This window comes from Oryx dammah, unplaced genomic scaffold, assembly GCF_014754425.2.
Source record: "Oryx dammah isolate SB20612 unplaced genomic scaffold, SCBI_Odam_1.1 HiC_scaffold_18, whole genome shotgun sequence".
NCBI classification, from domain to species: domain Eukaryota; kingdom Metazoa; phylum Chordata; class Mammalia; order Artiodactyla; family Bovidae; genus Oryx; species Oryx dammah.
In genome coordinates, this window is record NW_024070202.1 from 70,022,286 (window position 1) to 70,093,086 (window position 70,801).

Sequence of the window (70,801 nt, forward strand, 5' to 3'; positions counted from 1 at the left end):
CTCAAAGGTACAAATTCATTTATTTAACAGAAGAAAAGGGTTGATGTATCATATACGGTTGGGCTTTCCTGGTAGCTGAGCCAGTAAAGAATCCGCCTGCAATGCAGAAGACCCTGGTTTGTTCTGGTTTGGGAAGATCCCCTGGAGGGCAGGGCAACCTACTCTGGTATTCTTGCCTGGAGAATCCCCACGGACAGAGGAACCTGGCAGGCTTACACGGAGTCCATGGAGTTGCAAATTTGTTGGACACAACTGAGCAGCTAAGCACATCATACAGTGTACATACAAACACACACACTATTCACATTCAACTTATAGAGATTTTTATCCTTTACTTGATGCCAGTCTGTCCAGGTATTTGAACACATTTCAGGGCTTTTATGAAAAACTTCAGTTTTATATATGGGGCAAGTTTCTTTTTTTGTAGTGGCAATTTTTTTTTGATCCATGAGATCAGGAAAACTGCTATCTACACATCTGACTTCTTTAGAGGAACTGATGTCCATCTTGGAAAACAAAAATCAGAAATGTTCACAATATGGAACAAAATCTTTGACTAAACACCTGACTATAAAAATGCAAGGAAGAAAATGAAAACAGATGAAACTTTAAGACTATCCATGTAACTTCAACTTCAGAATGGGAGAGGTATTTTCAAATATGACATGAAATCCAGAAGACAAAGACTGACAAGTTTCCCTGGTGGTCCAGTGGATAAGATCCAGTGCTCCTAATGCAGGGAGCCCAGAGTTTGAACCCTGACCAGGGAACTATATCCTGCATGCCACAACTAAAGAACCCATGTCACAAAAAAGATGGAAGATCTTCGTGCTGTGACTAAGACCTGGTGCAGTCAAACACACTTTTTTTAAAAACCTGACTATATAACATGTTACCACAAAAGGATCTCATAAATCATGTCAAAAAAATTGGCAGGAAAATTATTTGCAACACAAAAATATTACATAAGTAACTCCTACCAATTAAAAAAAATTTGTAAAACTACCAATTTATTGGTAAGGAAATGCAAATGGTATGAAAAGGATGCTCAACAAAAATATCAGACATGCAAATTAAAACAAGATGCCACTGGACTGGCAACAAAATCAGACTATTAATTTGCAGTACAAATGAAGATGTGGGATAATGACTATTGATAGAGTACACCAGTACAAGCTTGACTTCAAAAATTTATGGGAATCCATCTGTATCTACTCAAGTCTTACTATACATTATGTAAAAGAATGTTCACAATCATCTAAAAGCAGAAAACTACAACCAACCAAAGTGTTCATACTCAGTGGGAATCTCCATACAACAGCTTACAGTGTCCCTATTAAAATCAGGTAAGACACTAAGTGTCTCACACAATTATTATTTCATCATGATTTATGTTTCACAGATGAGGAAACTGAAGTACATAGAGGTCAAATAATTTGAGACACTACACTACACTGCTGGTTTTGAAGAAGGGGCCAGGAACCAAGGAAGAGATGGCCTCTAGGAACAGAGATAAGCAGATTTTGCCATCAGAGCCTCCAGAAGGAACCAGCCCTCACACTGTATTTCGGAATTCTGGCCTCCAGAACTAAAACGAATGTGTTGTTTTAGGCCATTCAAGTTTGTGACTTTTTAAAGCACCCACAAGAAAGATACAACATAAGGAATATTAAAATACACGGACAACACAGTTTGCAGAAATGCTCTAACGCTTAATGCAGGGTCATCAATTTCTGATCAAAACAAAAGGTTATCACAAACCCACTGTTCAGAGCAAACAGTAGGTCTACAAAAAGGTTCATAAAGTTTAGTGTTAATTTTTCCTTTTCTCCGTATAAACTTTCAAAATTAGCAGAAATGTGTCTGTCATAATAGTCCTCAGAATACCTATGATTTAAGATGGCAGTTTCAACAGCCTTGAATATAAGTATCAAAATTTCACTTTGATGAAAGAAGTTCCTCTTAAGCATCACTGGAAACTATATTTTAGTAAGAAAATCTTTGTGTTAATACATATTCCAGTTAAAACTACTAAACTCAAAGGGTCTAAAACAGGTACTTTAATGCCTTAGTGGTGAGTCAATTCCTAGGTAGGTTGATAAGAAGTCCAGGGTTCCCGAGGACAAACAGGTCTGGAGCCCTAGAAAAGGAGAAAAGGGGTCTGGGGCTCTCAAGGAGAAAAGGACAAATTCTTTTCTACGCTGCTTTGTCTTAGTTATCTTCCTAGAGGACATGTTTCTCCTTAACAAAAACCCTTCTGACTAATCCTGTCGTCTTAAAATGTATATTATGGAGTGGGTCTAGTAAAATCTATTGTTCATTCTGATCTTAATTTAAGATGTTGTGGGAGTGGGTCTGAAAGCATATAAGGCCTTGATAAGACTAGCTAGGGGGGCATTCCCCATCCCCCTTCTGATGTGTCAGAAGCTTCCTTTGTCCCTTTTCTTACTTTAATAAAACTCTGCTACTCAAAAGCTCTTGAGTGATCAAGCCTGGTCCCTGGTCCCAAAGCTAAATCTTCGGCGATCACAAATCCAACATCGTTCATGGTAAGCTATCAGTGATACCACTGATCATATTTATAAACATGATGTTATTAATTCAATGAATATGTCTCTACTCCCATCATAAAGGTCACCAGATAAAGAAAAAAGAAAGTCTAATCACATAAAGGAATATAAAACTATTTATTGACCACTGTTCACCAGTATTTACAATAAAGTAAACAATATACAGTTGAATAACATTCTGATTACTACAAAGTTATTGTTTTTATTGGCTTCTGCTGAACTAGTAACCCAAAATACTGAGAAAATTGAGCCTTTGTGTAAGGAATGGATCGGAGTCAAGTCTGAAAAAACATGTAGGTCAAGCATAATTAGAAAAGTTTGTTCACTCATTTATTCCTGTAGATCATAAACTGCCAATATTTTTAAACTATCTGATTAGGTTTCCATGAACAAATCTGAGACATCCCATGTATCACAACATTTCCTAAATATAGCACAGAGACTTCAATTTCTTGTAAAACAATGGTTCACCAAAAGGAACCATCAAGTGTCCATTTAACTAAGTTTTGCTTTGCTATATTAAAACATACTAGAATTTTTCTACTTTTTTCATTTGGTTGGGAAGGTTGTTGATAGTGATAAAAATTTTCCTTCCAGGGTTTCTGCATATAAAACTGCATTTATATGCAGATTCTGATAGGGATGCTTTAAAAAATTACCCAATTTAAACTCCTTAATTTATCTAATTAATTGCAAAATTATTTAATTTGAAAGGTTAAGACTTAAATTTTTATCTAAGTTGAAGTCATTTCTTATATTGCTCAAAATGATGTAATTCCAGAACATGGGCTTATCCATGGTTATCAAAGGCTGTTGTTTAAATATATTTACCAAAACAAAAACCACAACAAAAAATTAACTCCCAAACAATTTACATATGTCTTTTATGTATACACATATAAAAAACTTAGAATGGTCCTCAGGCATATATGAGTTAAATGCAAATTCTAAATTCTGATTGAGTAATGACTATGAAGATTTCCTCCAACATTTAGAAGAACTGTTCTCTAATGCTGAGGAAATAATATACCATGGTATCAAATTCTTTCCTACTGAAGGAGGCAACTACAGAAAGCTTTTATTTGTTCAAAGTAACCAGTGCTACAGATGGAAAAAAACAAAAAACCCAATGTAACTTCCCCAATATTACTTCAAAACAAACGTATCAAACCTGATTTTCATTAGAATGTAGTTATTTCTTCACACTAATAAATCAAAAAACCAAGACCCACGTTTTATATATATATATAAATATATATAAAAGGCAATGCAAACAATTATTGAGCCTCATCTTCCGGACAAGAATGCCAAGTTAGCCTTTCTTCATAAAAAGCAATTACAATTTGAGGACACTTCATATTTGCCTCTTTTGCCAGTACCAAGTCCGCCTCATCAGAATCTTTCCTGTCATGAGAAAAAAAAGTATTCAGTTAAAAAGCCTAAACATTTTTTTGTCAAGTGACAACCATGCATTTAAAAAATCGTAATTCAATCAAAACATGTTTAAGTGCTTCAAGAGGGTTATGTGGTTACTCGTAGCTGTGTTCCAATAAAATTGCATTTTCCAAGACAGGTCAGTTTGCTAATCTCTGCTTTAGCTAAGTAAAAGCGAATCATTCTTTCAACAGATAACTACTTTCTACCTAGAGCTTCCCTGGTGGCTCAGTGCCAAGAATCTGCCTGCCAGTGTAGGAGACAAAGGTCTAATCCCTGGCAACCCACTCTAGTATTCTTGCTTGGAAAATCCATGGATAGAGCAGCCTGGTGGGCAATAGTCCTTGGAGTTGCAAAGAGTCAGCCATGACTTAGTGACTAAAACCAACTTGCTACCTAATGATTGTGAACTATTTATAAAGCCTAGATAGACAGGTTTTTAAAAAATTCACAAGTTTTTTTTTTTTTAAATAAAAAACATATCTATTCTTACTTTAAAATATAACAGCAATTCACACTCACCATTTCATGAGGAACATTAATTCTCCACTGCTGTCTGTGGCACCAATTATTCGTTCTGGATCAAGACCTCTGGCAAAACCTCTTGGTTTATCAGCCTGTTAAGAAAAAGTTAAATGATTATATAAATGTTTCCACACATTTCATCATAGAGCAAACTAATATTAACTTCCAATTTGTCTTCATGACATATAGCCTTCTGATAGTGAAACAATGATTAGAGCAAGAGTACTAAACACCTTTTAATTTCCATTAAACTTATAAGCAGAAAAAATAAATCTGGATGTCTATAAAAATATTCTGAATCATAAATCAAGAAAACAATTTTTTTCAAAGACACAAAGCAGGAAAAAAACCAAATCTCTTATTTTTAATTAATGATTACAAAATTCTTGAAAGTAGTATTTCAAATTACTTCTAGGAATCAGTCTAAATTACATATTTTTAAAAGCATAAATAGCAAACCTGTAAAAAGTTTAAAAAAACCAACAGTAATCAGTGCTGTAATCAATCTGAATGATAACAAACCTTATAAAAATAAACCTGTGGCTCTCAAAAGTATGGTCTGAGGGACCCCCAGGGATGCCGAAAACCTTCTGGACTATTTATCTTCATGATCTCCTCTTTTCATGTATCTGTGACTTCACATAATATTCACATACTTCTACCAAGCAACATATCACAGCAAACTGAATACTGAACTAAAGTCTTATTAAGACAAACACTGACAAAATTTGCAAAAATGTAAAATGCCAGGCCTTGTTATTCTTAACTGAAAACATGGTATTTTATAAATTTCTACTTTAATTTCAAATGCAGTTAGTACTGACAGTTACAATCCATATAAACAAGTTTTTTGGGATCCTTGAGAATTTTCTGCTGCTGCCAAGTCACTTCAGTCATGTCCGACTCTGTGTGACCCCATAGCAGCCCACGAGGCTCCCCAGGCCCTGGGTTTCTCCAGGCAAGAACACTGGAGTGGGTTGCCATTTCCTTCTCCAATGCAGGAAAGTGAAAAGTCGCTCAGTCATGTCCAACTCTTAGCGACCCCATGCACTGCAGCCTACCAGGCTCGTCCATCCATGGGATTTTCCAGGCAAGAGTACTGGAGTGGGTTGCCATTTTCTAGAGTGTAACAAATCCTTTTTCTCCCCATGAGACTTTTACATCATTACCTCAAGCTCTGGAGTCCGACTGCCTAGGTTATAATGATGCCCCTAACCTTTGTGGCTTTGGGCAAGTTAACTTGTGATTCAGGTTCATTTTCCATAAAATACATACTATTAATACTATGTTTCACAGACATTTCAAAGTATCTGAAACGCAAATTCAGTTATTCAGAACACTGCCTGGCACATTACATGGGCACAAAACAGGATAACCATTGTTCCCTGATGGCTCAGTGGTAAAAGAATTCACTGGCGAATGCAGGAGATGGGGGTCCGATTCCTGGGTCAGGAAGATCCCCTGGAGAAGTAAATGGCAACCCACTTCAGTATTCTTCCGTGGGAAATCCCATGGACAGAAAAGCCTGGCAGGCTACACAGTCCATGGGGTTCCAAGAGAGTACCACAGGACTTAGCAACTAAACAACACTGTTATTAAATGGTGCTTCTGTGGAGCATGTGGTAGACTTTCAATTTACTTATAAATGATTCTTAACATTGCCACCTTTTTGCTTTGGTTGCTAAAGCATTCAGAACCAAATCTGTAGCCCCCATCTGTTTTCCTTCTATAAAAACAAAGATAATACACCTACGATCTTGACAGAGTTGACATTAAGTTATTGGACTATCTGTAAAGTACTTATAGTTCAAATTACCTATTTTTAAATCCAAAGTCCTGATCAATAAATCTGTATTGTATATTAGGTCCCCAAGCCTAGATATAATTCAGACCCAACATTTTCCCCTAAATTACCATGTTAGGCCAAAAGGTAGGGCAAGTATAATCAGTTTTAAAGTTGAGGGTAGAGGCAAGGATGTAATTTGCCCAAAGCCACAGAAAAACCAATAAAGCAAAGGTTGATTCAAAATACACACGCAGTGAATGAACCAGTTTTCTCAATTCATGCCAATAAAAAAACTATTATGCAAGATTATATACTTCAAAATCAAAGTATTTTTGGGGAATACCAAGGATCATACACCAAAGTTTTGGTCACTACCACTCACTAATGACTGATAATCAGAACGTGTGATGTAGATTGTTTTCACTGTATTATAAGTGATTTTCGATGATCTAACTTTGTATTGTTTTTATTTAATACAGCTGGTTTAGATCAGAGGAAATTGTCTCATCTGGCGCCAAATCCTTCAATGTACCCAAAATAACAGTAGCACAATGATTTAAAGAAATGTAAGTGCTTACTGGACATTTACACAATGTAGGGTTAAATCATGCCTCTCCTTTCATCCTAAGTATTTAAAGAGCCTTTTTAATGATATTTTTGAAGTACTCGTGTCTTAAAAAGTATTTTAAAAAATCAAGCCATCCTTTTACAAAGAAGCCAGTCTGCTGGCCAATGTTTTATACTTACAGCATCTCTTTTCTTCTTTGATTTGCTATCATCAGATTCACTGTCAGACAAAGATTTTCTTTTTGTTCCATCTTTTTCTTTACCAGCTTTTTGAGAATTAAGAAATGCTTCAATTAACTCTGGACAATCTAAATTTTCTTCAGGTTCCCAAGTATTGTCTGCGCTGTGTTGTTTAAAAAAAAAAAAAAAAAAGTTCTTGGTTAATAACCACTGTCCAGATCAATTTAATAATACCCGACAAAAAGCCCTCTGTACTGCAGATACTTCCCTCTACCTCCTACCCCCTACATGAAGAATCTGTACTTCATTTTGTGTCTACTCCCACAGTTTGTGCTAAGCGGGTAATGTGCTGTATTACCTCCCAAGTAACTGAACCTGATTAGCGGAATAAATGCAGCTAATATTTTTCCAAGTTACATGGACAATTCACTTTGGAATTTCTTACTTTCTTTCAGAAGAGTGAATTCTGGATCCCACCCCAAATTACTTTATCAGTTAGTGCCTAGGGTTAAGGCCTCCAATACTGTGTTTTAAAAAACATAATTCAGAAGCATTCTCAAACATGAGACAGTATTTTCAATTTCTGCTGCAGTATTTCAATTCTACTCAAAGTGGGAAATGAAGAAAGAATGTTTTTTCACATTTTTAATTGGTTGGGAAAAGATTTCAAAATAAAAATCATGTTTTGGGGATCCATAAGCAAAAGCATTATTATGAACACTGTTTACTATATTGCCTATTGTTGCTTTTGTACTATAGTCACAAAGTAGCTGGGACAGAAAGCCAAAGCCCCCAAAGCTCAGACTGTCTTCTAATATGGGCTCTTTAGGGAAAAAGCTTGCCAATCTCTGATATAAGGCCAATATGACCATTTTCATGTTTTTCAGAAGGGCTGGAAAGAAAATGAATGTCAATTACCAAATGTGAAAGTGAGATCAGCCTACAACATTTGTGACAAGATTGCCAACTTTGTGTGCTTTGATCCAAAAAACTTTTACAGAACTACACACAATGAAATGAATCATTTTAGAGATGCTAGGAAAGATGCTTTAAACCTCTGGTTACAACAAGGTCTGTTGATGTCCCGAGACTCTAAAATTGGCAGACTTAAGAGTGGAGGAGGACAAAAGAGCTAAAGTGGAGCCTCCATTCTGTAATGTTATTTCAATAAAATATTACCTAATACATTATACAGAAGATAGCAGGTCCTTAGTCACACTAGTGGCCTCAACCATGGAGAGAAAGAGGGAGGAGTTAATCTTCCAGTGTTTTAATGGGTAAGATACAGAGACAAACAGCTTTTAATGCCTCAAAGGATAAAACAAACAAAACCCCACAAAACTGTCTGCCATATGAGGGTAATCACTTCTTTAGCAAATTGGTTAAGTCTTACTTAAAATACTGCAGACTTGGTTCTAATTGTAAGAAATTTTTTTCTAGTGCCTAAATCACAAACTTACATATATATATTTAAGCTCAACTAAGGGTACTGCAAAAATAGAACAGAGAAACATAAATCTTCCACTCAAATCATAATTCCCAAATTGCTGTGGAGGTGATTTTAAATGTGAATGGTAAAAGCAGCAGTAGGTAAGAGAACCATCATACTCCCCATCTCAACCAAGCTCAGAAAACTGTTGTCCACCTCCACCTATCCATTTTCAATAGTCACTGCTCAGAGTCTTGCTGTTTTTGTGGTGTAAGATTAAAATTCAAGTAAACTGTACATGATAAAGTTTGAGTATAATTTCTGCGTGTAAGTTATTCACAAAACAGTAACATTATAAAGACTGTTTTGTTAGCAATTAGTAAGAGGGAACATGAAGAACCAGGTCGCTTAAAAAATACCTAGGCTCTACTTAGAGATTAGAATAGTAAGCCTAGGGTAGGATCTGAATTTTGATGAGCACTTCTGTTTAAGACCCACTAGTATACCTTATATAGCTTCAATATTTTTTAATGTCCACTGTAGGGAAACAATTAGCACAGTATCCAATTACATTAAAAAAAGCAACCTGTACTCTATATAATTATATAAATTTGACTCTCCAAGGTAATCAACTAGTCTCAAATCTACTTGTTTACAATTGCAGGCTAAAGCCTTGACTCTTTAAACAAGATACCCTGAATTATAGGTGCCTTTAAATTCAGAGAAACCTATGAAAAAATGGGTAAAAAGATTTTTAAGCTAAAAACAAATTTTAAACACTACTTAAGTACAGTTAAACATATAATAAAAGCACTGAGATTTCTTACTCTGTAAATCCCTTCCACTTCAGGAAATACTCCACCTTCCCGTTCACTACACGGCGGTCCAGCACCTTTTCTACTACAAATTCTTCAGGTTCTGCCTCTTCGACTTTTTTACTCTTTCCGTTTTGCTTCTTTCCCATTTTTTGCTAAAACAAAAGAGAGAGATTTAAGAAATGTCTTTTTCTTGTTTGATTTTTGAGTACATTTTAAAGGCTAAAACTGCTGATATTATCATTGCATTTAACACCTAAATTTTCACTTTTATATCCCAAAGCAAACACTTTCTGAAAAAGTTAACAGATAATCAGCAAAATAAAGGAATGGTTGATTCTGTGGGTTTAGCTCAAACCTATATCCCCCACTACCCTTCACTGAAATAATTCAATCAAAGACATTTCTCTTGAAAATTGTTTTCTTTTCCTAGTTTTATTTCTACATAGTCTACAAGACCAAGTATAGTCAAGTTTTCACTCATTGTTAACTACAAGACAGCAAAAAACGACTATTAGAAACTACTAGAGACTAATACAAAGGAGAGTAACAGCGACAGGTCTTATTAGGTGAACCATAGACTCATTAAAAATATAGCTCCCAAACGCTAAGACCCCCTTTTTCAATTCAAACACCAACGTTAAAATCTGAACAATAAAGAGAAAAGATAGCTGCAGAACGAAAACGTGGTTCAGAACCCTGATATCAATTGCAGGGTCAACCAAGGAGACCATAAGTAGGTTAAGGACAAAATCGTTTCCCCATAATTTCAGTAGATATTACTGACCACTTGGAACAAATCTATAACACTGTTAACTTCAAGAGGCCAAAATGCTGGATCATTTTAATTCTCTAATGAGAAAAAAAATCCTTTTTTTCCTGGTTTCTCAAGAGAAAGACTCTAAACTGGTCAACGAAATTCACTTAAAACAAGGTTTTAAGTGTGTGTGTCTGTGTGTGTTTAACACTATTTGAGAGAAGCAGGACACCAAGATCCCTCTACTTTCCAATAACTCAAAATGGAGACTAACGGGGGAAACCCCACATTATGCTCATCTTGGAATCATTTCACCTTAAAACAGGTGCTATTTAAAAAAAAATCTTAATTGTCCAATTACTAAAGTCATCCGCACATTGCATGAAAGCAGGGAAAATTAACACCAATGCCTCAAGATTACAAAGGACATCAAAAAATATATAATCATTTAGAAGTGTATACACACACTTCTAAATAAATATCCTATGAAAGAAATAAAAACCCTGTGAAATTTAAATAATGCAGCCAGCATCTGATTTTGTTGAATATCATTCTCCATGTTAGGCCGTATAACTTTCATTAGTCAAGATACTCAGTCCAATAACTTTCTGCCTCTGTATAGTACAACAAAGGTAGTGGCAGTGGGAAGAAAGAAGAAAACTTAACAAAAGCTTACTAGATACTGATCCTAAATGAAAAACAAACTACATCCAAGAAAGTTAAGAGGCTAACGGAGTAAAGAAGAGACAAAATAAACACAGAAAATTAAAAGATAAAAAAAATTTAGCAGAGGAAACAAAATATTTACTATAGCACTCGTAAGCTAGTTTCAAATGCTCATCTTTTTCAAGAGAAAATCCACTCACTTTCCCACTTAAAGCACACATTACCTCACAACACTTAACAAAATTATTTTAAAATGAAAGGTAGATACTTAAGACTATCAAACTGTAAGCAGGAGCAATTTAACAGAAGAATCTATTTGCTTTCTGTATCTATCTATCTACCCCCACAGTCTCAGGGACAGGTAGCTCCTTTCCCATCCAATACTTTAAAGATACTGGTGATTGTAAAGCCAATTTAAGTATCTACATTTTGGTTTACTGATTATGAAATTTGAAAGACAATTCATTCCTGAGAAGTGTTCGAAGATGCTCTGGCCTTTCCCCATCGATGACTGGGAATAAAGAATGCCACCAGACAGGCTTTATACTTCATATTTAAACATTTCTCAGGATGTTTGACTTAAAAGTGCAATCTAATGATGAAACAAACAAAAAACCCCACCAACTTATCCTTTTGTTGTGAAACCCAAGGGGAGAATTCACAAACCAAAACAAAATGTTTTGTTCATTTAGATGTTAAAACACTAACCTTCATATACTTGCAATTATTAACACAATGTATTAGAATTACATACTGTGGGAACCATAACTGAATTTCGTGATTTTTATGTGAATATTTCAGTGCTTAAGTTAAAATCTGTAACTTAACAAGGCTGAATACACATATGTCAACAATCTGTAGAACTTTTAATGAAACCTAAGAATGCAAACTGTGGGTTTAAGAACTGCTGGAGAGAAAAAAAATTGCTCAGAAGATCTAGTCTTCTCTCTTTTCCAGACATGTGTGATGTTTTTCATGGTAAGTATTTAAAAAAACTGCACTGCAATGATTTAAAGTCCTTCTGTATTTTAGAATAAGCACGTTTGAAACATGACAGTGACCAAAACAATTTGAAAGACACAACGACTTTCATCTCAATCTAAGTGTACAAGATATCCGTTTTTTAAACAGGGCAATACTGAAAATACCTGCTTTCTCTAGAATTCAATATAGAGTAACTTAGAGATCAGTAATCAACAAGGCTTTACTGCTTTGTCTGTCTATACCTGTAACCTTCTTCCATGTCACATAAATTTGCGTATCTTTCTTCCAACATAAAAATGCTTGGTAAAACTCACATTGTGCTACCCTCCCAAAATTAGGTTTCTTTAAATGAAACACTATGAAGTCAAGTGAATGTAATAATTTCCTTTTTCCTCCTAACTTCTCCCCATTAACAGTTGTGGGGGAGAGGGGACTTGCAACTATATATGGGTGTAATTTCCCAACCACAGAGATGCAGTTATAATTTTGGGAGGAAAAAAGTTTGAGTTAGATCCTTAAATATTTTAGGTTTTCATTAACTTACCAATGTAGTTTTATTGGAGGCCATTTTTTATTGCAGACTTGAAGAGCTATTACTAGAAAAATGCATGACAGTTAAGAAGTTTGTAAGACATAAAAAGATAGCTACACATAAGTTTTTGTTTGGATTCCAACCCCCACCTAGTTAGCTCATGTCATCAAACGTATATACAAATCCATAGAGAAGCAGTTTTAAGATTCTGCGTAAACTAGTGATACGTGCCTGAGAGTATATCAGTGCTGTAACTTATCTATACAACCTTACTGAGAACCTAGTATCCGCGAAAGCTTTACAGGGTAAAAATTTGACAAAAATTTTTTTTTTCCAATCCGAATCCCATTTAAACCATAGTCAGCATTTTAAAAAACTAGCAAAATAACCTGGTTCAAAATCAGACAAGTGCCCAATCGATTACAATAATTAGTGTGAATTTTCCCTCTAGAGATTAACAATCCGAACAGTCGTCTATGTAATTTAATTCTAACTTGGTTTCTTCTTAAGAGACCTTCCCAATCACTAGTTGAAAAACTAAAACATACCGAGATGCTCCAGTTACATTTTGTGCCACTTTTGAAAACAAACCAGTTATTTCTGCACTTTCATCCGCTCCCCTTAAACCCCACCCGGCTTAACGAGGCCTTAGCGCCCGGCCCCTAACCCCGCCACACGAGAGCGCGGGCCTCGTGGTCAGCGCATCCGCGGGGAGAAACAAAGGCCGCGGCGCGGGGGCTCAAGGGCACTGCGCCACGGGGCCCGTGCCTCTCCCCACCCGGCGGCGGCCACGTAACGGAGCGCCCGCCGCAGTCTGCGGACACTCGGCTCCGCGGATGCGGGAGAATGCACCGCCCTCCCTGGAGGCCCAAGTCGCCGACCAAGCACGGGACGGGAAGGAAGGCCCCCTCATCCTCGTCCGGGATGGGGGAGGGGAGGAAAAAATGCGCTTTGTCTAGAAATAAGGCGGCTGGCGCCACAGCTTTCAACCTTGTCAAAAGTCTCATCCCCTAAACCAACTACAGACGTCGGCCCGGAGCCAGGCCCGCCATGGGGTCTCTATTCGCTTCTCCTTTCCTTCCCGCCAGGTCCTGCCTCGGGGTCCGGCGAGGAAGGATAGGAAGCGGGGAAATGGGGGTCTCTGGGGCTTATGTGGTATCTTAAGCAACACCACCGAGTGAAAGCTAGAGGAAAAAAAAAAGACACCGACTTCACCGCCTCTGAGCTCCTCCGGGTCCCGGGTCTGCGACGTCTCCGGCCCTGCGCGCCTCAAGCTCCAGTCACATCCGAGGGGGAGGGGGGCTGGGGAGCAGCGCTGCGCGCGGGGCCGCCGCTGGGGGGAGGGGAAGGTGGCACCGCCCACGCCAGGCAGCCGCGAGGGGCGGAGTGGGCGCGCGCCCCGGGGGGTGGGGCCGCGCGCCGCGCAATGCCCGCCGGGAGCCTGAGCCCGGGCCGGAGGGAGGAGGAAAAAAGGGGGTGGTGACAGCGGCTCTTAAGAGTTCGCGGCGTGGCGTCTGGTGGTCGCCCGAGGGGAGAGCTGAGTGCCGCGACCTAAGTCTACTCGGCGGAGGTGTTTCCTGCTTTTCTGCCGCCTTAGCGACTGGCGCCAAAACAGGACTCCGCCCACTTCCTCGCCCCTGGGATTGGGTGCCTCCAAACATTGCGGGTGGGTGGGAGGAATCGGAAACTAAGAACGAGCACCACTTTCGACTACCTGAAATGTGGACCCCAAAAACATTGGCCAGGATTAGGGTGGTGGATCGTTAAGTGTAATTTGTTGACTAGAAGTCGCTTTGGGTGTTTCCGGAAGGGGCCAGTCGGTTCTCCGCGCAGAGAGGGGAGGATAGGAGAAGGTGGGGGAGGGAAAACACAGTGGAAGAGACTACAAAGATTTTTTTTTTAAACTGGGGACCGGGGAAAAGCCGTAGAAGCGTAGCTGTAAGGACCACCTCCCGGGATGAGGGGGCTGGACCTTTGGGTTGAGGATTAAGCTCCTCCCAACAGCGTTAATTTCAAACTGCGCGACCGTTTCTCACCTGCCCTGCGGGGGCAGTCCGCAATTCCGAGAGACAGAAATACGCAGGACTCGAGCCTTCCGCAATTTACAGAGCCCTTTTACGCAACTGACGTCCAGCACCAGTGCTGGGCCTAAGGGGGGAGGGGCACGTACTTGGCGCTAGAAGGTCGTAGAGCGTTCCCGCCATTGGCGGCGGTTAGGACGTTTACGCAACGGCCTGACGTAGGGAAGACGCGTTAGTCGGGGGGAAGGTTCTAGAAAAGCGGCGGCAGCGGCTCTAGCGGCAGTAGCAGCAGCGCCGGGTCTGGAGTGGAGGTGCTCCAGCGGTGTTGTTTCTCGAGCAGCGGCAGTTCTCACTACAGCGCCAGGACGAGTCCGGTTCGTGTTCGTCCGCGGAGATCTCTCTCATCTCGCTCGGCTGCGGGAAATCGGGCTGAAGCGACTGAGTCCGCGATGGAGGTAACGGGTTTGAAATCAATGAGTTGTTGGAAAGGGCATGGCGAGGCCGTTGGCGCCTTATTGGAAGTCGGCCATCCGCCTCCGTGGGAGAGCGGCAGCGAAATTGGGCCACTTCATAAGCGGTTGGTCTCAGGATATTTTTGGAGAGGGGTCGTTAGCAGAGGCCTAATTGTACAGCACCTTCCCCACCCTCAGCCTCACGGCGCCATTTCCCTTTGCTGGAAGTGGGGGATGGGGAGCTTCCACATGGCGGACACAGCCCCACTTTACTGAAAGTGGGGCACGGAGGCAGGAATTCCTACTCCATTTTTAAAGAAGGGTGGTTTGGGGGTCCTGGCGTCCCCGCGTTGGGGCGTTTCGGCGGGTTTTGGGTCCTAGCGAACCGGGCTGCGGAGCTTCCCCTCCCCCCTCCCGGGAACCGGATTTGGCGGCCGCCATTTTCATTTCTCTCCTTCCTCGCAGCGATTTGTTTTTAACTCTCTAGATTTGACTAGCTTGACTTTTTCAGTGAGGACTAGAAGTGGGTAGCTATTTATTTCTCTTTTCGGACTGTTTTCATGCTGTTTCGAGGTGGATTCCGAGTGTTTAGGGAGCCTGGAGCTTTAAAGTCCTGCGCACCTCATTAGAGGCTCGCTCCCTTCCCCTCGATGAAATGGCGCCATTGCGTTCAGGAGCCGCACCGAAGGGCGGGGGGAGGGGCGGCGTTCTCCTGGGCGGTTTCGCTCGGCTTAGGAGGTAAAACCCTCTAGGGTGTTGGGCCCGGTTTCACGCGTGCCGTGGTATAAAGACCTCACATTTTGTTTTTCAGTCCTTGTTTGAGTAACAGTTTTACCTGCGTTTCCGGTGATTGAAAGGCAGTTGAATCGTAGAAAACATAAAATGAAAATTTTAGAGAAGATTATCGATTTTGCGGGAGGTCGTGGGGAAGGTGGTCTTCGGGGGGGGCGGTGTTCGGTTCAGAATCCTTCATTTTCCTGACGGATTCTTTTTTAATCGTATAATTTATTTGTATTTTAAGTAGTATTTTTACCGGGGAATTTAGTCTTTACTGTTACGGGTTTTTTTTAGTGATAAACTTGAAATTATGAGTTTAGTTGTACTCTGATTAAAACATGGCTCGGTCCCTCAATGCGTGTTCTGCTGTATACAAAACTTATTAGGCTGAGCCACTGTGTTTTTGAACTTTGTCACTTGCTTTTCTCGTTTATGTTTGCAATCATGGTTGATGATTACATTGATAAGCATAAGGTCTCAAGCCAAGGGGGTCTGCCTGGGTATTTTCATTGACCCTAAGCACGCTTGTAAAATAACTTTGTTTGTAATCGATAGTGGACAGCGGGTAAGTTTGGAAAATGAGGTAAGTAATGAGTTTTTGCCTTTTGTTAGTGATTTGTAATGTTGTAGATGTATTTTAGTCTCTTTATTTGGGTTTTAAAAGGCCAGTTAACTGACAAGTGTTTGGAATAAATAAAATATGCTTAAGTGAAGTGTACAAATACTAGTATGCCAAGTTACCGTTTTAATAGATTGTTCTTTTAAGTGTTTGATAAGCTAGTTTGAAAATTTGTCTTTTCAAAAATTTCAGAATCTTAAAAGTAACTATACAGGCAAAGAAATCTCTGAATTATCACTGTTTTCTAATATGTTGGGAGAATATCATGCATGGAGAGAAACTTGATGGAACTATGGGTTGAGTGTTGTAGTTCTATTTAATTTAACTACCTGCACTTGGTGGCTAACTTTCGTTTCCGAATGTTATTTAACCTAGTCAATTGAAAACCAAATTCAATGATCCAAGCTTACTTGACTGATAGCCCAAAATACAGAGCTATTAATGTAGCTTATATGCGTGCTGGTTTGTAAGGATTGAGATTTCAGCTCAGGCTCTCTTCTCACATGAAAGTTGTATTATGCTGTGTAATTTGCCAAAAGGCCACTGAGTTCTACATGGTGAAGTGTAAGTCGTAGTAGTGATATTTTGTAACTAGAGGGGATAGTCACAGTGGTCGCTTAAATATCTTTATGGTTTTTGAAAAGTGAAGTTACAGTGTCTTTTACTGTATTTGTCTTTTGGTTCAGTAATAGTGGATTGGGCCGTCAACAAAACCAGCTATGTTAAAATATGTGCTTTAGACAGCGTTAATCATAAAAGTCATTTTATACCTTGGTCAGAAAAGATAAATTTTGAGGCTATTTTGCCACATATATTGAACGTTTAAGATTTTCTCTGGGGAGTTGGTATATGAGGAAAGAAAGTCAATACTAAGTTTTTCAGGGTTTTGAAAATTGAGTTACATTATAATCACCACCAGAGGGAGCAATGAAAGGAAACTCATTTCTTAAATGCTAAATCCAGAAATAAATGGGAACTGTCGGTTATAAAGCAAAAGTTGTTATGTTGTAAAAATTTGTATTTGAATATGTAAAAGTGAACTCTCTGTTCTGAGTTATAGGATCGAATGCAGATGTTGATAAGACTCTTAACTTTACAGTCACCAGGGAATAGATTTGCTCTTCTTTCTTCAGAAAGATTTTTTTTTTAAACTTAAGTGATGCTATATTTGTTTAAACTCATTTAATGTCAAGTAAATTTATATCAAGCATAATGATTTTGAAACGTGTAGTTTGGCTGAGGCAATTTTTTTTTGGTGTAACACAACTAATATGCAGTTTAACATATGGTTTAAATTTGATGTAAGTTTTTTTTTTCCCCCCCAGAAAACTTTAGAAACTGTTCCTTTGGAGAGGAAAAAGGTACTCTGCCAGCAGGTCACCTCATATTTAAGAATTTTATTTCCAGCATACAAAGAGAAAATGTAAATAAAAATTGAAATGCTGTTTTCCTTTGCAGAGAGAAAAGGAGCAATTCCGTAAACTCTTTATTGGTGGCTTGAGCTTTGAAACTACAGAAGAAAGTTTGAGGAACTACTATGAGCAATGGGGAAAACTTACAGATTGTGTGGTACGTTAATTGTGGAAGTCCTTAGGGGTACTAATCCTTTAACTTGGATTTCTCTGTTAAAGATGTTAAATGACTTAGAGAAACTCACTTAAATTTATGTTGCTTATTTTAAAATGCTGTAAGTAATGAGATTAAATGGTAACATCATTACTTTGTATTTCAAGGTAATGAGGGATCCTGCAAGCAAAAGATCAAGAGGATTTGGTTTTGTGACTTTCTCTTCCATGGCTGAAGTTGATGCTGCCATGGCTGCAAGACCTCATTCAATTGATGGGAGAGTGGTTGAGCCAAAACGTGCTGTTGCAAGAGAGGTGAGCAGATAGGCAGCTTGTTTGTTCAGTAAACAATTTGGGCTGAAATTCTGTTTCACAGTTAGTGGCTCTTCAGAGAACAAGGTTCTTTATCATAAAGGTGCCTTACTTAGTATTTGGCCATAAGATAGAAGCCATGTTTATTACCCAGATAGTGTGCTCTTACTCCTATTTGTGGTTTCTTCAGGAATCTGGAAAGCCAGGGGCTCATGTAACTGTGAAGAAGCTGTTTGTTGGTGGAATTAAGGAAGATACTGAGGAACATCATCTTAGAGATTACTTTGAGGAATATGGAAAAATTGATACCATTGAGATAATTACTGACAGGCAGTCTGGAAAGAAAAGAGGCTTTGGATTTGTTACTTTTGATGACCACGATCCTGTGGATAAGATTGTGTGTAAGTGTCTATAAGTGCTAGGATTGTAGCTCTTGAACATTTTAGGTTTGGGGTATGTTATCACCTACAGCTTCGTTAAAAAGTAAGCTTAAAACTTAGCTATTACAGGATACTGAACTCTGACCTTTTCATTCCAGTGCAAAAATACCATACTATCAATGGTCATAATGCAGAAGTAAGAAAGGCTTTGTCTAGACAAGAAATGCAAGAAGTCCAAAGTTCTAGAAGTGGAAGAGGAGGTAACTTTTAATTCCATTTTTTTCTTAGGATTTATTTGTATAAATGTTAGTTACTAACCAGGGTGTTTCTTGTAGGCAACTTTGGTTTTGGAGATTCTCGTGGTGGCGGTGGAAATTTTGGACCAGGACCAGGAAGTAACTTTAGAGGAGGATCTGGTAAGTCCACCTTTTAAGCTTAAGAGGGTGAATGTGCTTGAAAAACAGTTTTGATTGGAATCTAGGAAGTCTGACCTACTTTGTTATCTGTAAGACTTAAAGTGAGATTTGTCATAATGGGATATTCTAATTTGGTTGGCAAGAAGTAACATTTAAAATCAGAGTTGTATAGCTCTAATCATGGACAGGTAATTGCAGAGATTTGTTTTATGGTCTTCAGTTTCTGAAAGAGTTAAAAGGACATTGTAGCCATTTTAAATTTAGGAGACATTTTATGAATAGTGAGTGGAAATACAGTAGAGGTTTGAAGAGATCTAAAAGTTTCTTTGTTTCAGGCTTTATATATGGGTTAATCTCAGTTAACTATGTAGTAAATAGAAAAACTACCACCGTCTATTGTTAACTACTATTTTATAAGTGGACAACCTGGAGGAAGGAAGTAGAGGCTAAAAAATTGAGTGACATAAACCAGAATAAAATAATCCTCCTTTTCTTCTGCCCTTAACAGATGGATATGGAAGTGGCCGTGGATTTGGGGATGGCTATAATGGGTATGGAGGAGGACCTGGAGGTCAGTTTCTTCTACTTTTTGATAATACATGTCTAAAATCGTAATCATACCGTGTGCTATTTGAGCATAAATATGAAATGTCTTTTCTAAATTTTCATCTTAGCTGTTGAAAATTACCAAAAAAATTACTTGCAGGTGGTGGTATACTTCTGCAGTATCAATAGGGTAGATTTTAAATGAGAATTTAAAAGAAGCCTTATTGTTTCTCAAGCAAAAGAATTGGAGATAGTGATATTTTGTGTAGTGTTTTCCTTAAAAGTATTAAACAGTGGTTATGAGCAAGATGAACATTATGACGGGAGTGTCTGTAGGAGCACTGTGTTGTCTCATCTCTTACCAGGGTGAATCTACCAGGACAGTGTCCCAAAAGTCCCCAAGAGAATTTTTCCAGAACATACCTGGTGTGCTGCTTCCATGCCTAGCTAAGGTTTTAAGCCTCTGTTTTAGTTCATGTGTTTTATTGAAGTACAAAAAAAATAGGTACCTACTGACAGATGTCAAAAGAAGAGGTTTGAAACTGAGCTCAGGATAGACCTCATTTCTGGTTTTGCACTGATGAGGCATGACTTAAGTTACACTCCTACATGTCACTATTTCCAGCTTTGAAGTCCAAATATTGATTTGGTTTTATGAGAAAGGAGTTTTTACAGTTAACTGCAAGCAATCTGAAACTACCGATTAAAGTTTTAAGTCAGTGTGAATTTGCTAATTTCTGGTTCTTCCCCCTCTCCCCCCATTTCTACTGAAGAGAAAGGTATGGTGGGCATTTTATTTAAGAAAAATGGTAGGTAATTTGCATTAGCCCACACATCTTGTCTGCCCTGACTTACCCCACAAACTTAACACAATAAGTATTTCAAGATACCGTCAAGAGAATCCATAGTATCTTTAGTTTGGGGGGAGACCAGTGGCATTACAGGTATTTGCAAAGGTTTTACCCAGTTGGTTTGTGGGTAGGCCTTCCTCACTAGCAACTGTTCACCAAGGTGGATATTCAGAATCTGCCCTTGAGGCTATTTTAGATAAGATGTTATAGAAAGAAACTTTTACCTATAAAATAGAGTTTTGGAAAGCTGGAAATGGATGTAATAAGACAGTTCAAATGGCGTTGAAAATACTAATTACTTAAAGGCTTATTTTATAATAGGTGGCAATTTTGGAGGTAGCCCTGGTTATGGAGGAGGAAGAGGAGGATATGGTGGTGGAGGACCTGGATATGGCAACCAGGGTGGGGGCTACGGAGGTGGTTATGACAACTATGGAGGAGGTAATAAATTCACCTGCAACCTTTATGTGGGAATTTGGATTGGAATTAATGGCTTTAACACGTAAGATTTTTCATTTCATTGTTGTCAGTAGTTGTCTCTAAAAATGTAGAACTGTAGATAGGTGTTTTGCATTCTGATTTGTTTTTGTGGGAAATTTGTCTAAAATACTTAGCATGTATCATCAGTTTAATACTTGTATGAGGTTCATTGTGCAAAAATTTCCAAATTTTTCTTACAGGAAATTATGGAAGTGGAAATTACAATGATTTTGGAAATTATAACCAACAACCTTCTAACTATGGTCCAATGAAGAGTGGAAATTTTGGTGGTAGCAGGAACATGGGGGGACCATATGGTGGAGGTAATTAGATTTTTCAGATTAGTGATGAAATGTTAATAACTTCATTACTTGAAGATGACAATTGTTCATTATTTATGTTTGGGTAACACGTCCCACCAAATACAAAGTGTTATGGAGATTAAAGTTGTGGGAAAATAAGAATGTAACATGACTTTGGGAAATTGTTGTAGAGGTTGGGGTATCTAGTAGTGTAAAATTTCTTTTGGCTAAGAAAACCAAATTTGCTGAGAGCACTTCGCAGGTGGTATAAATTTTGTATGACTTGTATCTTTGAAAGCTAGCTTAGTAAATCTGAATTTTTAGTTCAAATCGTTGTTGTTCTTGAGATTGATTTCTTACATTTTCTTAAGCTGGGTATATTTTAAAATCTCATAACTTGTATGATTATGGGAAAGAGCCCTCTAAAAGAATAGCAGTGATAATCTATGAATTTGGATAATTTGTCTCTTGAGTAAAGAGGTTAATTAGAAACAAGTAATGGTCTGTGATCTGCTTGTTTTAAAGAGTGGTTATAAAATAATTTGGGAAATTAAGTTTGTTTTCTCTTATTCCATTAATTTTAGGAAACTATGGTCCAGGAGGCAGTGGAGGAAGTGGGGGTTATGGAGGGAGAAGCAGATACTGAGCTTCTTCCTATTTACCATGGGTAAGTAGCTTTTAAGTTTTACATTGTTAATGTCTTGGGAGACCTAGCTGCCAGGAGTTAAAAGCTTTTTAGGATCATGTTATCTTTCCTTAAAATCTGGTTAGATGGATAATTTCATAACCTATTTTTTTTTTACTCTTTACTTCTGTTGAAACAGGCTTCACTGTATAAATAGGAGAGGATGAGAGCCCAGAGGTAACAGAACAGCTTCAGGTTATCGAAATAACAATGTTAAGGAAAATCTTATCTCAGTCATGCATAAATATGCAGTGATATGGCAGAAGACACCAGAGCAGATGCAGAGAGCCATTTTGTGAATGGATTGGATTATTTAATAACATTACCTTACTGTGGAGGAAGGATTGTAAAAAAAAAATGCCTTTGAGACAGTTTCTTAGCTTTTTAATTGTTGTTTCTTTCTAGTGGTCTTTGTAAGAGTGTAGAAGCATTCCTTCTTTGATAATGTTAAATTTGTAAGTTTCAGGTGACATGTGAAACCTTTTTTAAGATTTTTCTCAAAGTTTTGAAAAGCTATTAGCCAGGATCATGGTGTAATAAGACATAACGTTTTTCCTTTAAAAAAATTTAAGTGCGTGTGTAGAGTTAAGAAGCTGTTGTACATTTATGATTTAATAAAATAATTCTAAAGGAAATTGTGTAATTATAGACTTTTTATTTTAAATAAGTTAAGGAGTGGGTAGTATAATTAAGGTCTATTGCAAAGTTGTTGTTACATTTGTGTAAGATAAATGCTGGTCAGATGTAAGTGTGTTGTCTGCAATTCATGAGGATTAAATTATCTAGATAACTTAAGGGATATCTCTGCAAGGAGAAACACCTTTTTAGATCTTTTAGATGCTGCTGCTTCAATGCAAGGAAAGGAAAATAACCCCAGCGAGGTACTCTTCAGGGATACAGGTCTAGTACAAGAGAACTCTTTGACGGCTACTAAGGTCAGCCAGTCTTAAAAAACTGTGCTGTTTCTACAAAGCTTTAACTACAGTAGTTTTTAAGGATGCCAACGAAAGCTGAGGGTGTAGAGCAAAATAGTTCTAAGCTTCAGTTAAACTTCTTTAGGTAAGATCTCATTTACTTTTCCTTTCTTAATTTTCCTCCCCCAAAGATAAACTAATACTCTTCAATGGTCTTTCAGTATAGTTGGTTCTTATGTAGTATAACATAGCTATAAATTGAGTTTAACAATTTTATAAACTCAAGAGAATAATTTTATAAACCCTGTTTTCCAATCTGTCATTTTACTTATATTATTTTGGTTGTTTTTTTTCCCCCTTTTTTTCCTTCTTTCCCACCCCCTCCCCCTCTATGAAGATTCAGGTGCTTAACATATCATTTTTTTCCCTGCTGGAATTTTAGCATTGATATGAACCATGGACAAGTATATTCTGCTGCCACAAAGACTGTAAAGTGCTTCATTTCAACAGCTGAGGCAAGCCAAGTGATCATTAATAAAGCTTTTCTTGGTTCCTTCAGTGGTGTTGGTAGTAAAATGGTAGGTAAAAGTTAGGCTGCAAGTTAAATAAATCGTGAAATTTCCCATCGTTAACACCCTTCTATATTCACATTTCTTGGATCAAGCATTTTGAGTGAACTAGGGTTTTTTTTATTATTAAAAATAAAAGACTTTTTTTTTATTTCGATACTGTTCTAGCTTTACATGCATAACAGGATCAGGCTAAGAAAAAGGTAGGGCAAGATGGTTGGATCTACTTTCAGATAATATGTATTTATGAATAAAGTGTCTACATTATAAATCTGTACATATCCAATTCTAAATACTTGGGTTTAAATGCGGTAATTCTTTCCCATTCCGTACCCTATAGGAGAGATATAGGTTGGCTGCTGAAATTTCATTTCTTAGATGTCATCAGAGATTGATTGCCTGGCTTTATTGCCTTTTCAGGAATGTGATAATCAGGGCATATTCTACTGTATGCACCTGAGTCTTCTTTGATCCTAAGACCACCACTGAAGTTATTTAGGTTCTTTGGACAAACATGATAAACTTCTTCAGATACTTTTTTTTTCCTTTGGCAGGAAGGTGTCTTGCTGCAGGTAACTAATGAAGAAGTGGTCAACCACAGAGTCTTCAAGAAATAAGAAATTCTGTACCATCTGAAAGTAGTTCTTGTTGGTGCCTTCATTTTAAAAAAGCACTCTTTTAAGATTAAAGGGAAATGTTTTCAGACTTCATTTAGTTACAGGGTCTTAATATAAAACAATTACAAATTGAGTATTGTTTGTAAAAGAGTAAACATCAAGTCAGCTAGAGAGATAAATGTTATCATGTTTTGAATTAGGTTTTGTGAGTAGACAGATTAAAATTCTATTTTAAATATAAAGTTATAAAATAAATACTTTTGTATTCAAATACTTGGTGTAATGTTTACACATAAAATGTGAATCTTGTTCTATGAACATTAAGTTGTCTAAAGGATTGCCATCCCCTAGATTTTTAAAGCAGTTTCACAAAGCAAATGCATATTGCCATTTTCCTTTCAATATTGATAGACATGAGAAAAGCATTGTGGACATTACTGGCTGTCCCTAATAAAATGCCATTCTTTATACACTGTATATTCAGCGTTTGAATAATGCTATAGATTTCTGGCTTTGCCTTGTATGTATAACGTTGCTGGTGGTGGTTTTTAAAGTAATTACAGATTTTAACCAGCTAAAGTGGTCCAAAAGAGGTGGCTATGCAAACGCATGGAGACATAAAATCTGTGAATTAGGTTTTGTTGTATTACGCTAGTATCATGGTTGTCTTGAGGGTTAAACATGATGGTATACCTGGATGTTCACTTGAAACAATGAAAAACCAAAGGGGACAGTAAAGTTGACTTTACTATTTTGGTTCTTAATGAGGTATCTCACAGGTAAGTCAAAATAATGATGGTTAACAGAAGATGAACTTTGTTTAAAATCTGCATCCATTATTAACTATAAACTTGTTAACATCTGGCTGTGGATTTATTAGGGAAAATAAGATCTTAAAAATGGCCCATCTCTGTGAAGAAGTTAAATTTTGAAGATAAATCAAGTTGGTATAATAAGATCTTAGAACACCCACGGTTTAACACCAGCACAAATAGGGGAAGGCATTTTATTATGAATGAACAGGCTGAAATGAATTAACTTACTTTGAAATAGGTAATATGGAATGTTTTGTGTCTTTAAGTGTTGAGCTGCTAATTTTCTTATAGAAATGAGATTTAAGGAAGTTTCCTGAAAGAGGGGAATCAGTACTGTTAAATACATTCACCGTGTATTTATACATAAAGCGTTTGGGAACAGCTTAGTTGTGGTTCTTGCTGAAGCTCAGGGTTGTATAACCTGAGCTTGAAAACACGATTGCGGCTTGAAAATTTGGATCCAAAATGGCCTAATGATCGGAGTTGAAGATAAGGTGCTGGCTATTTCCTTCACCCATAGTGAAGCAACAGACTCTTAAAAATGTAACACATGTTTGAAAGTTGTCTTGTGATCACATGGGGGGGCCAGGGGGGAGTTGCTCACATGATAAAAAGCAAGCATTACTGGGAGTCTTCTTGGGTGGGTGGCTCCCACCCCTTGTGTCTGTCTCTGGTGAAATGTTTTGCAACTGGATATTCTTTGGTTTTCATTATCTCAAGTAAGTGTGTGAGTATAAGTTAAAGTTGGTCTCAAATTCTTTTAATTGTATTCAGTTACTGTTCAGGTATGGAGTATATGGTGCCTTTGTAAGAGGCAGAAATTTCAGTATACCTGAAGTGCATGTTTACAATTTTGTCTTGGATTCACTTACATGTCTTCAAAATTTGAAACATGTACTCAGGTAGCATATACCCAATGATTTTAATGCTGCTTTGCTGTTACTGCAAGTAATAAAAGAAGCAAATTCAGATCTTTGAAGGGAGACTAATTCAGGTATTTTAACATTTAAATGAAAAATGTTTAAATTGTCAAACACTGATATATGTCTCATAGGATTAGTTTTTCTGGGGTAGGAATTTTGGTATTTAGGCTTTCAATGGCATCTGTATCCTAAGGGTTAGTGCTGAGCTGGAGCCAGCCTTGAAATGGACCCCAAATATCCAGATCTTATTGAGCACCCATTGTTTCAACTGCCTGGTGGCTCAGACAGGAAAGAATCCACCTGCAGTGCATGAAATTTGGGTTTGATCCCTGGGTGGAGAAGGAGGTGGCTAACCATTCTTGCCCAGAGAATTCCATAGGATCCCAGCAAGTCCATGGGGTCAAAAAGAGATGACTGACTTAACCAACACATGCTTTGCTTGAACTACGTACAGTAGAAACTATTTCACCTGAGGATTTCATCGTGGCCTGTTAGGTGCCAAAAGGGGTGTAAGCTTTTAATACGAAGAAAAAGTGGTTGAACCAGATTTCACCTGATTTTCAACTGATGTAATTTTATCACAAAGGGATTTCAGGACCAACAATGTTCTATAGGAAAGGAAAGGGAGTGCTTTCGTGTTGGGAGCAATTCAAAATGAAATCTTTGGGTCAATCTGTGAACTCGGGAAGATCTCAGAACTATAATAGTCTGGTCGGTCTTAGGGTATGAATTGGTAATTACGGAACTTCGACTAAAATGCTGAGATGAGGCTTTGTTGATAACCACTGGAGAGTAAACAGCCTCAGTACTGCACCAGAGAGTCCAATGTGTGTCTTGTACAAAGTGACTGTCCAGACAAGCCCATGGCAAGTGGGATTGAAGTGGCTGGTGATGGCTTCATTCATACACCTTTGGGGAGAGCACCAAATACCTTAGATCTCTAAATGTTTAAATTTTATGGTGAATGTTTTGAATTCCAGCTCTTCAACTGTACCCCTTTCTCATTTGATGTTCTATATAGTTCTTTGTGATCTTGACGTTTCAGGGATTGGGGAATATGCTGAGCCTGAAAAGGATACTCAACTGAGCAAACCAGGGTATCTACAGTTGAGCATAAACTTTCACAAGTAAATTGGTTTTGTGGACACAACTTGAAATAACTTGTGCCTCTAAGAAGCCAGAACACAAGAGGTGTGTTGCCTTCTAAAAAGCAAGTGGGTCGACACTGAAGTGGGCATTGTTCAGAACTGGTCAGAAGAGCTGAACTTTGATCAGGAATCCTTTTGTTTTGACACAGATTCCTAGGTTCAGTTTAAAATGGAAGTTTTCTGCACTTCAGTAACCTAAAATAACTGACTTGTGATACTAGGTAGTGAAGAGTCTAATATCTGACCCTATGTCTATGTAGGTGTTCAGTTGTGAACACCGGACTGAAGTAGGCAGCCACTTGTTCCAGGGATCAAAGTTGGCATCTCTGGCATTGGCAGGTGAGTTCTTTACCACTAGCACCATTCAGGGAGCCCTATCAGATTGGACAGCATTCATGTTAACTTTTCTCAAACCATGACAGTTTGGACAGCTGTTCTCATGTTCTTGTTTTCGAGTGCTGCCATTTCTAAGGTGACCAAGTTGCTTTATAAAGGCGTTCCATTTTGCTTTGCTGTCTGCTCATTTACTGATTTATCCCTTGGTGTAAGTCTTGAATTCTTGTATGATCCATGTTTTCACGTTTAAGCAAGGTGGAGGTGGTTTTTTTTTTTTTTTTTTTTTGGTGTGAACTTGTCAATTTCCTAGATAAAAGAGCCATCCCTACAGGCTGGCCTTACTGCCAGGGAGTTCCAGTTCCCCATATGCAGGTAGTTACATGGGGGAAGACTTTGTCCTCAGACATTAATGTAGTGCATTATTTTGAAAGCTCCTGGATTATTTGGGGGGGGGGTATCCTAGAGTAGAACCTGGTCTATTTCATGTCATGTGTTAATTGGAGGTGGGGGAGGCCAATATTGTCAGTTCAGCATACTGACTTCAGTTTGGCTAGTCTGATCAATTTGTAATTTAATACTATTGCTGTCCTATTTGCTGGATATTAACCTGTATTTTTGAATGTGGGTATTTTGGAGAACTATAAATTTGCTTAGAATCTATAAAAGGCAAAAGTGAACACTTTATAAAATCAAATATAAAGTTTATTTCCACAGAAAAAGCTATATAAGTTAAGGATTCATAAAAATTAAGCTAAAGGCTCTTGAAAAGTCACTAAACTTCAGTGCTAAGTGAAAAAACCTTGAGTAAAAAAACATGTTTTGAAATAATTGCATCCAGTTTGCTTCTTTTTAAGAGACCATCTTAAGAGATGGCTACTAAAGCAGGCTGTTTTCATGTCACACTGTACATACTATTAGGACTTCATGAAGTTGTGGCTTCTGCCCCAGGTCTGACACTGATACCTAAACTTGTCCATAAGCTTGAAAACAGTTTTAACTGAGTGACTTAAGTTGAAGTACTTAAAAGCTAACATGAGCTAAACTTGGAAGATTTTGTGAGCCTGTATCAGTTTCTAACTGCTTTTATGTATATTGGTGTAATCCATATTCAATTTTTTCTCTCATTTTTTCGTTTTCCCTTTTGGTTTTCCTTTTTCTGGCCTGGGATCATTAATTCCTTGGGTACAATCACAACACTTCCATCGTGGGTGCACTGAAGAGCGTACTGGTTTGGACTGACTGGTCTACCTTGATCATCTCTTAACCTACTAAAAACATCGTGATAGAGGTGGTGCAGTTTCTGTTTCATTATGTTTATAGCTTTGTGACACTGGGATTGCTCTCTTTTAAGGGTTTCCTTCTTTGCTTGCAAGCTACATACATCATCTTCCAGATTCAAAATTACATCCAGTTTACGCTTTCGGCAGTTCTGCGCAGCAACTTTATTTTTCCCTCTTCGTCTAATGTCACGGATGAGCGACACTTGTAAATCTGTTAGATAATGCCTGCTTAACATGCTGTTGAAAGAATCTACAGGCATGCGGATAATTTCATCCACAGAAAAAGGGATATGCAAAGCTTTAGCTCGTCGTTCATCACGGCTTAAGTTTCTGTCTGGGTCATTCAGGTATCTGCTTATTTTCTGTGACTTCCCAGGCATTTCTGAAGTGGATTCTCGTGCACTTGGCTGTAAGTGGTAAGTGTGGTTATGTGATACATGTTGAAATGCAACGTCCCCATGAAAATGAGAATCACTTCTGTCATTCATGTAACGCAGCTTACTGGGCTCTGGATAGTATCCTCCTACAGCCCCTTGTAGGTCATGGTGGGACAGGTCACTGCTAGAACTTGTAGCACCTTCACATATAGAGTGAGAAGAATTAGACTTGATAACAGAGGTGCTATTACTTGAGTCTAAGGAAAGCCCAGAATCATAACCTGTTTCTTCAAGCAGCCAAGAAACTTCCATTGGATCAAAACCTTCTGTGGCCAAAGACATTAAATTTGTCTCATCAAGTATGTTTATATCAAGGTCATACAGGTGGTCTTGGCTTAGATTCCTAATCTGATTGTCAACAAATGGAAGAAATCCTGTCAAATTAGTTTCAGGAAGGGTCTGTTCAGTGTTGGTAATAGGAGAACTTAACTGTAGAATTTGTTCTTGTGGCTGTGAAGTCCTTGCTGCTGGATCCCTTCTAAATGTATTGTCAGAACATAGTATCATGGCCTCGTGGAGACTTACATCATGACTTATAGCTTGGCTAAAATTTACATTATAATGTGTGGGGGAACTCATGCCATCATTGATACTTCTGGGGAGAGGAGCAATATCTCCCAGTGAGACTCCCTGAAAAAGGAGAGGAAAAATGCTGTAAATAAATTATTTCAACACCAGTTCTAATACAAAAAGCAGTACTTCTCGTTCTCTGTTAACTCTGTACAAATAAGGATATGCTGTTGGCTATGAATAACTTCCCTTAAATGCAGGCAACTGGCTGCACAATGGCTCAAATGAGACTATGGTACAGTGGGGTAAAGATGAGGTCTTTGAACATCACATAAGATTTTAAGATAGTCAATGTGTACTGTTGTATTGATTCAACATGGGTTTTATGAATTTGATTATACCTTTGTGATTATTTGGAAGGGGGGAACAATGTATGGAGGAGCCTGGTGAGCTACAGTCCATGGGGTTGTAATGCACTGCTGCTGCTAAGTCGAATCAGTCGTGTAGGACTCTGTGCGACCCCACAGACGGCAGCCCACTAGGCGGCTCTGTCTGGGATTCTCCAGGCAAGAATGTTGGAGTGGGTTGCCATTTCCTTCTCCAATGCATGACAGTAAAAAGCAAAAGTGAAGTAGCTCAGTTGTCCCGACTCTTAGCGACCACATGGACTGCAGCCCACCAGGCTCCTCCATCCATGGGATATTCCAGGCAAGAGTACACTGGAGTGGGGTGCCATTGCCTTCTCCTGTAATGCACTAGGAACCATTAAGTATTAAATCTGTATATCCCAGGTAAAAATGTTAACATTTACTCAGAAAGAGGTCAGTGCAGATATCTTCCTGCAAGGATAAAAGCCAAGTTTCTAATTACCTCCAGTAGATTTTCAGGCTGCGATGAAAGCAATTGAAATAAGTCTTCCAGAGAGAAAAATGCATCTGTTCCATTTTGATATCTCTAGAAAAAGTCATTTAAATTAAAAGGTTAAAGTGGTTGCCTGGGACTTTTAGACTTAATCTAGAAAGGATAACCAAGTCATATCCAAGCTGAATTTTTTATCTTTATTTTGGAATTTTTATAGTTCCTTTTTTAGTACTCTTTTAATATCCTGCTTTCAACATTTAACTTAACTCTTCCTCCATTCCTGCTCTAATAATTTTCCATCAGTTTTTTTGGCTTGTGTTCTTAGTTCCACATTATTTTGTCCCTCCCCAGCCAACCTTCCACAGTGATTGAGAGGATATTGTAATTTTCAGTCAAACATGTATTTAGAGTTACCAAGATTTATCAACTTCTTTATTCGCTATTGTTTCATCTCCTGCCTTCCTAAAGGGTTTAATTAAGTTTCTTGTTAAAATGATTTCATAGTTTTCTCGAGTGGCTTCATGAACTCTTTAGTCTTTGTAATTTGGAATTATTTTGCCTTCATGCTTAGGTCAGGCTTAATATTTACCCTCAGCACTGTCTTGTGGCATTTAGTTATAAAATGACAGACCTATATAGTAAACTAATCTTCCCCCTCCCCCTTCTGTTCAATTGTTCAGTCGTGTCTGACTCTTTGCGATCCCAAGGAATGCAGCATGCCAATGCCAGGCCTCCCAGCCCATCGCCAATTCCTGGAGTTTACTCAAACTCATGTCCATTGAGCTGGGGAGGCCATCCAGCCATCTCCTCCTCCTTGTTCTCTTATCCTGCCTTCAATCTTTCCCAGCATCAAGGCCTTTTCCAGTAAGTCAGTTCTTTGCATCAGGTGAACAAAATATTGGAGCTTCAGCTTCAACATCAGTCCTTCCAATGAATATTTGGGATTGACTTCCATTAGGATGGACTGGTTGGATCTCCTTGCAGTCCAAGGGACTCAACAAGAGTCTTCTCCAATGCCACAGTTCAAAAGCATCAATTCTTCGGTGCTCAGCTTTCTTTATAGTCCAACTCACATCCATACATGACTACTGGAGAAATCATAGCTTTGACTAGACGGATGCTTTGTTGGCAAAGTAATGTCTGCTTTTTAATATGCTGTCTAGGTTGGTCATAACTTTTTTCCAAGGAGCAGGCATCTTTTAATTTCATGGCTGCAGTCACCATCTGCAGTGATTTTGGAGCCCCCAAAAATAAAGTCAGCCACTGTTTCCCCATCTATTTGCCATGAAGTGATGGGACCAGATGCCATGATCTTAGTTTTCTGAATGTTGAGCTTTAAACCAGCTTTTCCACTCTCACTTTCATCAAGAGGTTCTTTAGTTCTTTTTCACTTTCTGCCATAAGAGTGGTGTCATCGGTGTATCTGAGGATATTGATATTTTTCCTGGCAATCTTGATTCCAGTTTGTGCTTCATCCAGCCCAGCGTTTCTCATGATGTACTCTGCATATAAGTTAAATAAGCAGGGGGACCATATATAGCCTTGATGCACTCCTTTCTGTATTTGAAACAAACCAGTCTGCTGTTCCATGTCCTTTTCTAACTTGCTTCCTGTCCTGCATACCGATTTCTCAAGAGGCAGGTCAGGTGGTCTGGTATTCCCATCTCTTTCAGAATTTTTCACAGTTTGTTGTGATCCACACAGTTAAAGGCTTTGATCCAATCAATAAAGCAGAAGTAGATGTTTTTCTGGAATTCTCTTGCTTTTTTGATGATCTAAGGAATGTAGGCAATTTGATCTCTGGTTCCTCTGCCTTTTCTAAAACCAGCTTGAACATCTGGAAGTTCACGGTTCACGTATTGCTGAAGCCTGGCTTGGAGAATTTTAAGCGTTATTTTACTAGCATGTGAGATGAGTGCAATTGTGCAGTAGTTTAAGCATTCTTTGGCATTGCCTTTCTTTGGGATTGGCATGAAAATTGACCTTTTCCAGTCCTGTGGCCACTGCTGAGTTTTCCAAATTTGCTGGTATATTGAGGGCAGCACTTTCACAGCATCATCTTTTAGGATTTGAAATAGCTCAGCTGGAATTACATCACCTCCACTAACTTTGTTCATAGCGATGCTTCCTAAGGTCTGCTTGACTTTATACTCCAGGATGTCTGGCCTTAAATGAGTGATAACACCATTGTGGTTATCTAGGTCATGACGGTGTTTTTTGTATGGTTCTGTGTATTACTGCCATCTTAATATCTTCTGCTTCTGTTAGGTCCATACCATTTCATGCCCAACTTTGCATGAAATGTTCCCTTGGTATCTCTGATTTTCTTGAAGAGATCTCTAGTCTTTCCCATTCTATTGTTTCCCTCTATTTCTTTGCATTGATCAGAAGGCTTTCTTATCTCTCCTTGCTATTCTTTGGAACTCTGCCTTCAAATGGGTATATCATTTCTTTTATCCTTTGTCTTTCGTGTCTCTTCTTTTCTCAGCTATTTGTAAGGCCTCCTCAGAAAACCATTTTGCCTTTTTGCTTTTCTTGGGGATGGTCTTGATCACTGCCTCCTACACAATGTCATGAACCTCCCTCCATCCATAGTTCTTCAGGCACTCTTATCAGATCTAATCCCTTGAATCTATTTGTCACTTCCACTGTATAATTGGATTTGATTTAGGTCATACTTGAATGGTCTAGTGGTTTCCCTTACTTCATATTAAGTCTGAAGTTGGCAATAAGGAGTTCATGATCTGAGCCACAGTCAGCTCCAGTCTTGTTTTTGCTGACTGTATAGAGCTTCTCCATCTTTGACTGCAAAGAATATAATCTGTTTGATTTCAGTGTTGACCATCTGGTGATGTCCACGTGTAGAGTCTTCTCTTGTGTTGTTGGAAGAGGGTGTTTGCTATGACCAGTGTGTTCTCTTGGCAAAACACTATTAGCCTTTGCCCTGCTTCATTCTGTACTCCAAGGCCAAATTTGCTTGTTACTCCAGGCATTTCTTGACTTCCTACTTTTGAATTCCAGTCCCCTATAATGAAAAGGACATTTTTTTTTTTGGTGGTCTAGGTCTTGTAGGTCTTCATAGAACTATTCAACTTCAGCTTCTCCATTACTGGTTGGAGCATAGACTTGGATCACTGTGATATTGAATGGTTTGCCTTGAACAGAGATCATTCTGTCATTTTTGAGCTTGCATCCATGTACTGCATTTCAGACTCTTGTTGACTATTATGGGTACTCCATTTCTTCTAAGGTATTCTTGCCCACAGTAGTAGATATAATGGTCATCTGAGAAATTCACCCATTTCCCTGCTTGGGTAGTTTTCTTTTCTTATTGTTGTCCTGTCATTTCACTGTGATAGGTCTGGGACTTAATTTTTATTTACTCTGCTTGGGATTCTGTGTATCCCTTTAATCTGAGTCATAAGATCATGTTAATTTTGGAAATATTTTGGCATAAACTTTGAATACTGCTGCTCCATACTTCCCAGTCTCTCCTAGGACTTCTATTAGAAGTAATTTAGATTTTCTTATTCTATCATTGTCTTATTTTTAATGCAAAAGCTCATCTTTGAGAGCTGTTTTCTATAGGAATGCCACATACCAAGTGTTTACCAACTCAGTTTTATATTTTTCTCTTCAAGGACCAGTTTTTCTATCACTTTCTACACCTTTTCTTGACTCAGGATTCCTGACCGTGATGGTAGTCTGAATCCACAACACGTGGTGGTCTGATTTCTGAAAGTTGGATGGACAGCTTCCTTGCTCTGTCTCCTAGCTCATGGCTAGAAGTGTCCTAGCTGTCATTTCCTAAACTAGAAGAGCCTTTATTAAAGCAGGGAACTCAGGTACCCACAGGCATGGACTTGTCAGCCTCTGTCATGGCATCTGGATATCTCCAGTTTTTGTGCCTGATTTGAAGATAGTATCCATTATGCCTCATCCAGGATTTCTGTATCTGGTGTGTCAAAGGTGTTTCTTTATATGTTAGTAAATTCACATTCATGACTTGTGCTGTGTGTAACTCCCACTATAACTTTTTACTCAAGAGTTTTCCTTTTTGAAGATTCAGATCAGCTGGATTGATTTTGTGGTGGTGGTGTTCACTCACTCAGTCATGTCCGACTCTGCGACCCCACGGACTTCAGCACGCCAGGCCTCCCAGCCCATCGCCAACTCCCAGAGTTTACTCAAACTCATGTCCCTTGAATCAATGATGTCATCCAACCAATTCATCCTCTTGTCTCCTTCTGCTCCCGCCCTTCACTCTTTCCCAGCATCAGGGTCTTTTCAAATGAGTCAGTTCTTCACATCAGGTGGCCAAACTATTGGAGCTTCAGCATCAGTCCTTCCAATGAACACCCAGGACTGATCTCCTTTAGGATGGACTGGTTGGATCTCCTTGCAGTCCAAGGGACTCATAAGAGCCTTCTCCAACACCACAGTTCAAAAGCATCAATTTTTCAGCACTCAGCCGCCTTTATGGTCCAACTCTCATATCCATACATGACTACTGGAAAAACCATAGCTTTGACTAGACAGACCTTTGCTGGCAAAGTAATGTCTCTGCTTTAATACGTGGTCTAGGTTGGTTGTAGCTTTTCTTCCAAGGAGCAAGCGTCTTTTAATATCATGATTTTGTGTATGTGGTACAAATACTTGGGTTTGCCATGTTTTCAAGGCTTTCTGTGTCTCTCTGGATGTTGTAAGACATATTTAAGATAAGCTGATGGATAGTGTTTCTTGTTCTTTAACTGGAAGTTACACATCCTTAGTGGATAGCAAACTCCTTCACCAATTGGTGAAGATTTTAAATGATATTTTAAATGATACTAAGAAATTTCAGAAACTTGATTCATTCATCCTGGCCAACCATTGACTAAATTTTACCTGGTGGTCACAAGTGTGTGAGAACAGGTAACATCAGCACAAATCTATATTCATTCCTGAAAAAACAACCCTTAATTATGGGTAAATAACATTGTTTGCAGAAAAGAAAGCCTTAATATTTAGAACATGGAAATATGGGTATAAAGATCATTCTCTTTAAAGTGAATTATGGACTGATCCTTCAGGCTATTCAAAGAAATATCTGTCTCATTAGATCTTTTTTACCTGTTCCTCTTCAATGCCCATCGATGGAGGCTTGAGGAGCTAAGCCCGTAAAACCAGCATTCTGGTTGATTCCGCAGGAGATGGGAAGATGGAAGGAAGAAGTGACAGGGTCCCTTAAACACCCATTATCTCACTATTACCACATTACCACCTCTTATGTCCACTCTCACTGAGCTGTATTTTTCCCCAGGTTCCTTTCTGCTGTGAGGGTGGTTTTGGGTTCAGGTAGTTGCTAGTCTAGAGGGGTCTCCCTATTTCTTGGTATTGTCCTTAAGCCTGCCCTTACTTCCATTACAAAGAAAAGCCCCTCACTTCTCTTCAGAATCCCATGGGCCTGTACCTTTTACTTGAGGGCCTAAATGACTGCAGTCCTACATCTTCACATAAAAGTCCTTCCTAATCAGTTCTGTTTTTGGCCAAGAAATCACTGTATTTTGAACAGAGATTACTAGGAATGTTAAAAAAAAAAATGGACACATTTTCTACCTTTAAAAATATGCAACAATACATAAATTCAACTTGTCTTTAGTGAGAAAAATGTGTCTTCAGACCAGTTAACCTGTATATATTTGTGTATTTAGTTTTCATTAATAGCAGTCTAGGCTTGCAGTGCAGCTGGAAGGAAGTCACTGTTAATGAGTAAATTATGTCAGTCATCCTAAACATTCTCAAATGCCAGTGATTCAATGGCATTTGAGATAACTCCTTTCTGCTTTGTTAGACGCTCCTACAAGAAGTGTAATTTAAACACAAAACAGAAACATGGACCTACAAAAAAGTAGCCGAGTCTGATAATTAAGAACTAAGGCACAAATTCCACACTGTTAAGTGATTGTGTTTCTAGACAGTTTTGTCCAAACTGATGTCTGTCTGCAGTGAAATATTTTAAATTCTCCAAGGAAGCTCTCTAAATAATAAGTGCCTGTTACCTAGCAGTGAGTGAGTTACTATAGGCAGTTCAAAAAAGGAGAAAATAAGGTCCTACTTTTCTGGGAAGCCTTGTGAAGGGATATAATTGCAAAGACATACCCAGGGAAAAAATGAATCAACAGCATGAATCTATACACAATGAAGTGGCAGTAAGACCAGTTTAAGGACATCTTTCGCCTCAGAAAAGATGGTCTGTGAGGCACTCAGTAAACTGGCCTGAAATGTCTCCTTCAAAACAGACATGGTTATTTCAGTACTCACTGGCACTGATGTGACAATCCTCTGGCATTTGTGTGTGTGTGCGCGTGCGCATAAGGAGGTGGTGAAGCCATATAACGAGGTACACGGATTACAAAGGAGCACACGGCCTGGGGAGAATACCAGTGTGTAAAAGCAGGCAGCTAGGCATACCTCTGCATGTTACAGTGAAATGCCAGGCTGTGGTGGGATCTCATTTAACTGCAGCTCATAAAAGGGTTGAATAGCCTGAGGTAAAGTGAAAATGGGAAGGGGTTCCTTGGGGGTGAACTCCACATCATCTAAAGACTAGCTAAAAAGGACTCAAAGACACCACTTAGAAAGATGGTGTGTTTAGGGAAGACAACAGATGAGCATCCAGAGCTTGCCTGGAAAATAAGGGCAAGAGGCCAAGCATGGGCTGCAGCTAGATAAATGACTGACAAAGGAGGTGAGGTGCAGCTTTCCAGGACCAGCAGGTGCTTGAGAGGCCACTTGAGGTGGAGGTGCATGTGTCCTTGAGGAGGGCAGTGAGAGACACCCAGCTGTAGGGGACTCCAGTAGGGGTCTCCAAAGAACCTGCAAAATCAAAGTGCCTAACCAACAGAGAAGTGGTTTTAAATACATTCTGCGGTCCAGGGAAACCAGTTTCAGACTGGCAACAGTCAAAGAACACCTTTTCTGAGCTCTTACCACCCATCACACCGTCAGCTTCAGAGAAGATGGCTGAACAAACAAGGGAGGAAGAACTGAGGAAACCCAAGAAGCTGGCCACACACACCCTTTTCCTCCCCGCCAGGCTTTGAGGTTGCAGCAGGGATAAGAGTTGGGAATTTACTCCGGTTCTGTCTACCAACTGCTACACTGGGATGAGCAGAGAGGTTTTTGGTCTGAATATCTAGCATATGGCCTGTCCTAGATTTCACCCAGCATGCAGGGAAGAACTAGTTCCCTAAAACAGGTTAGAACAGGCTGGAGGAGTGGGGGAGTGGTGAGTGAACAGAGGGAGCAGAACTGTTTTCAGGCTTCATTCTGTCAATCATGTTATGTTCAGGGTGATATTAGAAAGTCAAGGCTGCAGTGATGATGGGCTGCCTGAGAAGGGCCAAGGCATAGTACTCTTTACCCTCCATGGGTGTTCAAAGCACAGCCCCAAATTCCACCTGGGGCAGTGCAGGGCGGGGAGCCCCATCAGGGCAAGACCTGCAAGGATGCAACCTGCCAGGGGAAGTACCAAGTGGTTAAAGCTCTCTGGAATTCCAGACCTGTCAGAACCCAGATTAGGTCCCATGTTAAAGAAGGAAAGAGTTCAGCCTGGCTCCTGGAGTTCACCTTTCTCCACTACTCATGAGTGTGGTTATTAGTTGCAAGGAGTCAATGAGGCTATCCAACTCCACCTAGGCCAAAGATGCAAAGTGGGCTCATGGATGCCCAGTGAGCATGGTACACGAGGAGACTGAGCGAGGATGTGAGCCCAAGTTCCAACCTGATTGAGGGTGATGTCCCTATAGGGCCCTCTCCTTACTTTCCCAGACCTGGCCAACCTGTCTACTACTTCTGAAAGTTGCTGGTTTTGATTGAGGATTCCTGGGTTCAGGATGCCAGCCATCTCTACCTCCCTGGCAAACACAACAAAACCTGCTAGCAGGTTTCTGGACGGGTGTGTGAGAGTTTAACCAGATATAATGGTCTATGGCTGATTCCTTTGTAAACCAAATAACCACATCCACAATTTTAAAAAATATGTATTTTCATATATCAAATTTACTTCTGGTAAGGCACACATATAAAATCCGTTCTCAACACAAATTGTCAAAAGTCCTAAAATCTACCTTAAAGCCAAAATAGTATGGTTGGAATATTCCGACATGCTTACCTCACTTCTAGACTCAGTGGTTTTTTCTGCCTCCCAGGCAGGCTTATCTGCTACTTTATTTTCATCTTCATTCTTCTGCTGTAGTGATTTTTCCTTCTGGGTTGATGATCTTTGCTCATTTTCTTCATGCTGGGGACTGTGACTCACACCTCTTAATACCTCATTCTCCTATAAAAAGGACCGACCCCAAAATGTGCTAAGTACAAATCCACATTTCATCAAATAAGTAAAATCTTTAAAACTGTTTTGTACTTACTGCTCAGTGATCAGGAAAACCCACAAGTCGAAAGCTAAGACTGACATTTCATTATTTTGGTATCAAAGAAACATTTTAATTCTGAAACAAAGGTCAGTTTTGTGTCCCGTCCTTTTCAAAAACTCACTGTGAGACAGGCTATTCTGATCTGGATAATGTAAATTATTTGCATTTATAAACCCCCTGACTTCAAGGAGGGTAAAGAGAGTTGACTTCATTTTATACATTTCTATACTGTTTGAATGTTTTACAACATGTATTTCTTTTACAATCAGGAAAAAGGTAAATAAATTTTTATTTTGAAAAAAATTTAATGATAAAAGCTTAAACTAACATCTCCATTGTTATTTTCAACTATGCTTATTTATACAGATGAGTCCTTCACCTTTAACTTAGGAGATAGATAATTAAAAGGAGACATAATTAAAAGGCTAGAGAAATTCTTCTGAACATTCAAAACTTGCCATTTAGCATATAATATATATTCTGATACTTCCAATTACATTAAAAATTCTCTGAATACTGTTTCCCCACTAAGCTCAGTCATGTCCAACTCTATGCGACTCCATGAACTGTCACCTGAGGGACTGTCGCCTACCAGGCTCCTCCGGTGACAGTCCATGGAGTTTTTCAGGCAAGAATACTGGAGTGGGTTGCCATTTCCTTCTCCAGGGGATCTTCCTGACCCAGGGATTGAACCTGGGCCTCCCGCATTGCAAGCAGACACTTTACCATCTGAGCCACAGGGAAGCCCAATGGCCCAATAACATCAAGACCTCTTAAATTCTTTCCAAAGATCTGTTTTTAATTTCTCTCTTCCAGCAACAAAACATACTGGACTAACTCAAGGACAGCATTACTGCCCCCTATTCTATACCATAGGAATGTTCATCTTTAAAAAGAAAATAAAAGTCAAAGAAATGTAAATACACAGATGCTAAAACAAGGAAAGAAATCAAAGCAAGAGCAGAAGAAAAAGGAGGCTAGTGTGCTGATGGCCCACTTGGTTTTACCTGCTTCTCTGTTCACTGTATCAAACTCTTGACACTGTAGATGCTGGTCTTCCTGCCTCAGTGATCTCTTGTTCACATCCTCCATCACAAGTAGCTCGTGGGCTTCAGGACATTGCTTCTGCTACCCTACCCTCTTTTCGGTGTCAACAATACTTCCTTGTCTACTGGAGAATTCCCATCAGCCTTCGAACACACAGTAACTAACAACTACATCTGTCGGATCATCGAAAAAGAGAGTTCCAGAAAAAAATCTACTTCTGCTTTACTGACTGTGCCAAAGCCTTTGACTGTGCGGATTACAACAAACTTTGGAAAATTCTTCAAGAGATGGGAATACCAGACCACCTGACCTGCCTCTTGAGAAATCTGTATGCAGGTCAGGAAGCAACAGTTAGAACTGGACATGGAACAACAGACTGGTTCCAAATAGGAAAAGGAGTACGTCAAGGCTGTATATTGTCACCCTACCTATTTAACTTATATGCAGAGTACGTCATGAGAAATGCTGGGCTGGAAGAAGCACAAGCTAGAATCAAGATTGCCAGGAGAAATGTCAATAACCTCAGATATGCAGATGACACCACCCTTATGGCAGAAAGTGAAAAATAACTAAAGAGCCTCTTGATGAAAGTGAAAGAGGAGAGTGAAAAAGTTGGCTTAAAGCTCAACATTCAGAAAACTAAGATCACGGCATCTGGTCCCATCACTTCATGGGAAATAGATGGGGAAACAGTAGAAACAGTGTCAGACTTTATTTTGGGGGGCTCCAAAATCACTGCAGATGGTGACTGTGGCCATGAAATTAAAAGACGCTTACTCCTTGGAAGAAAAGTTATGACCAACTTAGTATATTCAGAAGCAGAGACATTACTTTACCAACTAAGGTCCATCTAGTCAAGGCTATGGTTTTTCCTGTGGTCATGTATGGATGTGAGAGTTGGACTGTGAAGAAGGCTGAGCACCAAAGAATTGATGCGTTTGAACTGTGGTGTTGGAGAAGACTCTTGAGGGTCCCTTGGACTGCAAGGAGATCCAACCAGTCCATTCTGAAGGAGATCAACCCTGGGATTTCTTTGGAAGGAATGAAGCTAAAGCTGAAGCTCCAGTACTTTGGCCACCTCATGCGAAGAGTTGACGCATTGGAAAAGACTCTGATGCTGGGAGGGATTGGGGGCAGGAGGAGAAGGGGACGACCGAGGATGAGATGGCTGGATGGCATCACGGACTCGATGGACGTGAGTCTGAGTGAACTCCGGGAGATGGTAATGGACAGGGAGGCCTGACGTGCTGCGATTCATGGGGTCGCAAAGAGTCGGACACGACTGAGGCACTGAACTGAACTGAATCCTCTCATCATGTGATTGGTTCCCCTGGCAACAGCCTTCATCTTTAGGGGTCTTTCCCAAAGCTATCTCATCAACAGAATGAAGGGACTTCCCTGGTGGTTCAGTGGCTAATACTCCACAATCCCAATGCAAGGGGCTCAGGTTCAATCTATGGTCAGGGAACTAGATCCCACATGCTGCAATTAAGACCTGGCACAGCCAAAAAAAAAAAACCAACCCCATAAGTCAGCTGTGTTTAGAAGGGGCATGTTATAAATAGGAAAAGCTTCCTTTCACCTTCAGGGCTCTGGAACTATTTCAAGAACTGAGGACTGAGAAACCAAATACTGTAACAAAAGATGCTCCCATTGCTCTCATGCTTAGGAAATTCCAAGGTCTTTGGGAGCTCTGCCACATAGGGGTCGGGGGTGGGGGCAGATGAGGACTAAATACATATTATATCACACTGTCACACCTGCCATTCTTATTTTTTACTTATAATGTTTCATCAACAAGGATATCATGCAGCTTTCCTTATTCATTCACTCATTCAATCAATACATATTAAATGCCAAATAGTATACTGAATGCTGGGGATACAACAGTGAAAAAGTCTAGATTGCCTCTTCAGAGCTTAGATTTGAAGGGAGAGGAAGACCAAAATACAAATGAACTAAGAAAATCACTGCAAGTTACGGCAAGCGAAAGAGAAGAAGGGGGGGACCACCTTTAGAAAGACTGGTTAGGGAAGACCTCTCAAGGGAGTGATATTTTAGCTTAGATCTAAAAACAGAAAGAGCTGTGTACAGAGGAGAGCAACCAATACATTCCTGTCACCACAATGGATTTGATTAGTTTCTCAATGATGGATATTTGTCTCCAATCATTTCTTAAAAAAGAATTAAAATGTCCTTATGCATACTTCTTTGCACACGTGTTAAGTAAAATAAATTTCTAGAATGTATGCTAGGTCAACACATACGTGCATTTTTTTATTTGATGGATTCTACCCAATGGCCCTCTGAAAATGGTTGTGGTAATTAACTTACACTCCTACCAGTAAACGTGCCAATGTGATAGACGAAAACTGGCATCTCGCTGTAGTTTTAATTTCTATTTCTCTTATTATGAGTGAAGTTGAACATCTTTCACAAGTTTAAAAGCATTTGTATTTCCTTTTCTGTGAAGTCTTTGTGGTCTCTGTCCATTTTTCTATTGGGTTTTCTACTGGGGTCTACTACTGAACAGTAGTAGCATTTTCACTCACCTTCTCCCATTCAGTCTCCAATCAATGTATGTATGAAAGAGGGGAGACTATGAAGACAGTAAGGGAAGAGTCCTAGCCAGGAGTAGGGGAGAGGCTCGAGACAGGAGAGAAAGCCTGAGTTCTCCTAAGGACGGAAGCATGTGGAGCAAAAGGGCCAAGGCAGGAAAAGTCACAGTTAGAGTAGGAATCTGAGCTATAGTTATTTCTTCTTCCTCTGCAACCACAGAGAAAATCCAAGAGTGGAAGTGGGAAGACCAGTTAGGAGGTTACTACAATAATTAATTGACAGCCGGTAACAGTCTTCCCAGATGGCCTAGTGGTAAAGAATCTGCTGGCCAATGCAGGAGACATAAGAGACCCAGGTTCGATCCCTGGGTTGGGAAGATTCCCCTGGAGGAAGGCATGGCAACCCACTCCAGTATTCTTGCCTGGAGAATCCCATGGTCAGAGGAGCCTGGTGGGCTATTGTCCATGGGGTTGCAGAGAGTCAGACATGACTGAAGTGACTTTAGTAGACACACACACACACACACACACACACACACACACACAGAGAGAGAAATAAGAGTCTGGAAAAAGGTGGTGGTGACAGAGAAGCGGAAGAATCCATGATACACTGTGTAAAATGAGACAGGGCTTGTTGATGGACTGGAAATGGGAGAGCAAGGAAAGGGAAGAAAATTTAGAATGACTACTAGATTTCCGGCTTGAATAAAGATGGTGGATATTTACAACAGAGCCATTAAAAAAGGGAAACTGGGAGGTCTTCCATTTTGGAAATGTCAAATTTGAGACGTAAAAAGTCAAGCAGAAATATGTGCGTGAATGAGATGAGAATCTGGAAGTTAGAGCAAAGGTTTGAACTGGAAGTAAAAACTGGAAAGACATCAACATAAACACATACACAGGAACTAATGAGATTCCAACAAGTGAGCACAAAGCAAGAAGGGGCTTAGGACAGGGTTCTGCAGAACTGAAACATTCAGAGGTCAAGCAGAAAAGCTGGTGAGAAGAGACTCAAGACAAGAAATGAGTTGCAAGGGAAGACAGAATAGCAGTGTCTCAGAATCCAAAACTGTTTCAATAAGAATGGAGTGGTTGATTGTGTTGAATGCTACTTGGAGGCTGCCCACAGTAAGGACAGGAAAGGATCCAATGGATTTGGCAATAAGAAAGCGGTGGGTGGCCTTCGAAAATTTAGGGTAGAAGCCCAATGATACTGTGTTGAAGAGTAAATGGGAGATAACAAATTGGGAACAGTATACAGACTATTCTTTCAAGAATTTTGGCTATGAAGTGAGTGGGGAAGTGGGTCAGAGCAATATTTTAAAGATGAGACGCTGGAATATGTTTGTAAGGCAATGACTGAGGAGAACGGATAACATTCAGAAAGCTGTAGATAAAGACTCCAAAGGACAAATGGCAGGACTGAGTTTGAAAGAAAGAAAAATAAAACCCTCATTTCAGGATAAGGAGTAGAAAGTGGATACAAAACTGGATCTGAGGATTTGGTAGTATGAAGCTCTATCCTTATTTTTGAAGGGCATTTTTAAAAGTAGAAATGGATATTGAACATTAAGGTGTTTCAAAAATATCCACAAACTGTATATAACACTCTTCTTCTTCTTCTTCTTCAAGATTAACCCCCCTCCTGAGTTGGGGCCAGACCTAGGTGGGCGTAATGGTTCAGCCCCGTGGCTTCCTCTTTGCTCTCCCTCGGATGATTTGTCCTGGTGAAAGCGAGCACTCACGTTGCAAGGACATTCAAGCTTTTTACAGGGAGGCCTTGGCCCTTCCAACTCTACTCGGCATAGAGTTGCGGCCTCCTGACCACAGGTGTCAGTGGTCCACCTTGGAATTGGATCTCTCAGCCCCAGTTCAGCCTTGGGATAAATGCACTCCAATCACCATCTTCACTACAACCTCTTGAAACCAGGAAGGAGAACCACCCAGATAAGCCACTCCAGAATTTCTGACTCATATAATAAATGGGATAATAAATGTAGTATTAAGTCATTAAGTTTTGGAACAATATCTCCTCTGCAGCAATGGATAACTTATACATCCATTAAAAAAAAATGCTTTATGCATCTATATTTCTGTATGACTTGCTAGCATTTTATTTAATGTTTTGCAGGAATATGCATAAGAGTAATTCCTGGATTCTTTCTTTCTTTTTTGGTATCACTGTCATGCTGGTTTTGAAGAGAAAAGAATTGGGAAGCTTTATGGAACATCAGAACTCCTCACTGGAAAGTTTGAAAGAATTCTCCTTGACCTGGGAGCGAAGAGCCTCCAGCTGGGCCTTTACAGAATGCCTCACCTACATAGGGCCCCTCACCTAAGGTCACACCCTTCCTGGGGCGCCTACATCCCAGGACTAAGCAGAGAGAGCACAAAGGCCTGGCCACCTCACCCATCGTGGGACAACTGTGAAGGGCCACTTAAGCCCCAGAGCTCCTGGCACTGCCAACCTGCTCCAGAGCTTGACTCCTGCTTCTGTCCAAATTTGCTTTCTTGTATTCCCTTCCACAGCTGTAAATTCGAAATGTACTCCCTTAGAAACATCCTGCCCACTCAACTTGGGCTCAGAGAGAGTCCGCTTCCCAGGGACCGATTTGTAACAGTTAAGCAATTCTATCTTGGGGCAGGAGGCGGGTGGGGGGTGGTGGTGGAGACACCAGGAACGCAAGACAAGGAGGAGAGGAAGGTCCAATATTATTTCTATTTAGAAAGTGAAAAAGGGCTACTGCACTTGTATACTCTGCACAGTCCACAAGGTACCACAAAAGCCTCCTGGCTAGGATGGCTCATGTCCAAAAACAGCTGAGTAAAAGAGGCCACTCCTAATCCTACCAGCCGTGACCTTGGGCCACTCTGACTCTCCGTCTCCTTGTCTGTGACATGAAGGGTAATAGTTTTAATTCATATTTTAAGGAAGTGGTTGAGGAAAAGCACTTTATACATTTTAAGATACTATGCAAACATTAATCAGTACTTTCTACTGCTTTTTGATTCTGAAGAGTTGTAATTAATGACTAACTGCTGACAACTCAATCAGAACCCCAAGAGAAAGCGACCCCAGCCCCTAGTAGCCAGTAATTACTATCTCTTTGCTTTCTTCTTTTCCTGTTTTCCTCAACTCAATGACAAGGAGCGACAGTACAAGTGTTTTACAAGCACTGCTGTATATACTGGAGATTTATGGTCCATGCTCTTAAAGAATGGGTAAGCAAAACCCATCATTAAGTTACTTTTTATTTGTGTGTAGGTAGGTGATTTTTACTCTCAGGCTGGGACTCAATTTTAAAAAAAAAAAGAGAAGAAAGTTTCCATGCTCACCACAGGAAGCCATGGCAAAATTGTGAGCTGGGGTGCTCAACAATCCCCAGGGACTTGCACTGAACTGGCAGCTGGTGAAAAGGCAGGCCCTCCCACCACAGCCCCGACTGCTGGCAGCCTAGCCACCCCATCCTCCGCATGGATCCAGACCTTCTCAGTTTGGGCCCCTTAGTTAAACTGGGTTATTCTGTCTCAAAAATCCCATGGCCTGTAGGGTTTCTCCTATGACATGCCTTCTAGTCTATGTGAAATTACAATTATTTGGGTCTTTTCTTACCTACTGGGCTGTAAATTTTTTTTAATTTTATACTCGAGTTTAGTTGATTAACAATGTTGTCTTAGTTTCAGTCTATGTGAAATTACAATTATTTGGGTCTTACCTACTGGGCTGTAAATAATTTTTTTTTTAAATTTTATACTCAAGTTTAGTTGATTAACAATGTTGTCTCAGTTTCAGGTGGCAGCAAGACACACGTATCTCCTTGGGTTGGGAAGATTCCCTGGAGAAAGGCATGACGACCCACTCAAGTACTCTTGCCTCGAGAAGCCAATGGACAGAAAGTCTGGAGGGCTACACAGTCTGGAGGGTTGCAGAGGGTCAGACATGACTGAGCAACTAACACTTTCACTTTTTCTATACATGTATCTATTCATTCTCAGATTCTTTTCCCATTTAGGTTATTACAAAATATTGAGCAACTAAACATCCTTGTGCTATATACAGTAGGTCCTTGTTGGTTATCTGTTTCAACTACAGCAGTGTGAACATATCAATCCCAATTCCTAACTACCCCTCTCCCATATCCTTCCCTGCTGGTAACAAGGGCTGTACCCTTCTGACACCTGTCCTCCAGCCGTTAACTCATCTTTGCCACCGCAGATGAGTTAGGGAGCAGAGCTAAGCCTCAAAGGAAGGTTTTCAGAAACAATGAAGGATAGTAGAGAGGGGAGAAAGAAGCAAAGCTGGCCTCTTCTCTTTGCTGAGTCTTAGAAGTACTGGTATCTGGCAGCATGATTTCTGACTTGGTACTTACTGTCCTGTGCTGGGACCGGAAGAGGACGACGGAGAGTTTGACCCTGAAAACACTCTTCGTGAACAGTTCCGGCTGTCTTCACTGCCTGGGCTTTTCATTTAGTGATCTGGGGGAGGAGAGACTAAGACCTACTGTGACCTTTAGGGTTGGAAGAACCTTCAAAGACAAAGAACAGTGTGGGGCCTATGAGCAGGATGACATCAGAGGGAGAGGGATGAAGGCCAGAGAATTCTGAGGCCCTGGCTCTAGGCTGGAGGCAAGCTGGAGTCATCAGGTCTAGAGAGAAACGAGGAGCCAGATAAAGAGAGACTGTGTCCTGTCTGGCCTGGGTGGTTTGCTGCAGCAGTTTATAATAATTATAGCTCACACTGATTGAGCACTCACTCTGGACCAGGCATCACAATCATGATCTCACTGAAGCTGCCTGGCATCCCAGGTCCTGCTCTTTTCTCCTTTTACAAAGGGGAAAACTGAGGCACAGGGAGGTTAAGCAACTTGCTGTTAAGTCACAGACCTGGTAAGTGACTTACCAGGGTGTGGCTGCAGGCGTTTTTACTTGACAGCCTGCTCATGGACACTGTCCTGGTTCTTGTTTGTCACCCCCCAGGTCCCCATGTGTCCCCCAGAAGCTGAGCCCCGCACACTGTGGGGCTCCCAACAGGATTCACTGGTTAGAGGGTACAGTAGGAGGCTGGAGGGGGTGATGGGGGAAACAGAAGAGGCCTGGACATTTCTCCCCCTACCCAGGGCTCCGCCTTTCACTGGTAGTTGCTGGGTGTCCCAACACCCCTGTCTGCTGCTGTGAGAAGTCATTCACTGAAGACTCTTCATTTCCTCTTCTGTAGGAAGAAGGGTGCCTTCTTCCTACAGGAAAGCCAACTGCACCACCACCCATGATGGCTCCCACTTGCTTCACACAGATAAGAACTGCAGACATGGGAAGAGTTCACTCCATACAAATAAAGCAAGTCCCTCTCTGAATATCAAGCAGAACAGCTGGCTACAGTGCATCGTACTGATCTCATTTGGATTGCGAGTCCAACAAACCAACTGTGAAAAAATTTATCATGAGATAACTGGGGTTGAATATGAACTGGACCTTCAGTGATAACAAATTTTTGCTGATTTTTTTTAGGTGTGGTCTTGGCATTGTGTTGATGTTTAGAAGGGTCCTTTAGGGATATATACCCTAAAATATTTTTAGAAGATTTTCTGAGTTGATGAAGGTAGTGGGAAGAACAGGAAAGGAACAAATCCAGGCTTTTTTCTCCTCTTGACTAAGTCCCTGCAAAGAGCTTGCACAAGAATCACAAGAAATGATGTCTGGAATTTGTTTCAAACTAATGGGGGGAGGGACAAAGGGAGTGACAGATGAGCCAAGACTGGCCCTGCACTGGTGATTGCTATGCTGGTGACAAGGATGGGGTACAGGACTCCATTATCCAATCTCCATTCTCTCCATTTGCTATTATGTGCTGGAAACTGCTCACCCTAACATGTGCTATAGACTAAACTCACTTCTGAAGGCACCTAGAGGAAGCAGCTAAAAAAATTGGCAAGCATCCTCCACGAGGCTGAAACTAAGCCATTCAGTGTGACTGCTCACCAGGAGAAGCCAGGTATGAAAACAGCCAGTGTTTCCAAACAGGAGACTCAACGCCTGGGACACAAGGGCATGAACTCCAACCTGCAGGCTTTGATTTTAAAAGGAGCTGCTTCTCCCACATGTAATCCCCAGGTGCAGGCTGAGGGCCTGGGAGAGGGGAGGGCAGAGGGGAGTTGTGGGGGGGTGGTGGGAGCAGAGGGACCAGGAGAGGGCAGGGCAGAGCAGAGGGGAGGTGGGGAGGGGAGAGCAGGAGAGATTCATGTAATGCTTCATTACTCCAGCCCGCAGGACAGGCCAAGTGGCCTTCAACATGCATGATGTTTTTGTATTTTCTTCACAATGGAAAATTTCAAACACACAAAATAAACAGAAAACAACATAGCAAGCCCTCCATGAACCCATCATCCAGTTTCAAAAATTATCAACAATTTCCTGCTATTCTTTTTTGGTTTTGTTTTTTGACTGCACCCTGAGGTATGGGATCTTAATTCCCAACCAGGGATTGAGACCAGGAAGAGACGGGATTGAACCCAAGCCCCCTGCGTTGGAAGAGCAGTCTTAACCACTGGGCCACCAGGGAAGTCCCTTATCTGTTGTTCTTATATCACTAATCCCACCACCCTTCCCCTCCATACTACTCAATCATTCTCTCATAGTTTTTAGGTAGGGTATACCTGGCCAGAACTGTATAAACCTTAACTGCACAATTCTGACAAATGCAGGCACCCATTTAACTTGGACCTCAACTGTGAAAGAACATTTAAAGTTCTCAGACACTCCCAGAAAGTTCTCATATTTGTACCCTAGCTTCACCTATTCTAGAACTTAAGCATGAGTTAATTTTGAACTGCACTTATTTGCAAGTTAGTTCTGCATTCATTATTAGTTATTTTTGCAAGTTAGTTTCTCATCCCCAGCAAGGAACTAGACAGGTCAAGCTTTAACTTTAAAACACCACCTGGCAAACCAGGGCTCTAGCCCAGGTCCTGCTGCGCAAGCAGGTAACTTTGGCTCAGTCTATGAGCTCTTTTGGGCTTTAAATTCAGAAGGATAGTTTTCAACTAGGCACCGTCCCCCACCCACTTCCCTCCTCCCTCCATTCCTACATTGCTGGGCATCAAAAAGCCCTGAGGCAGTAAAACCATGGCTAAGATCAAGATGGGGTGGCAGAAGAATCATGTGGAAGTCTGAGAAACTGCAGACCCATCCCAAGCCCCATCTGAGAGGCTCTGATTCAGCCAGTCTCAGGTGGGCCCTGAAATTTGCATTGTATCAAGCAATCGGGTAATTGACACAGTCACTGGGATGAGAAACCCAGCTCTAAAGTAAGGCAGCTGCTGCTGCTGCCAAGTCACTTCAGTCTAAGCAGCTCTTTTTTCAGATGAGCTTAAGAGTTCTGCCTCCTCAACAAGCCCAAGGCCTCCTGCAAGACCTCGCAGTCATCCACCATTTCCTCCATATGTCAGGGGTTTCCTGGGAGTTCAACATTCCCCAGCTCTGGAGCAATGAGAGCAAATCACTTGCTGAATATCTATTACTATGCTAAAACCTGCACTAGCCCTTTAACATACAGTATGATTTAATGCTCAAGGAACTTTTCTGGAAAGAAGTTAATATTCACCTTTTACAATTTGGACACCAAGCCTTATGGAGGTTGCCCAGGAAGAGATGGAGCTGGGACGGGGTGATGACTGGTTTTACATGTTAGTGTAGCCAAGCTAGAGGACCCAGAATTCCATCAGATGCTAACCTAGTGTTGCTGTGAAGGTACTGAGGTACTGTGCAGATGTGGGTAACAGTGGCCCCCAACTAGGTGACTGAGTAAAAGAGAGTGTCTTTGATAATCCAAGTGGGCCTCATCCAATCAACTGAAAGTCTTTCAGGACAAAATGCAACAAAACTAAAGTCTCCCTGGGGAAGAAATTTTGCCTCAAACCTGCATCAGGAAACATGGGTTTGATCCCTGGGTTGGGAAGATCGCCTGGAGGAGGACATGGTAACCCACTCCAGTATTCTTGCCTGAAGATCCCATGGACAGCGGAGCCTGGAGGGCTACAGTCCATGGGTCACAAAGAGTTGGTCACGACTGGAGCTACTTAGCACACACACACAACCACAAAGGACACACACACACACAATCACAAAAGGCCATGCCTTCCTTGCCTCTACAACACTGACCATGATCTGCCAACCACCACCTGCAACTCAACCAAAAACCACCCAGGTGTGTACCGGAGCCTCAGCCTGCTTCAGCTGTCCAGAAGTGTATTTGAATATTACTGTACATCTTTAATTAGATTTTGAGAATAAACTATTCATATCGAAAGACTACCACAAATGCGAGAAGCTTGTTTTTATGTTTCAATTTTTTAGTGGGTGTGTGTGTGGGGGGGTGAGGCATAGTCTACCTCAGCACTTAAGAACAGTAACCTGTCTATTCTGGTAAGATCATACTTTAGGCAATCCTGAGTTTCACCACCTGATTAATTATATGCCAACCTGAAAGTCTACTTTCCACTGCCCCATCCACTCAAATTGGCATTAAGCGGTCAGAGAGCCCATCAGGATTTCGTATATTTGTAGTTGGGGCTCTGGCCTGGAAGGTCTCAAGACACGCGAGCTCTCAGCACCCGAGAAGCTCTGCAGAGTCAACGTGGAGGATGAATGAGGAGCTCAACACACGCTGATTGAACGGGCTTCTGCTCCTAATCCTGTCCCTGGGTGCCACTTGCACATTAGAGTGAAGACCCAGTTTCCACACTTAAGGCATTGCAGTTCAAAGTAGAGAACGCAAGTCCCATAGAAGAAATGTCACAAAATGCAGTAGGGCACAAAGGAAAGAACAGGAAATGTTTGAGGTAATAGTGGAGAGGAGTTAGAACTTAACAGCAAAAGACTTGAAAGAAATGAAAGGATGCATTCTGGGCAAAGGTAACCGAGTCAAAGGCAGGAAAGAACCGGCTATTTGGGGAAGAGGAAGGGAGAAAGTCAAAGTAGCCAAGTAGGCTACAGGTGTGGGCCAGCTGGAGAGATGAACTCAGAACAAGGAGCTGCATCAGATGGGGAGCCTTGAACAACAAAATAGCAAACTGGTAGGCAATGAGGAGCCCTGGGGGACTTCCCAGATGAAAACGGGAAAAGAACAAGGCATGCGCTAGAGACCTGTATGTGGCAACAAAGCACAGAGGAATGTTAGGAAGGGGCACTGGAGCGCCTCCAGCCCCCGCTGAGTTAACAGCAGCTGCTAACATGGAAGGCTTACCAAGTGCCAACCCCAAAGAACGCATGTGATCTCTTTAATCCTCCTGAAGGGACTCTTACCAACCCATTTCACAGATAAGGGAACCAAGGAACAGGGAGGTTAACAAGTGTGTTCTGGATCAAATAACCAGTCAGTAGTGAAGCTCCAGGGCCAGCACACTGACTACGAGAGCAGCCTGCCTGAGTCCGCCCGAGTCCACCCACAGGGGCAGGTCTGGGTCCTGCGATCCAATTCCGAGTGGAGCTGAGAAGTAGGGTGAGCGAAGGGGAGACTCATACACTGTCGAGATGATGTCTCTGTAACCTACCACTTTAGGTCAAAGGCTGACTGAAGAAGTCTGGGGTTCCTTGGGGTTGTGGCACAAGCCAGCCAAAAACCAGCTTTGCTCAAGAACTTCCACCAAGTCCTGTTGCAAATGGTCCCACACATAGTCCAGCTGCTTCTAGACACCATGGACTTTCAACAACTGGTACCTCATTGGTAAGCAAGTGGAACACCCCCAAGAGTTCCCAGAAAGGGGAGATGGTGACCACATAACGGATTGAACTGAGTCCCTCAAAACTGATGTGTTCGAAGTCATAACCCTCAGTACCCCAGAATGTGACCTTATTGGGAAACTGAGCCATTACTGATGCAATTGGTTAGGATGAGAAGGTGGGCCCCTATTCCTATATGACTGGTATATAGAGGGAATACAGTACTTTATACTTTCCTATAAAGAGGGAAATCTGGCTACAGGCATGCGTACAGGGACAACGCCATGTTAAGAAGGCAGAGACTGGGCTGATGCAGTGAAAAGCAAGGGCTGCCGAAGACTGTCAGCAAATGACCAGAAACCAGGAGCGAGGCCTGGAACCTCTCCCTCACAACCTTCAGCCTCACCATCACAGCCTGAACCTCAGAACTGCTAAGACCCTCTTCTCCACCTTTTTCCCTCCAGAACTGTGAGACAGTACATTTCTGTTAAGTCTCCTGGTTCATGTTACTTTGTCACAGCAGCCCTAGGTCACTAATGGGCTTCCCAGGTGGCTCAGGGGCAAAGAATCCCTCTGCCAATGCAGGAGACGTGGGCTCGATCCCCGGGTCAAAGATCCCCTGAAGAAGGAAATGGCAACCCACTCCAGTATTCTAGGAAACCCCATGGACATAGGGGCCTGGCAGGCTTCAGTCCATAGGGCAGCAAAGAGTCGGACACGACTGAGGAACTAAACAGCAACAACACTAATACAGTGCCCCATGCTGTTCCTTCCCAGAAGATCACAGGTTCATCTTCACTGCATACTTTAGTAAGTAAAAAGTCTACTGTGAAACGTTGTACTGCAATGCATATCATTCCACAAAAGACTATTTCTGTACCATGGTTGTAAGTTGAAAACAGGCAAGTGTTTGAAATTTCATCTATCTCCAACTGCCCAGGCATCAGGGACTATCTTTGATTTTGAAACAGAAACCAGCTTTCATTTTAACAATCAAGGACCTGCTTTCTCTTCCCTTTATGTACTCTTAGAAGCAAATATTGACTGTATCAGAGTCTTCCTGTGACCTGAAGAAACCAACTCCAAAGGTCAGAGGTCCTGCTGGACCCCTCACCCAGCAGAAGGTCCCCATCTGTCCCACGGCATGAAACCGCATCAAGATGACCACAAGCCCTCTCAGTTTTAAAGTGGCAACAGCTCTCTGAAATATGGCTGCTGGCTGTAAGTAGTCACCCCATCTTCAAATATGCTCACACATTCAATTCTGCAACTACCCTTGATTTCTTTGTTTAACCAGTGCATGACTTTGAAGAACATGTGCCTCATAAGTTGTGAGTGAATGGTTGTGGTCAGGAAGGGAAGCTTGTCTGCCCTGGGGAATTCCACATACTGTTTGTAACTAATGATTGGCCTCACTAAGAAATGAAACCAAAGCTGTACTTCTTTTGATACTTGGAAAATCCCCTACTTCAAAATATTTTTGCACATGTACAAAAATGATGGAAAGTTATACTATAAAACCAGAATCTCCTACAACTCAAATGTAAGCCACCATAATTATCTATAACAAACCTAAGATGTTCTTGTATCACAGCACTCCCTCTTTGAAGTTAACCTTGAGCATTTAAGACGGGACAGGCACAGTTCTAAGCCTATTCCATGGTATGAATGTTTAATTCTCACAACAACCCTCTGCAGTAGGCACCTATATTATTCCTATTGTGCAGGTGAGAATAAAGCACAGATAGATTCAGAAATGGCCCAAGGTCACAGAGCAATGCATGGTGTAACTGGGATCCCAAACCAGGCAGTCTGGCTCAAACCCACCCCACCTCCTTAACAGACAACCAATCAAGCTAGACACAAACAAGACAAAATGTTGAGTGGGGACCGGTTAAGGAGGGTGTGTTGAGGATGGGGGCAAAAGAAGAAAACAATCACATCCCAGGCACTAGGCTGGCACTTCACACATGCTTTTCCCACTTAATGGGCATGGCACCTGAGGGAAGCATTACTCCCCCACTCAACAGATGAGACACTGAGGCCTGAGGGGTTATGGTGGTCCATATGAGGGCACATTATTATGTGATGCCCCCAAACCCAGGTTTGCTGACTGCAAAAACCAGGGCTGTTTGGTTTTTTCAGTCCATTTTCTCCAGAGTCACGGTTTCCAACTGTAACTTCAGCATTACTGATGGTACAATTTGCTTTTTAAAGTCAATCCAGCAGTGGAGAGCAGTGGTGCTGGGGTCAGGAATGGGGGTAATGCCCATTCCAGCTGCATGCTTGCATAGAAAAGTGGAGATGTTTAATGTGCCAGCCTGGGAGTCAGGGGGGCTCAGGGTCTAGATCCACTTCTGGTACTAATTGTGCTGGTTTAGCCAAGCCCCTCAACCTCACTGGATCTCTATTTTCCAAGTATGAATTGGATATAAGGATGCCTGGCCCTTGGACCTCACAAGGGGCATGTAAAAGGTGTTACCAATGCAGGTGAACTGGCTGTGAAAACTGTAAGGTGCTCCACAGCTAATTATTGCCAGAATGAACAAAACCAGGTCATCCCAGCAGCTACCACAGTCCCTCAGGTCTACACGTCAGCTGGGGGAGATGACACCAGGAGAATGGCCTGGGGTGAACCTCACCCTCTTCCTTAGGAAATCTGGGCTCAGGGCATCCAAGGTCTGGCTCTGCCTAGGTCCCCAGAGCTTTCCCCCATGGCAGCCTTGCTGGTCTAAAGAGATATCAACCAGGAGAGCCTGGGCGGGGGAGCGAAGTCCTTGAAGAGCAGCCTCCTATGCCTCCAGGTCCTCACACACTTCGCAGGCCGGTTGGCACTGAGCGGTGATGGGGGCAGGGTGCCATCTGGGACAGCATCCAACACTGGGTTTCATCCCTGGGTGGCATGGAATCCAGAAGGGGAGCGGCACAGAACGCTCCACCCCTGCACGGGGAGGGATTCAGGTGAGACCACCCCCCAGGGTGGAGAGTGGAGGACCGAGTGGAAAGGACCTATCCACTCCTACCCTCCGTTTGTTCGGAGCCCACCGAGGCTCCCCCACCCCCATCCCATTAGTTCCGGCCCCAGGAAGAGGCAGGGATCGGATACATTTAACACTGAATCACCCGGCACTTGGGCACAATGACCCCTCTAGGAGAGGGCGGGGAAGCTCGTCTGGCAACTGCCTACACAAACAGGCAATTCTGAAGAGCAGCAAACAAACCAGTCTGGCCCCATTTTGCATAAGATTGCACTCCACAAAAACAACGTCCAAGGAACTCTTGCTCATCAATACCAATTGCTAACACAGGTTTAGGCCAATTACAGAGGTCCCTTTGGAGGGAACTTTGGATAAGCCGATTTTTTGGAAATTGCTATGCTGTGTGTAGACACCAACTCGCTGTTGGGAGCACCAGACGCTTCAGTCAACAGATTCTGGTGAACTTTGTTTTAAAAGGAAGTTAAACTGAAAAGTTTGAACCTACAAACGAAAGGAAACTTGTTAGTCATTAGGTGACTGTCAGGCTACCCGTGTTCTTTATGCTAAGGGGTTACACAAGTTCTGGGGGGAGGTGGATTGTTAGGTGTGAAGAATCGTTAGGTAAGAGCAGACCGGTCTGTCTGCGGGCCTCGAAGTGGACACTGACCACAGACCCTCAATCCAGAGAAGCATTAAAAAACGAACTGCAATGGGTTCAAATCCGAAGGAGGTGAGCACATTGGGCCGGGAGGGCGGGTAAGAGAAACGTGTATCCCCCCGGATACACGGTCCAAGGTCGCCTTCGGTTCCGGAAAAAGATATGTCATTTTACACGAGGTACTAAACGAACATAATGAGCCAGAAAATTTCCAGCATACTGTCCGCCCTCTCCACCCCCGAACTACTGCCCTTGATGGCCGTCAAACACAGGACAGGTGTTCTTTATAACCTAACTGATGACTTCACCCACTTGGTTCCTAAGAGCCATAGCGACAGCACTAAGCCTTCTTCGGTCGAATTCACAAAAAGGAGAGGCTCACAAGTTGTCCGCAAACCTGCAAACCCCACCCGCCCGGGGGCGACGGGTGGAGGTGCGCAGGCGTGCCGCCCCCCAACCCCCACCCGCCACAACCAGGGCTCCCGGCCAGGTCCCCCAGCACCCGCTCGCGTCCCGCTCTCCTGTTACCTCGCTCGCGTGTCCGCCGGCGTCCGACACTTGAGCCGTAGGTTCCGCGGGTGCCTTCTCCTCCTCCCCGGCGGCCAACGGGCTACTCTGAACCGCTCGCGGACCCCCGCCGCCACCCGGCGCAGCCTGGCTAACGCCGTCCACGCCTGCACCCACTCCCCCGGCAGATGAGGCGGCTGCGGTGCCGAGCAGCGCGTGCGCCCCGTCGGCGTCGCCTGCAGCCACGCTGTGCACCAGCCACGCGTCCACTCGGATGCTGGGGATAAAAGGGACCCCCAGCGCGCGCACCTCCCGGAGCAGCCGGCCCTCTGGCGGCGCCGCGGGGTCCCGCTCCCAGCACTTGGGGTGCAGCAGTTCGGCGCGCCCCCACACTCCCGAGGCCGGGAAAGGACTGAGCGCAGAGATGTGGCTCGTATGGCCGTTCCGAAGCAGCAGCTCATCTCCAAGCAGAGTGAGCGGCGGGAACAGCAGGTAGAGGTCTAGGTCCAGGTCCAGGCGGAGCTCCGCCAAGCTCAGCAGGATGGTGAGGTGAAGAAGGCTGCCGCCGTCCGACCACCACGGCTTCAAGTACTTCATCCCCCGCCGCGCGCCCGAGGACGCCCAGGCGGGCGCCCGCGGATCCCTGCGCTCAGGCCGCGCGGCTCTAGCACGTGCGGGCCCCGCGCGCCGCCGGCACCTGTCCGGAAGAGACAGAGCGGCGAAACAATGGACCTGGACGCGCAGCGGCCGTCGCGGGCCCCCGGAGCAGGGTACAAAGGAGGTTTCACCGCAGCCGGCCGGGTACCTGCAGCCGTGGAGTGGCGGAGGAGGAGCCACCTGCCGCCGGAGCTCGCCCTCTCGGGCTGCCTCGCAGCCCCGAGCTGCAGCCAGGCTCCGCCCCGAGCCGTGGGCGCCGCCGCCGGGGACACGCCCACGGCCGCCAAGGGCCGGCGCCCATGGGAGGGGCCGGCGCCCGTGGGAGGGGCCCGCGCGGGGCGGGGCCCTCGCGCTCAAAGGCTCTTTATTCCCGGGGAACGCAAAGCTTCCTGGGAGCAAATGTAGTTCTGGGCGCGAAGTGGCCTTCAACCCTGTGGTGGTCGGCTGGGCGGCTGTGGCTGAAACCGCGGGGTGGGAGTAGGGGGTCCGGAGTAAAGGTGGGTAGGAAGGGACAGGATGTATAGACCTAGGTGGGGGGGAGCGGGAAGTCGAGACACTGGGCGGCATGCAGAGGGCTTCCACCCACGTGAGAGCACCTTCTGAGTAGGTTCAGATCCCAGCGCCACTACCAGTCGTGTGACCTTGAAAAGTTACTTCGCTGTGTCTCAGTTTTCTTATCTGTAAAATGGGGATAAAAGTACCTGTTCAGTAGGATGTGGGGAGATCAGAGGCAATATATTGTAAAGCCGAGAGTTTGACATATAGATTCCAAAGCTGCCATAAAGATCAAACAGAACTGTTATCTGTTCCCTCCCGCTTCCCTCGGCTTGCCCTGCCAGAGGCTAGGCCTTCCCTCACCATCTCCTTTGCTCCTTGAGAGTTAAGAGCGCTAGTGCTCCATCTTTACCCTGTATGCGTCCAAATCCCCCCTCTACTGCTTACTAGTTTGGACCTTGGACAAATTGGTCACTCTCAGTACCTGTTTCCTCACTGTGAAGTGAGACTAATGAGAGCACGCCTCGGGACACGTGTTGTGACCCCTAAATGAGGTGTGTATACCACCAACCACAGCACTGGGTAGATAGGAAGTGGCCTCTGAGTGTTACCCATCATTTGTATTACCCATCTTCCAAGGCTTAACCCAAAGATATATCCTTTGAATTTTCACCATTTGGAATTCTCTTCCCCCATCTGTTCTCCCACAGTGATTTCTCCATATGCCAACATTGCAACACTTGGCACATTTCACTTTGCATTGTAGTTGAAATTGACCTGATTTGTCCATTATACATTCTTGAGGGCAAAAAAAAACCTGTTTGGCTTACCTTTGTGCTCAGCACTGGGCCTTACCATTGTAAGTTTTGCTAACTCACTCCCTTCCTGGGGAGGGGGTAGGGAGGGAGAGAGTGGGCATACCCAGCTGAGGGTTGGCAGTTGTGTAAGAAATTGAGCAAGACTTGCTTTTAAAGGTTCCTTCCTCCACCTGGTTTTCTCCTCTGTCTTGGGGCTAATGTAATGAGAACTCTACATCAGATGCCAGTTTACTCTATGAGAACTAGGGGAGCAGAAGCAGACTTCTGAAAAGTTGGCTTCTACTTTAAGCCCTGGAGAGTGGGTTATCAGGTGTGAAGAGGCTGGAAGAGAGATGCTCTGCCAGGTTAGTGAGATTTGGGACACTTAGTCCCTGGACAGGGATTCAGGTTCTGGGCTTAACATTGCTGAATTCAGACATCTAGCTCAGTGTTTTCTGAGGACCCACTGAACTGCCTGATGTTGTGAAGGATAGGAAATGAAGTACTTTTGCTCTGTAAGTTAATGGTCTCATTGGGGAGTGAAAGAATGTTCTTGAATGCCTAAATATTTTGGAGATGTAAGTGACCACAAAGTAAGTGCCGTAAACCAGGTGAGAACAGAGGTAGTACCTTCTTCAAGGTAGTATGTCCCAGAAACTTGCACTCAGTCAGTACTCAAAACATTTTTTTTTTCAGTTGAATTGAATCTTTTACACTTGAGATGTGTTTTGAAGGATCCCAATAGATGAACAACAGGAAGGACTTTCAAACTTCCTGATATAGTTGGGGAAGGGGCTGACTCCTCACCTTTAAAATGTGAGCTGATAATCATAGTATCTGTCAGACTTGTTGTTCAGTCACCAAGTTGTATCTGAATCTTTGAGACCCCGCAGACTACAGCACATCAGGCTCCTCTGTTCTTCACTCTCTTCCAGAGTTTGCTCAGATGCGTGTCCATTGAGTTGGTGATGCTATTAACCATCTCATCCTCTGCTGCCCCTTCTTTTGCCTTCGTCTTTCCCAGCATTTGGGTCTTCTCCAGTGAGTTGACTCTTTGAATCAGGTAGCCAAAATATTGGAGTTTCAGCTTCAGCATAGGATTGACTGGTTTGATCTCATGGTCCAAGGGACACTCAAGAGTCTTCTTTAGCACCACAATTCAAAACCGTTAATTTTTCAGCACTCAGCCTTCTTTATGGTCCAGTTCTCACATCCTTACATGATTATTGAAAAAACCATAGCTTTGACTATATGGACCTTTGTTGGCAAAGTGATATCTCTACTTTTTAATACACTGTCTAGGTTTGTCATAGCTTTCCTTCCAAGGATCAAGCGTCTTTTAATTTCATGGCTGCAGTCACTGCCTGCAGTGATTTTGGAGCCCAAGAAAATAAAATCTGTTACTGCTTCCACTTTTTCCCCTTCTATTTGCTATAAAGTGATGGGACCAGATGCCATGATCTTAGTTTTTTTAATGTTTAGTCAGACCGTGTAATTCAAATCTTTGGCTTACAGACTGGTGAGAATGCAGGCACAGAAAGGACCTTGAAGCCAAATATTAAACAGGGGACTCATAATCAATCCTACATGCCTTTGACCTTCAACATAACAAAAGATCCCATTTTTAGGAAGTCAGAGAGAGTGGAGAATGGGTTTGTTTATTTGTTTGGGGTTTAAAAAAATTTTTTTTCTAGAATCCCTCTTCCCAGGAATCGCCAAGTGAAAAGTACGAATCGCTGACTTGTAAAAGCCTTGAAAAGCCATCTGTGTTTATTCAGATCCTTAAACCAGTGCCACTCAAAGGATGGTCTATAACTGAGATTAGTCCATAAAGTATTTGTTTCTGGTCCAGATGAGGTAAGTAATAGAATTGAATGTTTTGGAAATGTTTACAGTCTTTTGACATTATTGTAACAACCAAGCCATGATCAATGGGTTTGCTTTTATATACTGTAGTTGTTTAATTTTTCTAGAAATGAATTTTTTTACTGTACAAAAGTACTGACCTATAACAGGGGAAAGAAAGCTGATCTATCACCAGGATTAGTTTGAGAAGCACTGCTTTAAATGCATTCTTGTGAGGCAGACATGTTCTGAAATGACTTCCTGTCCTCAGTTGTGGGCTGATCCTGGTTACTTGCTTCTAACAAATAGAGTATGGCCAAAGTGATGCAATGTCATTTCCAAGATTAGGTTATAAAAAGACTGTGTCTTATATCTTGCTTACTATCCTAGTCTGTTTGGGCTGCTATAACAAGATACTATAGAACTGGGTAACTTATAAGCAGCAGAAGTTTATTGCTTACAGTTCTGGAAGCTGAAAGTACAAAGTCAAGGTGCCAGCATGGTTAGTCTGGTGAGAGGCCTCGTCTGGGTTGCAGACAGCTAGCTTCTTGTATCTTCACAGAGTGGAAGGGACAAGGGAGGCTTTTAAAAAGCCCTTTCTCAGTGGCTTTTTAAAAATTAATTAATTTATTTTTGGCTGTGCTGGGTCTTCCTTTCTTTGTGGTCTCTCCTCTAGTTGTGGCGATTGGGGGTTCCTTTTCGTTTCTCATTGCAGTGCCTTCTCTTGTTGCAGAGCATGGGCCCGAGGACTCTCGGGCTTCCGTAGTTGTGGCTTGGGGGCTTAGTAGTTGCGGTTCCCTGGGGCTCGAGCACAGGTTCAGTAGTTATGGTGTGCCGGCTTAGTTGCCCTGTGGCATGTGGGATTTTCCCAGACCAGGGATCTAACCGCATTGGCAGGAGAACTCATTACCACTGAACCACCAAGGAAACCCCTCAACAGCTTTCTTAAGGGGGCTCATCACCTAATCACCTTCCAAAGGCCCCACTTTCGAATACCATCACCTTAGCAGCTAGGTGTGTCAACACATGGATTTGGGGGGAACACAAGCATTCAGACCACAGCACTTACCTTCTCTGTGCATCTCTTGCTCTCTCTCTTGGAGAGTAGCCCTATATAGAAGGTCATGTGGCTGTGCAAAATTGATTGCTAGTGGGAAGCTGCTGTGTAACACAGGGGAGCCCAGCCTGATGCTCTCTGACGACCTAGAGGGGTATGATGGGAAGGGTTAGGGAGGCTCAAGACAGAGGGGTTATATATATAATAATTGCTGATTTGTGTCGTTGTGAGGTAGAAATCAACTCAACATTGTAAAACAAGTATCCTTCTATTAAGAAATTTAAAAAAAAGAAGAAGCTCACATGGAAAGGCACTGGTATCTTCAGCCAACAGCCAGTGAAGACCCGAGGCCTGCCACAGCCACTTGAACAAGCTTAAAGCAGGTCTTTCCATGCTTGAGGTTTAAGATGATGATAGCCCTAGCCAACTCCTTGATCACAGCGTTGTGAAAGATCCCCAAGTCTAAAGATGTATGTAAGCTGCACATAGATTCTGACTCAGAAATGACTCTAAGATAATAAATATTGTTTCAAGCCACTAAATTGTGGGGTAATTTGTTACATAGTCTCGTTAACTAACACAATCTGTGTCAGAAGAGAACATCAGACAAGTGGAAGGAAAATCTAAAAATGCAACTGTAGCTGTGTAGTATGGTTAGTGAAATATTCCATGAATAATTAATGACTGTGAATTAATAACATTACAATAGTACATTCTGAGCCCTTCATGCAATAATCTTGCTTACCCCTATAAATATAAGATTACAACTTGACATGAAAGAGATCACTGAAACATTTCTGGTGTGAGGTGAACACAAGTATTTTTTCTCATGGCAATTTCTTTATCCGAAATTAGTAGGAAAGAGAACTGGTCAAAACCTTGTATCCTTCTTTTAGAAAATTTCTGTTCATATGAGCCACAAGAAATATAAACTCGTGGTAAAAATTCCAGGGTTAAGAAAAACAATTTCCAGGATTAATAGCATATTTAAAATCTAAGATATAAATTAAGATATAAATCATATATCTAGGAGGAATTAGATAGCTATTCTATTAAGCTATTAAGATAGCTATTAAGTATAGCTAGTTTCGTAACAGGCATAGTCACAGGAATTTAAATGAGTCTGCAATTGTTGAGACATTTTGCCAAAGGCTTCTGCAAAATATGTTCATGAATGACCTGATTTGCAGTCTAATATCTACCAGTCTTGATGAATCAATGATACTTCATGAAGAGGAACTTTATTCTTGCTCTCTTGTTAGTCTATAATCTTCTGAAAGTTGCTTTGGACATTGGGATGGTGATGATCACCATCTGTGAGCCATGGGCACACACGGCTTTCATTAGAGGAGCTGCGATGGACTGAACCCCACTTTTCTGGGACCTTTCCAGGCAGGAGCTCATTTACTCCTCACAGCAACTCTATGAAGTAGGCACTACCTCCATTTTGTATTGTCTAGACAAGGAGCCTGAGTTTCAGGGTCGTGACCATGGACATGCCCTCGGTCAATGCTAGAGTCAGAATTCAAGCTCTCCACTTTCCACCACAGTCCACACTGCCTTCCTTGTTTACTCCTGACTCATCCTCCTCTTCCTGCAGGAGAGGATGCCCTTTCTCAATCACCGCGTTCTTCCTACGGCTTCTGAAGGTGTAATATCTGCTCACATCTTATCTTCTCTGCAAAGTTTCAAGGGAAATGAAGTACTGTTTTTGTCTCTCAGTACATTGCTCTGTCCTTCTTGATCTTTTACACAAAAATAACCAGCCCTGTTTTTACAGCAGCCTGTGTGGTGTGGCTCTTTGGTAATCCCTACACTGTTTTGACTCCTATTTATCCATGTCAGCCGCAATTACTATCAGCAACACAGTAGGCACCCATTGGTGACAGTCATTGGGATACAAAGTAGGGGAAGACAAGAGCTTACAGTCCTATTAGGGAAGCAAGATGTGAACGGGGCAAAATGCTGCCACTTATCTGGGCACCTAAGTCTCCTCCTGTGAGAAGTATGCTTGTGTAAGGCCAGGCTTATGCCAGGAAACTCAACAAGCTAAGTAGCTTTGCTGTTCCCCCACCCCCACACCTTGTCTCTGTATGTGAATTGGAATTCTTAAAAGTCAGGTTAAGGTTCCAGAGTTTGCAGTTGCTGTGTGTGTGTGTGTGTGTGTGTGTGTGTGTGTGTGTGTGTGTAAGGGGATTGCAGGGACACAAAGGGAATTAGGAAAAGAGGTCAAGGAAACACTGGAGTGAGGCCAGCCAGCAGGGAATGAGAAATCTGCAACAGTTTGCAATAGAGACACATGACAGTAAAGGGAAATAGCTGTAGCCAGCCTTGGTCCTGTCTGTGAATGGTGGATCCCTAAACTATTGTGGGCCTGTTCTGCCTAACCAGTCACACAAACCTAGTCAGGGTGGCTAACCACTATCATAAACAACCCCTAGACTCAGTGACCTAACCCAGTGAAAGTTTGCTTTATTTCACAGTCCGGAAAGGGGTGTACAATAGGGGAAGTCTGTGCTCTTTGAGGTCATTTGAGGACACAGGCTCTCTTCTCATTGGCTCTATCCTCCTTTAGGTCCTCAGCCTTCTCTCCATTCAGCTGGCAGATGGAGAGAGTGAAGATCAAGCCCGGTTGGGAGGATTTTATGGGCCAAGCCTGGAAGTGGCCCCCATGACTTCCACTCACATGTCATTGTCTGGAACTCAGCCATGTGGCCTCACCTCAGTGCAAAGGAGGCTGGAAGATGGGGCTAATGGTCTTCCCAAGACCAGAGTGGAGAGGGTGGATATCTGTCTTTGGCACATCTGGTGAGCTGCTGCCCCTTGGTCTGATTTTTGTATTCTACTCATTCAGAACCCATTTATTCAGTACTACTGGGCATCTAGTTCTTTTTGACTAAAAATATTATTTTAGCCACTCATAGTGAATTAACATACAAATATAAAACCAAAACGGTTTGTTCAAAGTAGAGCAGCACTTCACACTGACAGTCTGAGTATTTAGGAAATGCTGCCTGAAACAATATGGGTGGACCTAGACATGATCACACTGAGTGAAGTAAGTCAGACTGAGAAAGACAAATATTATATGATATCACTTATACGTGGAATCGAAAATGTGACACAGAAGTAGACTATGAAACAGACTCACAGACATGGAGAACAAGCTTGTAGTTGCCAAGGGGGACTTGGCATTGGGAGTTTGGGATTAGTAGATGTAAACTATTGGGAACTTAGCATTGGATTGCGAGTTTGAAGTTAGCAGATGCAAACTATTATATATAGAATGGATAAACAATAAGATCCTACTGTGCAGCATAGGAAACTATATTCAATATCCTGGGATAAACCATAAGGGAAAAGAATATAAAAAAGAATGTACATATATAACTGAATCACTTTGTTGTATAGCATAAATTAACAAAACATTGTAAATTGACTTTACAATAAAATAAAACTAATAAGAAAAAAAGAACTGCCTGATCAGATTGATCATAGCCTATGGTACATATGTGGGGAGAGCTTGGGATTCTTCAGTTTAATCCTAACTTGCCCCAAGCAAATCATCTTGGGAAGGGCACCTATATCTCTGGACACTGTGCCTCTTGCCTGCACAGTCAGAACTTGAACTGGACAGGTTTCTAAGCTCTCTTCTCATCTTGAGTGTCTCAAAGTCTTGGTGACCAATGAGAAGTTATGTTAGATTACAACCAAATTCATGTTCTTACTTAACTATGAGGCTTTCAGTCCGATGACACCACCACACAGCTTAGAAAATAATTCTTAATAATCTCCAACTGGAATAAGAATCTGAACAGCATCCTCTCTGACAGCTTTCCATCTTTGTGATGCGTCCTCCTCATCTTTTGCACATGCCCCTGCCTGATGACATTTTGAAAGTCTAACACTCACATTGGTCTTCACTCTCCAACTTTACATTATTTGATGAGGGAAGCAGCAGATAAGGTGGATTGTAGGGGAAGTCACTGGTCATCCACAAAGTAGGAAACCCAAGCAACCACCACCAAGAATTCATGTAAGTGCAGTTTGCCAAGGACCGATTTACTGCTCCTTTGTTAATAAGCTCGTTTTGAGGCCAACAACCCTGATCATTATTTAATAAGCTTGATGGTCTTTTAAATTATCTAACAGAGGTTTAGTTTAGCACCTGAATTCTCTCATTTGCTTAATCATCTCTCAAGCATATTTGTATTTTTGATCGCAACTATACTATTCTCTTTACTAATTCACATCATTAACCAAGTCCTTCCTGTTTCTTTGTCCTTGCTGGTTTTTTCTAATTAGTAGTTTTATCCTCCCAAATTCTGGAATCTCTATCCGATCTTAACTCAGCAGCAGCTTTCTGATTGCCAAACTACAAGAACAGAAGGCAGGCCTTCCTGGTTCATCTAGATCTGCTTCTGAGCCCCCGCCAAACTTTGACTGCCTTCACCCACATTTTTTAAAATAAAATAATTTTAATATTTATTTGACTGCATCAGGTCTTACTTGGGACATACAGAGTCCTTTCTGTGTCACTTGGGATCTTTCCTTGTAGCACACAGGCTCGGTACCTCTGTGGCATGTGGGATCTTAGTTCCCTGATTAGGGATAGAACTCAAGTTCCCTGCATTGCAAGGCAGATTTTTTTTTTTTTTTTTTTTACTTTACAATATTGTATTGGTTTTGCAAGGCAGATTCTTAACCACTGGACCACCAGCTAAGTCTCTTTACTCACCTTTTTAAAAGATAAATACTAGTCATAGTTTCTGCTTGCTGACCAAATCTTGTTTATGATGTTGTAGTGGGTTGAATGTGCATGTGTGCTAAGTTGCTTCAGTTGCATCCAACTCTTTGTGACCCCTTTGGATTGTAGTCCACCAGGCTCTTCTGTCTATGGGATTCTCCGGGCAAGAGTACAGAGTGGGTTGCCAATAGACCTTCCTAATTGATGTCACCACACCAGACCTCAAAATGTGACCTTTTTTGGAAATAGGGTCTTTGCAGGTCAAGACTGAGGTAAAGCACACTGGATTAGGGGTGGGGCTGAATCCAGAAGACAGATGGACACACACAGCCCTACAGAGAAGAAGGCAATGTGAATATGGGGGCAGAGATTGGAGTGACGAGCCACTGGAAGCTGGAGGAAGCTCAGAAGGGTTCTCCCCTTGAGCCTGCAGAGAGCATGACCCTGCCTGCCCTTTGATGTCAGACTTTCTGGTCCCTGGAACTGTGAGAGAAACACCTTCTGTTGTTTTAAGCCACCAAGTTTTTGTGTGGTAACTTGTTAGGGCATTTCTAGAAAGACTGTGATACTCTGGGTGCTGCCGAGTTACTGGCAAACTCAGAGCTAAGGTAAAGGAAGGAGTGTTGTGGAACAGGAGTTACAACAATGATGTCAGCACTCTGGAGGCCTGCTCAGGTAAGGGCAGACAGGTTGGGGGCTTGTCTGGGAAGCTGCCTGAACCCTGTGCCTCGTGTCTTACCTTCAAGGCTCCATCTGCACTGACTCCTGTCCTGTCCCCCACCTCTTACCCACTGGGAGGTCCCAGCCAAACAGTGTTGGACTTTTGTAAGAGAAGTGGATAAAACTTCAGTGACTTCCTTTCTACAATTTGAAATACTTTTTAATTTTTCTCCTGCTGACAAAAGCGATCTATGTTCCTTGCTAAACAACACCAATAGATAATACAGAAAGGCAATAAGAATTTAAAATCACCTAGAATTTTACCACCCAAGATAAAATTACTTTTTTAATGTAATACCCACACCTGTATTTATATTGTTTTTGTAAAATAATTTTTATAATTTATATAACTTACCATATGTAAGTTATATAACAATTTTTATAAAAATAATTTTTTTGGTAACTGCTTTATAAAAACCACATATAATGCTTACACCACTTATTTATCTTCCATATAAACAAATATAGTTCTATACTGTCATCTTTACAGGGTACAAAATATCTCAGAATACAGATGCACCTTAATTTAAATAGTTTCGACTGATAAATAGATTGCTTAGGTTGTTGTTATATTCTCACTATTATAAACTACTTCATGATAGACTTTTTTATATATAAAATTTTGGGCATGCATCAGATTATTTGCATAGCATAAATTCTCCCAAATTTTTGAGTGAAAGAATATAAATGTTTGGAGGAATTAGACATATTCTGCCAATTGCCCTCTAGAAAAGACAGTGTATGATGGACTTTCAGTGCTTTTTACCAGTATATCCTAATTTTGAATTACAGCAAATATCCCCTGATTTTCTGAGTAAAACTATCATAGCCTTGCTGTTACTGACATCTAGATTAGAAAGAATCTCAAAAAAAAAAGAGTTTCATACAGTAATTGGAATTTTTTTGGAGAGCATTTTCCTTCAGTTGTCTCCTCGTTCCCTCTCTGTCTTATTTCTGTTTGAAAGTGCTTTGTGATCAGTGTGTTGCTTACTACTTGGTGCCTTTTACAAGCATCAGTTAACTGTGAACATGACTCTCCCTGATGTATGTCTGTCTGAATTCAGTGGCAAGTGCACTTTCCCAATTCTGCTGCCCTATATCTCTCCAAACCTTCAGGATTGCCAAGATGAGTTAGGAAGAAACAGTATCTGGATCTGTTTCCTACAGAAGTGTCAATATTTGCTAAAACAAAGAGCTGGGAGTACCCCCATGGAATGCCATCTGTCCTTGTCTTTGAAAGCCTGCCAGAAAACCATTTCACAGCCAAGAGACACTGAAATTCCACAAGGTGGCTTTCAGAGCTGAAACTGGCTGATGTAAAGAGAGGCTTTGCTATGGGTAAACTGGAAAGTATAGAAATGTGGTTCATGTTTGAAACTCTAAACTAAGGGTTGTTTACCAAAATATTTCCCATAGGAATCTTTGAATCATCAGGATCACCTAGCTGATTGAAACATTCAGATTGTGAACATGTCATTTTCTTGTATAGTTTTTCAGGACATAAGCATCTGGTAAGATGAGACACAGTTTCCTTCTTACAGTCCGATTATTTCAACCATGCTGTTTCTTAAGCAAATAAGCCTCCTACTTTCTTCTATGACATATGGAAGCTCAGTTCTGTTCCAGTTTTAGAGGGGAGGCATAAGACACAGAGCCCTGCTTCTGAAGTACCGTTGGTTGCCTGACTTAGGTTCCATAGGGAACCTGGCTCCCTGCTTCCCTTGGAGAAAACCCAGATTCCCATGAGCAGGAACCTGAAGAGTAATTCAAGACATCATCTTAGGTCTGAATGAAATCCTTCAAAATACATTAGATGGCTTTCAGGGCCCGGTCCTCTGCCTCCAGAGTAGTGCTCAGTGGGATGTTTGCCACTCAGAACGTCATTCCATCTGCGTGTTGTCCAGCTCTCCCCAGAGAATACATTTATTTGGGAATCTTGAACCATCTGTAGAGCCTGAGTCCACAACATTCTTGTGATCCCCAAACACGCCATTCAGCTCTGGCATTTCTTCCAAGTTTATTTCCAGCAGATGCTGCCAGCCCTCAGCAGGACCTTCAGCTATTCTTGTTCTTCTCAGGAATAGAGTAGCTATCCTAGGCTCAAGAGGGCTGTAGGCCACCCCCACTGGCTGTCCCTACTGCAGGTTGGAGTGGACCAGGAGGGCATATCTTCCCACATTTCTCTGTATCTTGGGCATCTTGGCCCAGGTTCACTAGAGCCAGCTAATCCAGGAGGGTCTTGGCCACTATAGAAACATATATTTCAGCCCCTATAGATATATGGGTATGTTTATCTAATGGATTTTACATGGATTAAGTGCATGCATTCATTCAATAAATACTTAATGAATATTACTCTGCATCAGGCTTTGTTCTGAGAACATGTTTCTGTGAATAAAACGTCAGGTTTATTGGGGTTTGTACCTGGTAGCTCAGATGGTAAAGAATCTGCCTGCAATGCAGGAGACCTGGGTTCGATCCCTGGGTTGGGAAGATCCCCTGGAGAAGGGAATGGCTACCCACTCCAGTATTCTTGCCTGGAGAATTCCATGGGCAGAGGAGCCTGGCGGGCTACAGTCCATGGGATCTCAAAAGAGTCAGACACAACTGAATGACCAGAATTTTCACTTTTCATCCATTGGGAGCAGACAGACAATAAACAAATAGTTTGTCAGGGATGATATATGCTAAAGATAAATAAACAGGGGGGAAAGGCTGCAGGGAGCAAATTGGGTGTTCAGGGGCACATTACGTAAGGAGGGAGATATGGAAAGTCTGACCTGCAGGAGATGAGGGAGTTCAGTTGGGGGAAGGAGAACTTCAGGAAGGCAGAAGAGCAAGTTCACAGGCTCTGAGGCAGGAGAACACCAGCTATGTTCAAGGAATAAGGGGGAGGCTATGCGGTATGAAGGGAGAGAGAGCAGTGTCGGGTACCAGCTCATGCTGGACATCACACCGTTGTGTTCTGTCTTTTGCTCTGAGTGGGATGGAAAGCCAATAGAAACTTGTAACAAGAGATTAATACATGTAAGACACTTAAGGCTTGCCAGGTGGTGTTAGTGGTAAAGAACTCGCCTGCCAATGCAGGAGACATTAGAGACATGGGTTCAATCCCTGGGTCAGGAAGATCCCCTGGAGGAGGGCATGGCAACCCACTCCAGTATTCTGGCCCGGAGAATCCCATGGACAGAGGAGCCTGGCGGGCTACAGTCCACGGGGTTGCAGAGTCAGACACAACTGAAGTGACTCAGCACGCACACGAGACACTTAAAGCACTACGCACAGTAAGTACTCAAAATTCTGGATTTTTACTTTTCTTGACTCTAAAGGTAACCTCCATTCCGCTTTATGAGAATGATCATTTTTATTCTAAAATATGGCAGAAAGGATAGAAATCCTGATCTTATAAATCAGATTTGTGGTTGCCAGTGGCAAGGGGTGAGGGGAGGGGGATTTGGGGGAGGGGCATCAAAAGACACAGATTTCCAGTTATAAGACAACTTAAGCACTAGGGATGTAATGTACCACATGATAAATACAGTTAACACCGCTGGACTTCCCAGGTGGCTTGGTGGTAAAGAATCCACCTGCCAGTGCAGAAGACACAGGAGATCTGGGTTTGATCCCTGGTTCAGGAAGATCTCCTGGAGGAGGAAATGGCAACCCACTCCAGTACGTTTGCCCGAAAAATCCCGTGGACAGAGGAACCTGGTGGGCTACATTCCATAGGGTTGTAGTGTCAGACACAACTGAGTGAGTATGCGTGCTCGTCACATATGAAAAGTTGTTAAGAGAAGAAATCCTAAGAAGAAAATCACAAGAAGAAAATTTTTTTTCTATTTCTTCAGTTCTGTACCCATATGAGATAATGGATGTTTGTTAAATACTTAAATACATGAAGTGATAATCACTTCATGATGTATGTAAGTCAAATCATTATGCTATGTATTGTAAACTTACCTGTGTAAGTGCTGTATGTCAATTATATCTCAATAAAACTGGAAGAAAAAAACTTCATTAATATTGAAAAAAACCCTGATTGTACAACTTTAGGTCCAATTTTAACATTCTCCATCTACAAAGAGGATTGGTGATTAGAAAATTATCCCATATCCAAGACTGGGTTCTTTACATTTGGGGTGCGACAATTTGTTTTCTAAAAAACTTCCTTTGGGTATTTTCCATCTTAAAACAAAATTAAGCTAGAACCACCCAGCTTCAAGCAATTATCAATTCATGGCTAATCTTGTTTCTCCTGTACTATGGTCTATATTCTTTCCCCTCCTCACACTGAATTACTTTACAAATCTCAGACACATCTTTTCATCTGTGAATGCCTCAGTATATATCTCTGAAAATAAAATCTTTCTTTTTTGCTTTATCACATTACCATGATCACACCTACAAATTAAATGATAATTCCTGAGAGCATAAAAAAAATCCAGTCAGTCATCAAATTTTCCTGGTTGTCTCCTTAATGCTTTTTAAAAATAGTTGATTTGGGGACCTTCCAGGTGGTCCAGTGGTTAAGACTCAGCACCAC

At 41.7% G+C, this 70,801-nt stretch overlaps 3 protein-coding genes across 25 annotated transcripts; 1 reads left to right on the top strand and 2 right to left on the bottom strand.

Annotated features, from left to right (window-relative positions):
* Window positions 1-2,668: 2,668 nt before the first annotated feature.
* On the bottom strand, window positions 2,669-13,668 carry CBX3 (chromobox 3). 2 transcript variants are annotated; one of them, XM_040259744.1, is made up of 6 exons: window positions 13,456-13,668; window positions 12,258-12,309; window positions 9,319-9,461; window positions 7,063-7,225; window positions 4,527-4,621; window positions 2,669-3,974 (listed from the first exon to the last, which is right to left on the bottom strand). In XM_040259744.1, exons 2-6 carry the CDS (start codon window positions 12,279-12,281, stop codon window positions 3,848-3,850), a joined length of 552 nt encoding a protein of 183 aa, XP_040115678.1. In that variant the 5' UTR covers window positions 12,282-12,309; window positions 13,456-13,668; the 3' UTR covers window positions 2,669-3,847. The 2 variants fall into 2 exon arrangements, with proteins under 2 accessions (XP_040115678.1, XP_040115679.1); XM_040259745.1 differs by lacking the exon at window positions 12,258-12,309 and having other exon boundaries at window positions 13,456-13,559.
* A 779-nt stretch (window positions 13,669-14,447) lies between these two features.
* Window positions 14,448-24,228, top strand: HNRNPA2B1 (heterogeneous nuclear ribonucleoprotein A2/B1). 22 transcript variants are annotated; one of them, XR_005724343.1, is made up of 14 exons: window positions 14,487-14,721; window positions 17,440-17,475; window positions 17,573-17,683; window positions 17,848-17,994; window positions 18,182-18,392; window positions 18,530-18,631; window positions 18,707-18,787; window positions 19,296-19,358; window positions 20,506-20,625; window positions 20,865-20,987; window positions 21,551-21,633; window positions 22,480-22,710; window positions 23,008-23,143; window positions 23,689-24,228. XR_005724343.1 is itself a non-coding variant. In XM_040259747.1 (12 exons), exons 1-11 carry the CDS (start codon window positions 14,716-14,718, stop codon window positions 21,610-21,612), a joined length of 1,062 nt encoding a protein of 353 aa, XP_040115681.1. In that variant the 5' UTR covers window positions 14,448-14,715; the 3' UTR covers window positions 21,613-21,633; window positions 21,791-24,228. The 22 variants fall into 22 exon arrangements, 9 of the variants coding, with proteins under 9 accessions (XP_040115681.1, XP_040115685.1, XP_040115690.1 ...); XR_005724339.1 differs by having other exon boundaries at window positions 14,453-14,721; window positions 21,791-23,143; XR_005724341.1 differs by having other exon boundaries at window positions 14,501-14,721; window positions 22,480-23,143; window positions 23,689-24,221.
* Window positions 24,229-27,657: 3,429 nt separating this feature from the next.
* Window positions 27,658-56,835, bottom strand: NFE2L3 (nuclear factor, erythroid 2 like 3). Its single transcript, XM_040259746.1, has 4 exons — window positions 55,962-56,835; window positions 38,217-38,384; window positions 30,071-30,154; window positions 27,658-29,320 (listed from the first exon to the last, which is right to left on the bottom strand). The coding sequence occupies exons 1-4, from the start codon at window positions 56,535-56,537 to the stop codon at window positions 28,082-28,084; spliced, it is 2,067 nt and encodes a 688-aa protein (XP_040115680.1). The 5' UTR covers window positions 56,538-56,835; the 3' UTR covers window positions 27,658-28,081.
* Between the last annotated feature and the right edge of the window lie 13,966 nt (window positions 56,836-70,801).

What these genes read in the sequence shown, in the direction of transcription:
- CBX3 (XM_040259744.1), bottom strand. Translation starts at nt 12,281, where the DNA reads ATGGCCTCCAATAAAACTACATTG. An exon ending in CCTCCAATAAAACTACATTG is followed by an intron (nt 9,462 to 12,257) that starts GTAAGTTAATGA and finishes CTTTTGTTTTAG; the next exon opens with CAAAAAATGGGAAAGAAGCA. An exon ending in CAAAGAAGAAAAGAGATGCT is followed by an intron (nt 4,622 to 7,062) that starts GTAAGTATAAAA and finishes TTTTCTTAACAG; the next exon opens with GCTGATAAACCAAGAGGTTT.
- HNRNPA2B1 (XM_040259747.1), top strand. An exon ending in GAAAACTTACAGATTGTGTG is followed by an intron (nt 17,684 to 17,847) that starts GTACGTTAATTG and finishes TTGTATTTCAAG; the next exon opens with GTAATGAGGGATCCTGCAAG. An exon ending in TAACTTTAGAGGAGGATCTG is followed by an intron (nt 18,788 to 19,295) that starts GTAAGTCCACCT and finishes TGCCCTTAACAG; the next exon opens with ATGGATATGGAAGTGGCCGT.
- NFE2L3 (XM_040259746.1), bottom strand. Translation starts at nt 56,537, where the DNA reads ATGAAGTACTTGAAGCCGTGGTGGTCGGACGGCGGCAGCCTTCTTCAC. An exon ending in CCACTGAGTCTAGAAGTGAG is followed by an intron (nt 30,155 to 38,216) that starts GTAAGCATGTCG and finishes GACTTTTTCTAG; the next exon opens with AGATATCAAAATGGAACAGA. An exon ending in AGCCTGAAAATCTACTGGAG is followed by an intron (nt 29,321 to 30,070) that starts GTAATTAGAAAC and finishes CTCCTTTTTCAG; the next exon opens with GGAGTCTCACTGGGAGATAT.